At 38.3% G+C, this 72,089-nt stretch overlaps 4 protein-coding genes across 4 annotated transcripts in view; 2 read left to right on the forward strand and 2 right to left on the reverse strand.

Annotated features, from left to right (window-relative positions):
* Positions 1 to 1,102, reverse strand: part of LOC140233814 (uncharacterized) — a 5,701-nt gene extending 4,599 nt beyond the window's left edge. The window contains exons 1-2 of the mRNA XM_072313907.1: positions 1,010 to 1,102; positions 1 to 108 (exon numbers count right to left, since the gene is read on the reverse strand). The exon at positions 1 to 108 is cut by the window's left edge and continues 36 nt beyond it. Of these exons, the coding sequence (XP_072170008.1) occupies positions 1 to 108; positions 1,010 to 1,102 (201 nt within the window). The remainder of the gene's footprint in view (positions 109 to 1,009) is intronic.
* A 17,497-nt stretch (positions 1,103 to 18,599) lies between these two features.
* Positions 18,600 to 36,976, forward strand: LOC140233815 (glucokinase regulatory protein-like). Its single transcript, XM_072313908.1, has 16 exons — positions 18,600 to 18,699; positions 19,494 to 19,555; positions 21,562 to 21,630; positions 22,564 to 22,632; positions 23,378 to 23,533; positions 25,492 to 25,545; positions 26,006 to 26,141; positions 26,576 to 26,640; positions 28,481 to 28,631; positions 29,818 to 29,986; positions 31,070 to 31,167; positions 32,407 to 32,477; positions 33,754 to 33,871; positions 34,123 to 34,441; positions 35,226 to 35,403; positions 36,863 to 36,976. The coding sequence occupies exons 1-16, from the start codon at positions 18,600 to 18,602 to the stop codon at positions 36,974 to 36,976; spliced, it is 1,929 nt and encodes a 642-aa protein (XP_072170009.1).
* Positions 36,977 to 43,284: 6,308 nt separating this feature from the next.
* Positions 43,285 to 46,969, reverse strand: LOC140234194 (uncharacterized). Its single transcript, XM_072314262.1, has 4 exons — positions 46,697 to 46,969; positions 45,404 to 45,500; positions 44,547 to 44,852; positions 43,285 to 44,126 (listed from the first exon to the last, which is right to left on the reverse strand). The coding sequence occupies exons 1-4, from the start codon at positions 46,764 to 46,766 to the stop codon at positions 44,003 to 44,005; spliced, it is 597 nt and encodes a 198-aa protein (XP_072170363.1). The 5' UTR covers positions 46,767 to 46,969; the 3' UTR covers positions 43,285 to 44,002.
* A 318-nt stretch (positions 46,970 to 47,287) lies between these two features.
* LOC140233816 (uncharacterized) lies at positions 47,288 to 55,114 on the forward strand. Its single transcript, XM_072313909.1, has 6 exons — positions 47,288 to 47,571; positions 49,874 to 50,038; positions 51,027 to 51,227; positions 51,970 to 52,172; positions 53,580 to 53,682; positions 54,607 to 55,114. The coding sequence occupies exons 1-6, from the start codon at positions 47,288 to 47,290 to the stop codon at positions 54,641 to 54,643; spliced, it is 993 nt and encodes a 330-aa protein (XP_072170010.1). The 3' UTR covers positions 54,644 to 55,114.
* The last annotated feature ends 16,975 nt before the right edge of the window (positions 55,115 to 72,089 follow it).

The raw sequence follows: 72,089 nt of genomic DNA on the forward strand, positions 1-72,089 counted from the left end.
AAAGTCCCGGTATTCCAATACATCACCACACGTGGTACCGAGCTTTCTTATGCATGGGCAAGGTGACATTCTCCACATCAATCTCTTGGAGAAGTTTTCTGATGGCACCTGCAACGATTGATCCAAGCAGGGTGAGTATAAAAACTATATTATGTGTTAAAGCTGTGAACCTGATATTTCATACTTGATGCTGTATAAATCTTACTTATACATCTTCACGAAGTAATACTGGAATAAACTACACATGTATCATGAGGGGTGTCGACCATAGTGATGCACTCTTTTTTTTTTTTTTACAAAGGCAAATGCCAAAATGTGTCTCGCCCTTAAGCATAGAAGAAACTAGAATTATCACTGAAGGTGATTAATACCCCGCCCCTAGTGTTGCTTTATAGTATGTGATGTCATGAGGGCATTGACGTTAATACCAAGTTTGTGCACTTGTCGAATTGGAAACAGAATAATTTTAGTTTACTGTACAATTACAGAGTTGACAATGAGTTCCACAAGGTTTGGGTAAAAAGTGAGGTACCATGGCAATGCATTGTCTGATACAAACACAAGGGACATTTTGCATAACTACACTTAAAGACCATCATACACACCAAATTTCACCTTCATAGATTAAATGGTTCAATTTGATACAAAAATGAGTGGTTACCATGGCAACACATTTTTCTTATATTAACACATTGGTGTCTTGCATAACCTTTAACAAAAAAACCCAGGTTCCTGATTGGTTGTTGCTATGGGAAGTTGCCATTTCAGCAATAGTTGCCATCCTAACATCTTTTATTAAATGGGGCCCATACAGGTGTCACAAGTTGATTTTCATACAGTGGCAGACTTGCAATCCAAGTGTTGGCCTGAAATATCCTAAATATGTTCAGGTAGACAATTGCATCTTCTATTTCCCACACTGAAAGCCAAACAAGACTTTCAGCAGCAGCAGCAACAGCAACAACAAACAGCAACAACGCCACCACCACCAACAACAACAATAACAAACCTTGTGTAGGTCTCTGTCTTGGTATTTCCGGGGGTGCACTCTTGTCGATATTCGCAGAGGTTTCTTTTGGGTAAAAATGGAAGAAGAATTCATGATAAGCACAAACTAGAATTATCACTGAATGTGATTAATACCCCCGCCCCTAGTGTTGCTCTATAGTATGTGAAGTTATGAGGGCAATGACGATAATACCAAGTCTAACAACTAGAACAATCTGAGCATCTCTGTTAAAATCTAAATTAGATCTAAACTTGTCATTATAAAATACATTTTTTTTTGTTACAAAATACAAGGCCACGAAAGTATTATCAAAGAAGTATTTATCACTTGCACCATTCAGATATTAATATTTGATTACCAAATCTGATGTTACAAAAGGAAAAACAAAGAATTTTTTTACGGGAGGGCCTATACATCTCCATAGTTTACAACACGCACGTTACTAACCACTGCAACAACCAACACATGCAATCTACAATATCAAGATTTGTTTTTCCTTTCGAGGACCATCAGACTAATGCCAAAACTTCCATTTCCTTATATTTATTCTTCTTCCTCGATTAGCACTTTCTTTGTCTGCACATGGTTACATCAACTGAGTAAAACAATAAAACAAACAAACAAGCATGTGGAGTTTTCCATGCTTGCGTCCACATAATATTAAAATGGCTGTGTAAGGAAAATGATAGCAAAAACGCACAAGGACCTGAATTTCTTAATATTTTTCAACTTTATCACTGCAATATTGTGACATATTTTTAGTTATCTGCTTAACAACGCATAGTCATTAGAAGAGCAGTTAATACTAAGATGTTGTCATTTTCAAGCGTCGAATCACATCAAAAGACATGAGTTTCGGCTCCAAGGGCTTTGTTTGTCACTCTACTAAAAATAACTAATGTTAAAAATTCAAGTTCATCGGTAAATTCACAAATATGACCAAACCGCACTCTACTGTCGCCTCACCACACTCTACTGTCGCCTCGTTTTATGTGTATAACGCATAGGCATTAGAAGAGCACGTAATACTATAGATGTTGTCATTTTTAGCGGTCGAATCGCATCAAAAGACATGGGTTTCGGCTCCAGGGGCTTTGTTTGTCACTCTACTAAAAATAATTTAAGTTAAAAATTGAAGTTCATTGGTAAATTCACCAATATGACCAAACCGCACTCTACTGTCGCCTCACCACACTCTACTGTCGCCTCGTTTTATGTGTATAACGCATAGGCATTAGAAGAGCATTTGATACTAAGATGTTGTCACTTTTAACGGTCGAATCGCTTCAAAAGACATGAGTTTCGGCTCCAGGGGCTTTATTTGTCACTCTACTAAAAATAATTTAAGTTAAAAATGCAAGTTCATCGGTAAATTCACCAATATGACCAAACCGCACTCTACTGTCGCCTCACCACACTCTACTGTCGCCTCGTTTTATGTGTATAACGCATAGGCATTACAAGAGCATTTAATACTAAGATGTTGTCACTTTTAACGGTCGAATCGCTCCAAAAGACATGAGTTTCGGCTCCAGTGGCTTCATTTGTCACTCTGCTAAAAATAATTAATGTTAAAAATTGAGGTTCATCGGTAAATTCACCAATATGACCAAACCGCACTCTACTGTCGCCTCACCACACTCTACTGTCGCCTCGTTTTATGTGTATAACGCATAGGCATTAGAAGAGCATGTAATACTATAGATGTTGTCATTTTTAACTGTCGAATCGCATCAAAAGACATGAGTTTTGGCTCCAGGGGCTCTGTTTGTCACTCTACTAAAAATAATTTAAGTTGAAAATTCAATTTCATCGGTAAATTCACCAATATGACCAAACCGCACTCTACTGTCGCCTCGTTTTATGTGTATAACGCATAGGTATAGAAGAGCATTTGATACTAAGATGTTGTCACTTTTAACGGTCGAATCGCTTCAAAAGACATGACTTTCGGCTCCAGGGGCTTTATTTGTCACTCTACTAAAAATAATTTAAGTTAAAAATGCAAGTTCATCGGTAAATTCACCAATTTGACCAAACCGCACTCTACTGTCGCCTCACCACACTCTACTGTCGCCTCGTTTTATGTGTATAACGCATAGGCATTAGAAGAGCATTTGATACTAAGATGTTGTCACTTTTAACAGTCGAATCGCTTCAAAAGACATGAGTTTCGGCTCCAGGGGCTTTATTTGTCACTCTACTAAAAATAATCAATGTTAAAAATGCAAGTTCATCGGTAAATTCACCAATATGACCAAACCGCACTCTACTGTCGCCTCACCACACTCTACTGTCGCCGCGTTTTATGTGTATAACGCATATAGGCATTAGAAGAGCACGTAATACTCAGATATTGTCGTTTTCAAGCGTCGAATCGCATCAAAAGACATGAGTTTCGGCTCCAGGGGCTCTGTTTGTCACTCTACTAAAAAATAATTTAAGTTAAAAATTCAAGTTCATCGGTAAATTCACCAATATGACCAAACCGCACTCTACTGTCGCCTCACCACACTCTACTGTCGCCTCGTTTTATGTGTATAACGCATAGGCATTAGAAGAGCATGTAATACTATAGATGTTGTCATTTTTAACTGTCGAATCGCATCAAAAGACATGAGTTTTGGCTCCAGGGGCTCTGTTTGTTACGCTACTAAAAATAATTTAAGTTGAAAATTCAATTTCATCGGTAAATTCACCAATATGACCAAACCGCACTCTACTGTCGCCTCACCACACTCTACTGTCGCCTCGTTTTATGTGTATAACGCATAGGCATTAGAAGAGCATTTGATACTAAGATGTTGTCACTTTTAACGGTCGAATCGCTTCAAAAGACATGAGTTTCGGCTCCAGGGGCTTTATTTGTCACTCTACTAAAAATAATTTAAGTTAAAAATGCAAGTTCATCGGTAAATTCACCAATATGACCAAACCGCACTCTACTGTCGCCTCACCACACTCTACTGTCGCCTCGTTTTATGTGTATAACGCATAGGCATTAGAAGAGCATTTAATACTAAGATGTTGTCACTTTTAACGGTCGAATCGCTCCAAAAGACATGAGTTTCGGCTCCAGTGGCTTTATTTGTCACTCTGCTAAAAATAATTAATGTTAAAAATTGAGGTTCATCGGTAAATTCACCAATATGACCAAACCGCACTCTACTGTCGCCTCACCACACTCTACTGTCGCCTCGTTTTATGTGTATAACGCATAGGCATTAGAAGAGCATGTAATACTATAGATGTTGTCATTTTAACGGTCGAATCGCATCAAAAGACATGAGTTTCGGCTCCAGGGGCTTTGTTTGTCACTCTACTAAAATAATTTAAGTTAAAAATTCAAGTTCATCGGTAAATTCACCAATATGACCAAACCGCACTCTACTGTCGCCTCACCACACTCTACTGTCGCCTCATGTGTAGGCCTATAACGCATAGGCATTAGAAGAGCAACTGATACTAAGATGTTGTCACTTTTAACGGTCGAATCGCTTCAAAAGACATGAGATTCGGCTCCAGGGGCTTTATATGTCACTCTACTAAAAATAATCAATGTTAAAAATGCAAGTTCATCGGTAAATTCACCAATATGACCAAACCGCACTCTATTGTCGCCTCACCACACTCTACTGTCGCCTCGTTTTATGTGTATAACGTAAAGGCATTAGAAGAGCATTTAATACTAAGTTATTCTCACTTTTAACGGTTGAATCGCTCCAAAAGACATGAGTTTCGGCTCCAGGGGCTTTATTTGTCACTGTACTAAAAATAACTACTGTTAAAAATTGAAGTTCATCGGTAAATTCACCAATATGACCAAACCGCACTCTACTGTCGCCTCACCACACTCTACTGTCGCCGCGTTTTATGTGTATAACGCATATAGGCATTAGAAGAGCACGTAATACTCAGATATTGTCGTTTTCAAGCGTCGAATCGCATCAAAAGACATGAGTTTCGGCTCCAGGGGCTCTGTTTGTCACTCTACTAAAAAATAATTTAAGTTAAAAATTCAAGTTCATCGGTAAATTCACCAATATGACCAAACCGCACTCTACTGTCGCCTCACCACACTCTACTGTCGCCTCGTTTTATGTGTATAACGCATAGGCATTAGAAGAGCATGTAATACTATAGATGTTGTCATTTTTAACTGTCGAATCGCATCAAAAGACATGAGTTTTGGCTCCAGGGGCTCTGTTTGTCACGCTACTAAAAATAATTTAAGTTGAAAATTCAATTTCATCGGTAAATTCACCAATATGACCAAACCGCACTCTACTGTCGCCTCACCACACTCTACTGTCGCCTCGTTTTATGTGTATAACGCATAGGCATTAGAAGAGCATTTGATACTAAGATGTTGTCACTTTTAACGGTCGAATCGCTTCAAAAGACATGAGTTTCGGCTCCAGGGGCTTTATTTGTCACTCTACTAAAAATAATTTAAGTTAAAAATGCAAGTTCATCGGTAAATTCACCAATATGACCAAACCGCACTCTACTGTCGCCTCACCACACTCTACTGTCGCCTCGTTTTATGTGTATAACGCATAGGCATTAGAAGAGCATTTGATACTAAGATGTTGTCACTTTTAACGGTCGAATCGCTTCAAAAGACATGAGTTTCGGCTCCAGGGGCTTTATTTGTCACTCTACTAAAAATAATTTAAGTTAAAAATGCAAGTTCATCGGTAAATTCACCAATATGACCAAACCGCACTCTATTGTCGCCTCACCACACTCTACTGTCGCCTCGTTTTATGTGTATAACGCATAGGCATTAGAAGAGCATTTGATACTAAGATGTTGTCACTTTTAACAGTCGAATCGCTTCAAAAGACATGAGTTTCGGCTCCAGGGGCTTTATTTGTCACTCTACTAAAAATAATCAATGTTAAAAATGCAAGTTCATCGGTAAATTCACCAATATGACCAAACCGCACTCTACTGTCGCCTCACCACACTCTACTGTCGCCGCGTTTTATGTGTATAACGCATATAGGCATTAGAAGAGCACGTATTACTCAGATATTGTCGTTTTCAAGCGTCGAATCGCATCAAAAGACATGAGTTTCGGCTCCAGGGGCTCTGTTTGTCACTCTACTAAAAAATAATTTAAGTTAAAAATTCAAGTTCATCGGTAAATTCACCAATATGACCAAACCGCACTCTACTGTCGCCTCACCACACTCTACTGTCGCCTCGTTTTATGTGTATAACGCATAGGCATTAGAAGAGCATGTAATACTATAGATGTTGTCATTTTTAACTGTCGAATCGCATCAAAAGACATGAGTTTTGGCTCCAGGGGCTCTGTTTGTCACGCTACTAAAAATAATTTAAGTTGAAAATTCAATTTCATCGGTAAATTCACCAATATGACCAAACCGCACTCTACTGTCGCCTCACCACACTCTACTGTCGCCTCGTTTTATGTGTATAACGCATAGGCATTAGAAGAGCATTTGATACTAAGATGTTGTCACTTTTAACGGTCGAATCGCTTCAAAAGACATGAGTTTCGGCTCCAGGGGCTTTATTTGTCACTCTACTAAAAATAATTTAAGTTAAAAATGCAAGTTCATCGGTAAATTCACCAATATGACCAAACCGCACTCTACTGTCGCCTCACCACACTCTACTGTCGCCTCGTTTTATGTGTATAACGCATAGGCATTAGAAGAGCATTTAATACTAAGATGTTGTCACTTTTAACGGTCGAATCGCTCCAAAAGACATGAGTTTCGGCTCCAGTGGCTTTATTTGTCACTCTGCTAAAAATAATTAATGTTAAAAATTGAGGTTCATCGGTAAATTCACCAATATGACCAAACCGCACTCTACTGTCGCCTCACCACACTCTACTGTCGCCTCGTTTTATGTGTATAACGCATAGGCATTAGAAGAGCATGTAATACTATAGATGTTGTCATTTTAACGGTCGAATCGCATCAAAAGACATGAGTTTCGGCTCCAGGGGCTTTGTTTGTCACTCTACTAAAATAATTTAAGTTAAAAATTCAAGTTCATCGGTAAATTCACCAATATGACCAAACCGCACTCTACTGTCGCCTCACCACACTCTACTGTCGCCTCATGTGTAGGCCTATAACGCATAGGCATTAGAAGAGCAACTGATACTAAGATGTTGTCACTTTTAACGGTCGAATCGCTTCAAAAGACATGAGATTCGGCTCCAGGGGCTTTATATGTCACTCTACTAAAAATAATCAATGTTAAAAATGCAAGTTCATCGGTAAATTCACCAATATGACCAAACCGCACTCTATTGTCGCCTCACCACACTCTACTGTCGCCTCGTTTTATGTGTATAACGTAAAGGCATTAGAAGAGCATTTAATACTAAGTTATTCTCACTTTTAACGGTTGAATCGCTCCAAAAGACATGAGTTTCGGCTCCAGGGGCTTTATTTGTCACTGTACTAAAAATAACTACTGTTAAAAATTGAAGTTCATCGGTAAATTCACCAATATGACCAAACCGCACTCTACTGTCGCCTCACCACACTCTACTGTCGCCGCGTTTTATGTGTATAACGCATATAGGCATTAGAAGAGCACGTAATACTCAGATATTGTCGTTTTCAAGCGTCGAATCGCATCAAAAGACATGAGTTTCGGCTCCAGGGGCTCTGTTTGTCACTCTACTAAAAAATAATTTAAGTTAAAAATTCAAGTTCATCGGTAAATTCACCAATATGACCAAACCGCACTCTACTGTCGCCTCACCACACTCTACTGTCGCCTCGTTTTATGTGTATAACGCATAGGCATTAGAAGAGCATGTAATACTATAGATGTTGTCATTTTTAACTGTCGAATCGCATCAAAAGACATGAGTTTTGGCTCCAGGGGCTCTGTTTGTCACGCTACTAAAAATAATTTAAGTTGAAAATTCAATTTCATCGGTAAATTCACCAATATGACCAAACCGCACTCTACTGTCGCCTCACCACACTCTACTGTCGCCTCGTTTTATGTGTATAACGCATAGGCATTAGAAGAGCATTTGATACTAAGATGTTGTCACTTTTAACGGTCGAATCGCTTCAAAAGACATGAGTTTCGGCTCCAGGGGCTTTATTTGTCACTCTACTAAAAATAATTTAAGTTAAAAATGCAAGTTCATCGGTAAATTCACCAATATGACCAAACCGCACTCTACTGTCGCCTCACCACACTCTACTGTCGCCTCGTTTTATGTGTATAACGCATAGGCATTAGAAGAGCATTTGATACTAAGATGTTGTCACTTTTAACGGTCGAATCGCTTCAAAAGACATGAGTTTCGGCTCCAGGGGCTTTATTTGTCACTCTACTAAAAATAATTTAAGTTAAAAATGCAAGTTCATCGGTAAATTCACCAATATGACCAAACCGCACTCTATTGTCGCCTCACCACACTCTACTGTCGCCTCGTTTTATGTGTATAACGCATAGGCATTAGAAGAGCATTTGATACTAAGATGTTGTCACTTTTAACAGTCGAATCGCTTCAAAAGACATGAGTTTCGGCTCCAGGGGCTTTATTTGTCACTCTACTAAAAATAATCAATGTTAAAAATGCAAGTTCATCGGTAAATTCACCAATATGACCAAACCGCACTCTACTGTCGCCTCACCACACTCTACTGTCGCCGCGTTTTATGTGTATAACGCATATAGGCATTAGAAGAGCACGTATTACTCAGATATTGTCGTTTTCAAGCGTCGAATCGCATCAAAAGACATGAGTTTCGGCTCCAGGGGCTCTGTTTGTCACTCTACTAAAAAATAATTTAAGTTAAAAATTCAAGTTCATCGGTAAATTCACCAATATGACCAAACCGCACTCTACTGTCGCCTCACCACACTCTACTGTCGCCTCGTTTTATGTGTATAACGCATAGGCATTAGAAGAGCATGTAATACTATAGATGTTGTCATTTTTAACTGTCGAATCGCATCAAAAGACATGAGTTTTGGCTCCAGGGGCTCTGTTTGTCACGCTACTAAAAATAATTTAAGTTGAAAATTCAATTTCATCGGTAAATTCACCAATATGACCAAACCGCACTCTACTGTCGCCTCACCACACTCTACTGTCGCCTCGTTTTATGTGTATAACGCATAGGCATTAGAAGAGCATTTGATACTAAGATGTTGTCACTTTTAACGGTCGAATCGCTTCAAAAGACATGAGTTTCGGCTCCAGGGGCTTTATTTGTCACTCTACTAAAAATAATTTAAGTTAAAAATGCAAGTTCATCGGTAAATTCACCAATATGACCAAACCGCACTCTACTGTCGCCTCACCACACTCTACTGTCGCCTCGTTTTATGTGTATAACGCATAGGCATTAGAAGAGCATTTGATACTAAGATGTTGTCACTTTTAACGGTCGAATCGCTTCAAAAGACATGAGTTTCGGCTCCAGGGGCTTTATTTGTCACTCTACTAAAAATAATTTAAGTTAAAAATGCAAGTTCATCGGTAAATTCACCAATATGACCAAACCGCACTCTATTGTCGCCTCACCACACTCTACTGTCGCCTCGTTTTATGTGTATAACGCATAGGCATTAGAAGAGCATTTAATACTAAGATGTTGTCACTTTTAACGGTCGAATCGCTCCAAAAGACATGAGTTTCGGCTCCAGTGGCTTTATTTGTCACTCTGCTAAAAATAATTAATGTTAAAAATTGAGGTTCATCGGTAAATTCACCAATATGACCAAACCGCACTCTACTGTCGCCTCACCACACTCTACTGTCGCCTCGTTTTATGTGTATAACGCATAGGTATTAGAAGAGCATTTGATACTAAGATGTTGTCGTTTTCAAGCGTCGAATCGCATCAAAAGACATGAATGTCGGCTCCAGGGGCTCTGTTTGTCACTCTACTAAAAATAATTTAAGTTAAAAATTCAAGTTCATCGGTAAATTCACCAATATGACCAAACCGCACTCTACTGTCGCCTCACCACACTCTACTGTCGCCTCGTTTCATGTGTATAACGCATAGGCATTAGAAGAGCATGTAATACTATAGATGCTGTCATTTTAACGGTCGAATCGCATCAAAAGACATGAGTTTCGGCTCCAGGGGCTTTGTTTGTCACTCTACTAAAATAATTTAAGTTAAAAATTCAAGTTCATCGGTAAATTCACCAATATGACCAAACCGCACTCTACTGTCGCCTCACCACACTCTACTGTCGCCTCATGTGTAGGCCTATAACGCATAGGCATTAGAAGAGCAACTGATACTAAGATGTTGTCACTTTTAACGGTCGAATCGCTTCAAAAGACATGAGATTCGGCTCCAGGGGCTTTATATGTCACTCTACTAAAAATAATCAATGTTAAAAATGCAAGTTCATCGGTAAATTCACCAATATGACCAAACCGCACTCTATTGTCGCCTCACCACACTCTACTGTCGCCTCGTTTTATGTGTATAACGTAAAGGCATTAGAAGAGCATTTAATACTAAGTTATTCTCACTTTTAACGGTTGAATCGCTCCAAAAGACATGAGTTTCGGCTCCAGGGGCTTTATTTGTCACTGCACTAAAAATAACTACTGTTAAAAATTGAAGTTCATCGGTAAATTCACCAATATGACCAAACCGCACTCTACTGTCGCCTCACCACACTCTACTGTCGCCTCACCACACTCTACTGTCGCCTCATGTGTAGGCCTATAACGCATAGGCATTAGAAGAGCATCTGATACTAAGATGTTGTCACTTTTAACGGTCGAATCGCTTCAAAAGACATGAGATTCGGCTCCAGGGGCTTTATATGTCACTCTACTAAAAATAATCAATGTTAAAAATGCAAGTTCATCGGTAAATTCACCAATATGACCAAACCGCACTCTATTGTCGCCTCACCACACTCTACTGTCGCCTCGTTTTATGTGTATAACGTAAAGGCATTAGAAGAGCATTTAATACTAAGTTATTCTCACTTTTAACGGTTGAATCGCTCCAAAAGACATGAGTTTCGGCTCCAGGGGCTTTATTTGTCACTGTACTAAAAATAACTACTGTTAAAAATTGAAGTTCATCGGTAAATTCACCAATATGACCAAACCGCACTCTACTGTCGCCTCACCACACTCTACTGTCGCCTCACCACACTCTACTGTCGCCTCATGTGTAGGCCTATAACGCATAGGCATTAGAAGAGCATCTGATACTAAGATGTTGTCACTTTTAACGGTCGAATCGCTTCAAAAGACATGAGATTCGGCTCCAGGGGCTTTATATGTCACTCTACTAAAAATAATCAATGTTAAAAATGCAAGTTCATCGGTAAATTCACCAATATGACCAAACCGCACTCTATTGTCGCCTCACCACACTCTACTGTCGCCTCGTTTTATGTGTATAACGTAAAGGCATTAGAAGAGCATTTAATACTAAGTTATTCTCACTTTTAACGGTTGAATCGCTCCAAAAGACATGAGTTTCGGCTCCAGGGGCTTTATTTGTCACTGTACTAAAAATAACTACTGTTAAAAATTGAAGTTCATCGGTAAATTCACCAATATGACCAAACCGCACTCTACTGTCGCCTCACCACACTCTACTGTCGCCTCGTTTCATGTGTATAACGCATAGGCATTAGAAGAGCATCTGATACTATAGATGTTGTCATTTTTAACGGTCGAATCGCATCAAAAGACATGAGTTTCGGCTCCAGGGGCTTTGTTTGTCACTCTACTAAAATAATTTAAGTTAAAAATTCAAGTTCATCGGTAAATTCACCAATATGACCAAACCGCACTCTACTGTCGCCTCACCACACTCTACTGTCGCCTCGTTTCATGTGTATAACGAATAGGCATTAGAAGAGCATGTAATACTATAGATGTTGTCATTTTAACGGTCGAATCGCATCAAAAGACATGAGTTTCGTCTCCAGGGGCTTTGTTTGTCACTCTACTAAAATAATTTAAGTTAAAAATTCAAGTTCATCGGTAAATTCACCAATATGACCAAACCGCACTCTACTGTCGCCTCACCACACTCTACTGTCGCCTCACCACACTCTACTGTCGCCTCATATGTAGGCCTATAACGCATAGGCATTAGAAGAGCATCTGATACTAAGATGTTGTCGCTTTTAACGGTCGAATCGCTTCAAAAGACATGAGTTTCGGCTCCAGGGGCTTTATTTGTCACTCTACTAAAAATAATCAATGTCAAAAATGCAAGTTCATCGGTAAATTCACCAATATGACCAAACCGCACTCTACTGTCGCCTCACCACACTCTACTGTCGCCTCGTTTTATGTGTATAACGTATAGGCATTAGAAGAGCATTTAATACTAAGATGTTCTCACTTTTAACGGTCGAATCGCTCCAAAAGACATGAGTTTCGGCTCCAGTGGCTTTATTTGTCACTCTACTAAAAATAATTAATGTTAAAAATTGAAGTTCATCGGTAAATTCACCAATATGACCAAACCGCACTCTACTGTCGCCTCACCACACTCTACTGTCGCCTCGTTTCATGTGTATAACGCATAGGCATTAGAAGAGCATGTATTACTACAGACGTTGTCATTTTTAACGGTTGATTGAGATGAACTTCGATTCAATTAGAACTTAAGAGAATGACTGATTTTATTAAGTGTACTTTTCTGTGTTTTCTGACCCAGCCCATTTTACCCACCCCCCCCCCCCAAACAAACAAAAATAAAAAAAAATAACAACTAGGCATTACTAAAAGTATTTATTTGAAGAATCTTCTCACCCCCCTTCAAACGCACTTACCACAATGACGATCAAACTCATCGTCAAACCATGTTTGTAGAGAATCTTCGGGATGTCAGCAAGGGTGAGTCGTCGATGGACATCCCTCGAGTGAGTGACAGACAGACGGACAAATACACACACACACACACACACACACACACACACACACACACACACACACACACACACACACACACACACACACAAACACACACACACATACACATACTGTTGCAACTGTGCAAGCAAAATGTGTTTACATGACGTACACTCGGTGGTGTACGTTTATAACGCAGGGGAACAGGGAATTTCCCACCTCATACATATTCAATAAGGCTTCGGCAGTCAGCGCGCCAGCTCATGAATAATTAATATCTGTGACCTTTGGTGAAACTACTTCCCGCAGAGCATTCTCGCCTCAAAAGTGCCTACCGTACGCGCGCGTAAAGTCAATGAGAAGTGTATGAACAGCCTCAAATGCATGTCACTAGTATACCGAATTATGAAGGGAAATTCCCGTACTTTGAGTTACAGCTGATTCATTGTAAACAACCGATGATGTAGAGCCCTGTGACCAGATCCAGCCAGGATAGGCTATATATACACCAGGATCCAATAATATACACACCAGTCAAGGCTTTAGTGAGAAAATGTCACGTCCGAAAACGACAACTGGACCCCACATCGCATTTCAGGTTAGTTAATTGGCATTCGATTGCAATGTAAAACATGACATGCATAGATCCTGAGATAGGCCTCATGTGTGTGGGCGTTGTGGCTACTAGTAAGACCTAACCGCAGCAGCGACCCCATACGGACAAATACGTACCGTAAAGGGTCGCTGTTACTGTGTTACAGCGCCCCGCAACGGGGTTAAGTAAGACCTTGACCGAAAGATCGGTCTGTATCTGTCCGTCGGGGAATGTTCCGCGGAGACTGCGTCTGGCTTCACGGATCCCCTCCGTATACGGAGGACAGCGTTAATGGCAAAATATAAAAAGAGTCCTCCGGACAGACGGATCTTTCTGTCTAAGTAAGACCCTACTATGTTACTAGACTAGACATATTGTCAGTAATTTATATAGTATAGACACCTCTCTGCTCTAGCTAACATTTCTAGAGTAGAGGTAAAAAATGTGTTAGGACCCTACCATCAGACAGAAGATTATCATCTACGTACATGTACTCTATAGGTATAGACCTAGAGTCTAGTCGTAGTAGTGTTTACTGGGCCGGGATAATGATCTTTTGCATTATTCAGCCACATCGCGGGCACAGGGTATGGAATTGAAATTTTACTGAAAGGGTTTTGTTATCCACAACATTAGTCATTTACCATGCCCATGTCATTGGCATAATCATTGTGGTGTGAGGTATGGTTGGGTGTCCAACACATCGACACCGTAATTTTTATTATATCAATATAGGGTCCTATTGAAGGGCTATACTTTGATAAAGATACACTATGTCACAATTTGCCTGAAATTTTACTCACATGTAAAGAAACTCCTAGTACTCTTAATTCACAAGCGCTCATAAAAATGCAATTTGCGGTACACGCTCCAAGATATTTAACTGCTTCGAATGCATGGGTTGTTATTTTGATGCACTCAGTTGCACCGTAGTTTTGAAACCAACATGAACACCCGGCACCCCTGGGTCATTCCAGTTCCATGGGGTTGGGTCTGCTCTAGATTTTCATGTTGTGCAGGGAATAAAAGTCATATTTTGAAAATTTTATCAAATAATTGCTTGTGGTTTGTGGTTATTCTTGGAGAGAGATGTGTGAAGAATTATTTGATGAATAAAAAACAAGCCTGTGTACAAATTTATTTTGTCTGTGACTGTTTCATTGTTTGATGTCTCATGGTTTTTTTGTGGTACCAGTTGTGACAAAAATATATGCCATTTTCATGGCAATGTAATACAGAAATATACAACCTTTCAGCATTATGCCTATCATAATTAAGAAAGGCAAGGTGACTTCTACAAAGACTATAAGGCACATAAACATGTGTCACAAAATAAGAACATTAAGAGCATCTTGAAGCAACCTCATACCGATGTTACAAACGAAGTCCGCGGCGATTTTTGTTGTAACATCGGTATTGCATGGTTTTACATACACTTACATTTGTATAGTCATAATATGATCAGAAACTAGATTTCTATAATTAGACTCATATTTTAGGAGTATTATTGTCCAAAAATTAGCATCAAAATCCTCCAAATAAAAAACACAGAACATATTACCGTACTTCCGTCCGAAGTCCGGCCTCTTCGTGTAACATCGGTAAGAAAGTCGCGTCTCGCGACAAAAAGAAGAGCTACTAACTTCAGCAATCGTATACCCTCCATTGACAATACGTGTGAAATTCACAATATATATATATATATATATATATATATATATATATATATATATATAATAATTATCTGCGGTAGAAATCATTGTTTTGCTGTTGATCTTGTTTATTATCGGGTTTTTCAGTAATATGTTGGCATCTTCAAATCCCCAGTGAAGAATGCAAAACCACTGTGCATAGTCGCGTGCGTGAATGTTCATTCAGATGGAATCCCATTTTCTTTGCTCGATTTTCCAATAATCAATTTTCATTCAGTACGCGCAATGCTAAATAAAAGGGGTGTTGGTTTCAATGTACAGTGTCGATGTGTTGGCATACTTGCCAACATTTTCATTTGAGAAAGCGGTAGAATCCAGGATGCCTATGCGAGCAGCGCTAGCTTGAATGTTAATGAAATCTTTCAAAAGCGGTAGTCTACCGCCAAATGCGGTAGAGTTGGCAAGTATGTGTTGGACACCTACTATGTATACTCTTGCACTATATGGTACTCTTCTCACACTACTATATTCTCACACTACAAGATTCTCACTCTAGATTCTCACTCTAGATTCTCACACTACACTCCACTGACTTTCAGATAATATGGTTAAACATGTCCAAGACATTGACAGTCAAATGTTCAAATGACAGTTATTATACAATGATGGTGCAGCTGCAGCAAGTCTGTTTCAATCCTGATTTTACCTCTATGCAGGGCTCGACACTAACGGTGGCCCGGTGGCCCGGTGGCTCGGGGCCACCAAAAACGCACGTCGGGCCACCAAAATTTCAGAAATGAAGAATTTGGTGGCCTGATCGGGCCACCAAAAAAGGTCAGATGTTTGCCTTTGGGCCACCAAAAATAAAAGTTAGTGTGGAGCCCTGCCCTATGTATGATGCATTCCAGCAGTCGTACATGTGCTATGGTTCATAATCATGATTTTAGTTTGGGATGATCACAAACAGTTAAAAAGTCCACATAACTATATAATGGTCTATAGTATTGACAGTCTCATGCAGCCAGTTCATTGACTTTTTTAGACAGCACACCTGTTACAGCCTCCTCAGCCAAGTCTTGTTTTTCTTGGCATTTATACTTGAAGGACAAGTCCACCTTCATATAATATATGAAGGTGGCAATCCACATGTATGTATTACATACATGTGGATTGAGTGTTCAAATGCAACAATATTGGTAGAAAACATCAGTGATAGTTTGGGGAAAATCTGACATTCTGTTCAAAGTTGATGCATTTTTTAAGTATCTGTGCAACCACTGCTGGATGAGAAGACTGCTGTAGTGTATGATGTCACATGCGTAGAACAATCGGAAATAAAAAGAGAATTTCACAAAACTTTACTTTTTGAATAAAGTAAACATTTCTTCGACTTGTCACTGATGTATGTTAAGGGTAATATTATTCCCCTTGCTTTCTGAAAGGGAGAAGTCAAGTGTTCTTTTGTTGTGCGAGAAAAGTGAAAATATGTTGAATTTTTTTATACTTTCTTTATATCGTTGCATGTACACATGTGACATCACAAGCTATAGTAGTCTTCTCATCCATCCGTGACTGAGCAGAAACTTCAAAAATTCATAACTTTTGAACGGATTGTCCGATTTTCCTCAAACTCTCATTGAATTCTTCTACCAATATTGCTGCATTCACTCAACCCACATGTCTATGAAGTTGAACTTGTCCTTTAAGAAAATACAGATCTTCTGAAAATAGAGTCAGTGCTCTGCAGAAGCTGGTAATGACATGCAGTTTCTTCGGGGCTCTGTGCTCCCGTGTGAAAGGGTAGGCATTTTCCCTCCCCCTCCATCACCAGATACAGCAGGGCTGGGCGAGGAGTCAACTATGATCCACCCCCTCCCCATTCATGGCCCTTCCTTCGATATTCCTAGTCTGGTTCTTCCTGGTCGGGATCAGCTTGCATTAGGCAATGCTCATCAAAGACATCAGACCTCGGGTCAGATTTGATGGCATTCACTTCCCACTTCTCCCTCCCTATAACTGGCTCCAAGCAGGAAGCTAGAGGGCATGGGGATTTTTCTTCCTCCCATTATTTCAGCCTTCTTCTAAATCTTAGCATTTAACATTGTTACATCCAGACTAGAAAAATGTGTGTATTAAAATTTTGTACCGATTTAAATTTGCAGTCTTCGTGTTCAGGAGCAAAGAGACACAGGCTAAGTACAAACTGTAGGCCCTACTTCCATATTGTACATAATGGCATTGTGATCACATGACAATTATTCACATTTAATAAGCGGTAGCCAACCCAGGTACAAAGTACATTACCATACATACTAGACCATTGTATACTGTACTGGCAAGAATGAAGTTCAACTGCCATGTAGGCTACCCTTTGCAACCGTATCATAACTGTAATGGATGGTCTCATCCATTGCATTGAAAATTGACAGAAATCAAATGTATATTATTTACTTTCTACCTTAATGAAAGGCACATGACTTAGTTCTATCAGAAAGCGGGGGAATAATTTTCTCATATATGTATACATGTCAGTAACAAGTCATGCAATTTTGTGTGGCATGCTTTTCGTAAGAAACTAAATTATTTGGAATTCTCTCAGTATTTTCTTGCGAACATCAATTGTACACACACTTTTGCAGCCATGGACAGAAACTTTACATATTCATAACTTTTCAACAGATTTAGATACTATTATGTCTTAACCCTTTGAGGATGATATAATCAACATATATTTCCAGTAAAGTACCTGCCCGAGTTGACTCGGGACTATAGTCTTCAGCAAGTTGATACATAATACGCCTTTTGTCTGTTGGTGAGACAATAATTACAGAACATTGAAAGTTATGGTCTTCAGATCAGAGACTGGCACAAGCCTTTGGCAAATCCACTATGGCCATGCTTCAGAAGATAAAGTATACCTGGTACTCAAACGATGCAAAACTTTAAACTCATTTACCACACAAAGTCAACATGCATGTCCAAAGTCCACCTAGTAGATCCTATGTGGTCAGGTCTATCAAGATGCCTAGATGATAATTCAAGATTGACATGTAGGGCTAATTGTACTGCACAGACGACCGTGTTACTGTCTGTTTCCACCAAGTATGATAGTGTGACCTAAAGAAGCTTGTTGATTCTTTGACAGTGAGCACGGTGCCTCACTGGAAACTATTGTGCACAGTACAGCACTGTGCTGTATTGTAACAAGTTATGTTTCGGAGTGTATCAGGTGATGATATCAGTTGATTGACATATCTACCAGTGGAAGCAAAGTAAGGCTAACAGACTTGCTCCTTATATTCAGTGATACATTGTAGAGTGTTTGGCTTGATGTTTGAGCCGGAATCTTTTCCTTGTTTTCTTTAATGCGCATGGACGTGTATTTATATCTGCAGGAAATATCTGTGTCTATTGATTTTGAAATTCACAGAGAGAGCAAGGGGACTCATTTGGCACAACATCACCATGGCATTCCATGCATCGCATGTTATGGTGGAGTCCAAATTGCCCATCACAGAGAGAAGCAACCCCAAAAGTGAGAACATCGACAAAGCTCCCCCAATAGGTAAGTTTGATGCAGAGAGAATGCAAGTGAAAAAACAGAGTCATCTTTTCAAGGTACAATTTAGTATCTGAGCATAAGTCTATAGTCCCTAGTATCTACCACAAATTAAAGTGAACAATCAACTTTTTTCTGCCTAATGATAGAGCTTTGCAGTCTGGCTATTATAGTACTAAGCTGTGTGATGTTGAGACATAAAACTGTCAATATATATAGTTCATTTGATTTTTCATCTATTTATAGAAAAGGAAGAAAAATTAGCTGAAACAGACACTTTAGAAGCAAGAAGGGGAAAGGAGATCTTGTCAGCAGCAATGCATTATTCAAGCTTATACACTAAGAGTTTTGTTTAAAGAGAGAAACAAAACAACAGCATTTGAATCATGTTAGATACAATGGAACTATCTTCTATTATGGGACATGATTTTCAAAATGGCATGTTCAGTATATTTTGGTCAAGTCATTATAGTCATCTTTATCAGGAAAATGTGATGCACACATAAGAGAAGCTAAGGGAAATTTGGCAAAAGAAATCGCTTTTCTTTTGTTTGAATACAAAATGTCCTATTATGGCAAAACATTCCCAAGAATGTTGTACATGCTCATAGGAGAACATTACAAATGATTTGCAATCCCATAATTATGTTTCATACCATTGCTGATTGGTATTCATCCATTATATAGGGCCTACCGGTAGTATTGATGATGTTTTGTAGTGTGCAAAATTTCTTAATGTATTCCTGAACACTCTGTGATGTGATTTCATTTTATCTATTTGATGACGATCTCTGCTCCAGGCATTGTTGACTGTCTTCATGAGTGTGAGAGAGAAATCTTCACTGGTTGGGACAGTTATCAGGTGAGACTAATCACAGATTACAAGGAGTTGAATCAACCCCCCTGAGATCTCGGCCGTTGAAAGTGCAAGGCGGCAATTGCCATGAACATTGGCTCATAATATGTTATACCTGTGGCATAATCTACCAAACTATAAAAAGATTGAAATGTTCATTTTTTTCTATTTCATATTAATTGATAATGCTTAGTATTCATATGCATCAAATCATATGTTTTGCTCTAAATCAGAAAATAAAGCTCCTAGAATCCTAATCTTTTGTGAAAATATTCTTTGCTCTGTAGCATTTCTAACAATTTACTTCAAAAAAAAGTTCTGGTATCAAAATTGAATTCTTATGTATTTTATTGTTTTATTTATTTCTTATGTATTTCTTTGTTTTTTGACCCCGTTTTGTTGTTTTTTGTCGAGCCCACCGGAGATGAGGGGAGACTAAGAGATCGCCTGCGGCGTCTGTCCGTCCGTCGTCTGTCAGTCGTCCATCCGTCGTCTGTCCGTAACGCTACAAATAACTCTTTACTCTGGGCTTCAATTGCAATCACACTTCAAGGGAAGAGGGGTCATACAAAGTTTCATATTATTTACCATATATGAAGGTCACCTCAAGGTCAAAACTCACAGGCAGGGGTCAATGAACTTTAGGCCCCAATGTTAAGTTTTTATGGCGCATTTCTATTATGGGTCATAACTATTGATCCATAACTCCATTTGTGACCAAACTTGGATGGTAGATGTCCCTTGGGGAGTGGATGGTCACCACAATGTCAATGGTCACAAGCATGGGTCAACAAACTTTTAGAGCCCAATGTTAAGTTTTTATGGCGCGTTTCTATTATGAGTCATAACTTTTGATCCATAGGTCCGTTTGTGACTAAACTTGGATGGTAGATGTCCCTTGGGGAGTGGATGATCACCACAAGGTCAAAGATCACAAGCAGGGGTCAACAAACTTTTAGAGCCCAATGTTAAGTTTTTATGGCGCATTTCTATTTTTGGTCATAACTATTGATCCATAACTCCATTTGTGACCAAACTTGGATGGTAGATGTCCCTTGGGGAGTGGATGGTCACCACAATGTCAATGGTCACAAGCATGGGTCAACAAACTTTTAGAGCCCAATGTTAAGTTTTTATGGCGCGTTTCTATTATGAGTCATAACTTTTGATCCATAGGTCCGTTTGTGACTAAACTTGGATGGTAGATGTCCCTTGGGGAGTGGATGATCACCACAAGGTCAAAGATCACAAGCAGGGGTCAACAAACTTTTAGAGCCCAATGTTAAGTTTTTATGGCGCATTTCTATTTTTGGTCATAACTTTTGATCCATAGGTCAGTTTGTGACCAAACTTGGATGGTAGATGTCCCTTGGGGAGTGGATGGTCACCACAAGGTCAAAGGTCACAGGCAGGGGTCAACGAACTTTAAAGGCCCAATGTTAAGTTTTTATAGCACGTTTCTTTTTTGCCATAAATTTTTACCCTTTTATATCTCTTTTTATCTTTTATATCCCATTCGCGTACAATTTCTTGTACGCGAATGGGCGAGACACGTTATGGCACTTGCCTTGTTTCTCAAAATTTATCACAGAACCTTCTTCAATCATGATAATGCTAAAATGAATTGATTATAGCTGATGAAAGTGAAAATATATTTTTGAATAGAATATTTGCATTGACTTCGCACACAAAATCAGGTTTTTGAGCCATTTTCAGTCTGACAAGCAAGTATGAAAGGTCATGCAGCATTGTTACAGTATGCCCAAAGTTCACAAAAATGATGTCATATTATGTGTGCTACTTGAAAGTAAAATGTCATTGAGCGTTGCGGTCAAAACATTTTGCACAGCGGAATTGTCATGGTAAATGTCGAGGAACCATTTGAGGGTTAAGATAATGGAATCTACATGTTTTTTCCATGATCTTTCTTTTGTCTCCTGCTTTCATTGTGCAACCATGTGATTTTTAAGCTCCCAATGGACTATTCTTGTCTTACGTTTGACATTTCACAGAACATTCAGGATGCAGACGTGGTTGACACCATCAAGAGAATTGCAGAAAAGTTGGTGGAAGTCCTTGAGGTAAGTTTTGCCTCATTGCATTCCTGTTGCATCTGAATGTTACATACATGTATTTTGTTTATCTGTCCTGATGTGCAATTTTGCAACTCTCCCATTAGAAATGGTCTTTCTGCCAACTCACATATTCTACTGAAACCAGCATTTGGTTGGTCAGTTGATCAGCTGTTTTAATAGTTGCGTAGATGGACAGATGGTAACATTTGACATTTTATATCTCCTCCTCTCATGCTGGAGAACAGGCATTGCCTGTTTGACACTACCATCACTCACCACTCACAGTGGTACTAAATTGTAACATAAATGGGAAGAATAGATTGCCAACATATTTTTGTAACAATAAGTTTGCTGAATATAATGAAATGGGCATATATGAAATGTATGTCTGTTGACCCAATACTTATTTGTTTACTTGACAATACAACCTCAACCAGATGTTGTATGCAAGTATTATATAATGCACACAGATTGAGCGCACGTTGTAAGAAAGACCTTTTCAACAGGAGGACAAGTCAGTAAACAGATGAAGAGATATCTTCTTTATGAGGATGTCATTTGCTTGTACTTTTTTCCTTATCATTGAGAAGGAAAAGTAAAGTTATTGATAATTGATGTTGTTACATTTGCCTAATTGTTGCCAGTCAGCATCTTTTTTTTTTTTTTGCTTTAAGTTGTGTCTTTGTATCTTTGTGTTGTTATTTTTGACATCTTTCTTTTTTTAAGATAGTTTGATTTTCAATCATGAGGAAATTGTGCATTTTTTTTTTTACCTTTTTAAATTTCATGTCTTATGTCATTTTACTATATGAGATATGGTTTTAGTCATCTGTTTGTCCAGAATTGACAATTGCAAGCAAATTGGTAAGTACTTTGTTTTCTTGGTAGTCAACATCTTCAACATCATTTCTTTTTTTTCTTTTTTTATTCTTTCTGTAGAGCTCTGATAGCTGGGCTGTGATCATCAGTGGCTGTGGTACATCAGGGAGACTGGCCTTCTTCATCAGTGTGAGTTCAGCAAGTTTTTCCTGTTCCAACTTCCCAAGAAGGGACTACAATCTTGTGTCAAACATGTAACAGATAATGAGGATTGTACTATCAAATCTTTTGTTAACAAGCAGAGAATAAGTGTTCTTTTGAATAGGAAGACAGTGTCAATGCCCCCATGCTGATGACAGGAAACGAAACAATAACATTATATAGATATATGTGTATCGATAGATAGATAGATAGACAGACAGGCAGACAGACAGACAAATAGATAGACAGATAGATAGATAAATAGATAAATAGATGTAGAAAGAGAGGGAGATAGAGGTACATCTTGGTTATATCATAATTCATCCAGAGGGGGAATTATCTCAAATGATGTGTTCATATGAGTGCAGTGAATCTGTATTATCAGAAATAAAGAGAGACTGATAGATGAAACAAAGCAAAAATTGAGCACACATGGTGTCTATATTTAGTTCTAAGTTTATGTGGCATTCTGTGTTTCTTTCAGATGGACATTCTAGTCATTAGACTCAGATATTTCTCTATGTAAGACTCTGCTTTCACTTTATAATGCACATTGTGATCATATAAACATAAATGTTAAAGGCTTTGCATGAAGGTACGTACAATAAAACTTTGTTTGACAGGAAGGGACTGCATAAAGGCAATACACATGGAATAAAGAGGTTATACAATTTTTGATGAAATCATGGTGTGTGTTTTTTGTTTTTTTTAACTTTACCGAATTGTAATTCAGACGAAGATGAATGGTCTGATGACAAGGATGGGCCGTAAGCCATGCTGCCATTATCTGATAGGAGGAGGTATCAGGGCACTTACACACTCTGTGGAGGCCTTCGAAGACAGACCAGGACATGGAAGCAAAGACCTGCAGGAGTTGGAGCAAACTCTGGTAAATTTTCCTTTAACTCTGTATAGGGAATGCCATGGTGGCCACATGGTGTGCCACATTATTCTGAGACACCAACATAGTCATCCTTTGAGAAAACATTCTGTTTTTCAAATCCATGTTACTTCTACACAAATCTAGGGAGCAAAGTTGTAGAGAAACTGCCAAGCTTTGCTTTGATGAAAATTGTATGACAAATCGATGATTGATTTTCTTTGAAATGACTAGTAGATACATTACTGTAAAGGCATGATTTTTGCACACAAAACAGTGACAGAAACGTAGAATTTACACGCAAATCTATTAGGAAATACCACTTGATAGTCACTCACCACATAAAATACAAGCTATATGTGAGACGAACGGAAGCGCGAGAAAAGCCTTTATATATATTGCGGCATTTGGCGATTTATCGATCGGTTTGGGCAGGTTTGTGGGTTTGAGCAGAATATGCGAAGTTGGCACACCTTCGACTGAGTCGGATGTGCGAACGTGGCACGTAAGTTTAAAAAGCCATGAATAGCATTGGTCAGCAAATGTGAGCATCGAAGCTCATCGGTAGCTTTCAACTCAAGTTGAGATTCTTCAGCTGTGTGTGTACTTTACATACATAGAGATCAGTGATAAATCTGTGCATAATTCGTAACGGGGATTCTCCAATACTGTAAAACATGATATATTCGCGGCATGAATTTTTTGCGAATTGGCGGCGACGGCCTTTTTTGCGAACTGCCACTGGCATTCATTGCATACAGTGTAGACAAGGACTTTCGCGTGCATTTTCATTTCGCGAATCTTGGCGCTCGCGAAATTCGCAAAATTAGAATGCATGCGAACATTCCTCGTTTTACAGTATATCGGAGGTGGGTCAGCCTTCACACTCTATGGTGTCCCCATTCTACTGGGTCTTTTACCCATACTGTGCTTTCTTCATGGATTGGCAGGCAGGCAGGTGTGCTCCCTTTGCCGATTGGCACGGCTGTCTAGAAACTGAATGACAATGAATAGAGATTGAATCCCCTAATATCTCTATTGCATCACCATGGCCTTCCTGTTGGACTGAGGCACATTGCCACTCCCGCGTGGACTTCCTATTATAACTGAAGTCAAATGTGGAGGGGGACTAAGGCACATTGGTACCTCTGAAAGGTCTTGCTAACTTACGATTACTGCATGTTGATTAAAAAGAGCCTGGCATTTGGAAAGGGTTACATGGATTTTCATTTTCACCTGAAACACTGTGATGTTGAAGAGATCAGTAAGCTTGGATATCGTGCCAGTATGTCGCAAGTGTAACAGCAAGGTAGGCAAGAAGAATGTCCCTTGTGCACTGATTTGTCTCTGAGGTTGTAAATGCTTGTTACGTATAGTCAAACCTGTCGCAGTGGCCACCTGTTTATAGTGGTCGTCTCTTTCATTTGGCCACTGTGTGCAAAAAGTTTGCAATAGACCTAGGTACAGCAGCCACCTCTACCATTCAGCCTTGGGCCACCTAATTTGTGGTTACTGCATGGAGTACATGTTGTCACGGATTTATGGTACAGTCCTGTAATGACAGTGTAATGAAACCCCTTTCTTTCTGTTAATGTTTATGAATCTCAAGTAATGGCATTTTCAGAAACTGCTTTGCTTTGGAAATGTACATTTTTCCTTGCATAAGTGTATCCTTATCAAAGGATATGAATTTTTTGTTATGGTTATGTAGTTCCATAAAATCCTTTTCAAAACTCGAGATAGATGTTACCTCTCTCAGGGTTTTACTCGAGAAAAACAAAATAAAACAAAACTTTAACCAATAAAGAAGAAAAGGGTGACAGATATTGAGTCGATTATATTTTCCAGTTGTATATAAAATGATATTGCATAAACTGTGCTACTTGTATATGTTGGAATTTTTCAAACTTCTCCAGTAATTTTCTTTTTGATTGCACTGTGCATTTGTATGTTTTGTTCTTTTCTAGGCTTCCCAAGGATGTCAGCGAATACTGTTTATTGGCATAACATGCGGTTTGTCGGTACGTAAGGACTATACAATTTTTTATCAGTTTTCCTAGCACTTCACACATACATTATACAGTCATATAATGTACAATATGCACAAAATATTACATTGATTTACATGAATGTATGTTTACTGAATCCAGTGATTTTGTATACATGTTCCTATGAGAGGTCAATCCTTCTATTATCTTTAATAGCAGGTATTGAGTGGACATTGCATTAGTTAAAGTCAATGAATGAAGTTCATTTCAATTTCTTTGCAAAGCCACACTCTCCGTTACAGCGCTGACACAGAAAGTATTTGGATTGAAATGATCATGCAACAGCATCTCCAGTAATAGTATGCAGATAAGTGTGCAATGGGGACTGTCAGTGTACAAAATCATGTGGTAGGTAACCTAAGCTTGCTGAAATGTGTCGTTGACAGTTGTCTGAACTGACCGCAATTTTTTCATTCTTCCCTCTGTCCAACAGGCACCCTATGTTGCAGGACAACTTGACTACTGCCTTGGACGTCCAGAGCAATACACCCCTGTCCTCCTGGGGTTTAATCCAGTGAGTCTGGCCAAGAATCAGCCCATCAAACATTGGGACCAGACTTTCTTCTCAGGTAAGTTACACTAGAAAGGATGACTTGTCACCAACAATTTTGATATTAGGTCCATTCACACACACCTGAAAATAATGCTTTGAAAAAAAAAAAAAAGGAAACAATTAACTATTTGTGCTGTGATCCAGAGACAGATAAATCTTCAGTGTGAATGAGCCTATTGTGCTCCATACTGCATAGTTCAGGTTTGAGGTCTAAATTATAATAATGATGTAATCATGAGGTCTTATTTACCCAGGGTAGCTTCTTCAGTGTTGCCACTGTTCGACCAGACTGGGCCCTGCCATTATTACCCAAGCGTTGCCAGGGTAATTTGCATCGAGAAACCAAAATATTTTGGTTGTGTTTTCCTCTCTTATGTATGAAGTAAACCAGCAGCTTGATGAAAACTGAACAGTGAAAATATTTCTGGCTGGATTTCTCTTTTTGAACAGTGGCAAAGAGGATGGAGGCGGTTGCCGTGGCTTCTCAAGCTTTCATCTTGAATCCTGTTGTCGGGGTGAGTTTTGTGTGGGAAATACTGCATCAAGACTCTACCACTAAATAACCGAGAAGATGCTGTCCATTAAATCAAGTTTCTGGCTTTTATACTTCCTAATGCATAGTTGGATATGGAAACTAATTACTTCATTATTAAACAATGTTATCTCTTCATTTGAAGTTCTGTTGGTTATGAATGTTAACTAATTTGCTTCTTCTGGCAACTTCTGAAAACTAGAGTATAACACCGTCATGTCAGCTGTTATATTTGAATTATACTTCTGGAACTGTTTCACCTTCAAGGAATGATGACATGCATCACTGTATTAGCAAGGAATCTGAAGGGTTTCCTTGAATGATTTGATGAATCAGTTGCATCAATTGTTTTATGTGATTAGTATTCTTTACCCAGGATAGCTGCATCTGTGATGCAGGGTGCTACATAACTTTATTTTGCCACTTAGGCAAGCAGATATTCAAATTTGCTGCAAAACACTCACCCGAAAAGAAAGTCCAAAATGTAAGAAAATGATATAGTCAAGGGCTTAATAAAACACAATACTTGGAATAAACAGCACACATTGATTCGCACGCTTAAACACAATGGAGTAACAAACTCTGTCTGATCAAGTGTTGCCAATGCATTGCATTGGAGCTTCTGCATGTAAGTGTTTGAAAGCTGCTGAAATAAAATGGAAAGTACATTGCATCACTAAACAGCCATTATCTTTGGATTTTATGTGGTAAACTTTGTGGGTTTGTTGGGAGGGGGGATTAAGTGAAAAACAGGTGGCTTCAAAACTATATGCTTACCCAATTCGGGCAAGTTGTTCTTATTCAAAAACACTTGCCCGAATTTGATTTTCCTTGCCCTAGGCAATTGGGCAGGTGCTTATGTAGCACCCTGTGACGCATCCATTGTTTTATGCGATTAATATTCTTTACCCGGGGTAGCCCCATCAGTGATGCATCAATTGTTTTATTTGATTAGTATTCTTTACCCGAGGTAGCCCCATCAGTGACTTATACATTCTTATACTTATTTCAGGGCTGCACACGAACCCATATTTTCTAATGGTCTGATCTGTGTAGATGTTTGTCAGACAAGTAGGTACCCGGTTTTTCCATCTTTTACTGGTCCGGCAGTGATTTTCACTGGTCAGGGAACATCAGACCAGTGCCACTGTGCAGCATTACTTACGTGAATCATGCTTTCAGAAATGTTTCATCCTGAACAAATAACAACATGCATCAGTGTACTCTATCAATCAATCAAATGATAAATTTATCATTTAGTCATCAAATCATCAATCAATTATTACAGTCAATCAAGCAATCAATCAATCTATTATATCTACTTTATATACCTAATCTATCGAGATATCGATATATTATATGTATGTATGTATGTAATGTATGTATCTATGTATGTATGTATGTATGTATATAATATGTATGTATGTATGTATGTATGAATGTATATATGTAAGAATGTATCTATATATTTATAACTATCTGTGTATCTATCTATCTGTCTGTCTATCTATCTATTTATCTGTCTGTCTATCTATCTATCTATCAATCTATCTATTTATCTGTCTATCTATTTATCTGTATGTCTGTATATTTGTCTATTTATCTATCTATCTGTGTATCTATCTATCTGTCTATCTGTCTACCTACCTATTTATCTGTCTGTCTATCTATCTATCTATTTATCTGTTTATTTATTTATCTATCTATCTATCAATCTATCTATCTGTCTATCTATCTATATATTTATCTGTCTATCTATCTATTTATCTGTATATCTGTATATTTGTCTATTTATCTATCTATCTGTGCATGTTCTTCTCCAGCCGGAGGCTATCACTGGATCATCCAGGCTGAAGGGGGGTGGAGCCACCAAACTTCTCCTGGAAGCATGCTTCTTCTCTGCATTCTCTTCCATCAGCATCTCAGCCACACCCACTGACACCCAAGACCAACATCTTGTCAGGCCGTATGCAGGTTAGATAGCAAATTTAGAAAGTGACAATGGCGTTCGTACATTGACCCATGAATATGCATACATGCATATTCATACTAGTAAAAATGCATGAATGTGGGGAAATCTGTGGGGGTGGAAAAAGGAAGGCATCCTACTGCCCTAGAAGTAAAGGTTGCCTTTCCGTCTGCCTAAATGTTCAGCGGTAATGCAACAATATGGTTTTGGGTTTTTTTTGACAAAATGAAGGGTGAGCTGTTGGGTTACAACATTATTTCTTCTTCGAGTCTTTCTAACCACTTGTAATTTCCTTAGAATATATCTTCCCAGATTTATACATACGTTGTACTGAGAGGGATGGTCTCATAAGATTATGCATCATTAGGCTCCCTGACCTTTGACCTACTCAGTATTTCTTCATGCCCTTATGCCCTGACAAAAAATGAATCCTCTATAAGATTTTGGAATTATGATATTGAGATGTATGTAGCACATAGACAGATTCCAGATAGCTCATTGGAGTCTCATCCGTGATTTTGACATGTGAGTGTTGGAGGCTCTATAGATAACTGTATACACCATATATTTCATGGGGTTTCCACTTTCGCGGATTTTACGAGTCCGGTGCTATTCGCAAATGTTACAAAACACTAAAGCATTAACTTTGATCCTGACATGACATGACATTTGCTCTTGCGACAATTGCTCCGGTCTTATTTTCTCCAAAGGCTTAGGCTTAGGATAGGGTGGTGATAGGGTTTTAGGTTTAGTTTTATATGAGCATTAGGATGTGGGTTACGTTTGTGACTGGCTTAGCGTGCAAAAATTTCATGGGAGCAAAAGTCACGGAATTGTGACGTACATTCCTGCATATCTCCATCCATTACTTGCACTCAATGATCGCACATTCAACCACCAACAAAATTGTCTGAAAGTCACAATTTGCAAAAAATAATACTCACTACTATGCCACATACAGTATGCGGTATGCAGACTTCTATGTGAATGTGTCACACACATATTTATTGCAGCAGCCAGCTTTGCACAGCAACCACTCAAAACCTCTGTAGAGAGGGGGAAAAGTGTGATTAGGACCCTTTTTAAAATCGTAATAGTGGCAGTCACCACGTCTGAGGTAAATTTGTGTGTGTAGAAATGGTGGATGTTTTCTCCTTCAGAAAGCCCATGATTGTTTCTTTATAATTTCAGAAGTAAAGCTGCCACCAGCTGATGTGGGACAGAGTATGAATGGAGTCCAGGGTAGGCATGGTGATGAACTGCCGAGTATTCTGATGGAGACGTACCAACAACACTGGGAAGTTTCCCACCGGGCAGCCAGGGAGCAGGTGGCAGAGGTTGTTGAAATGGCAGGCAAGAGGTGATTCTAGTTGTACATCCTCCCTTCACACACTGGCAAGATTCTGTGATGTATCGTGTCGTGGCCGAGTGGATAAGAGCGCACGTTCATCAATTACACGAGCATGGTTTGGGTTTGTGAGTGGAGAGTGAGCACTGTCAGTGCTGGCGGGAAATAATGTATTCAGGGACTGGGGTGATTGCTGGCGGGAAATAATGTATTCAGGGACTAGGGTGATAATAGTACGTATGCGTGGATTTGGTGAAATATAAATACATGTTGTTGTTGTTATTATGTTTTTTGTAACTATGATTATGATGATTATAATAACAATTATTATTATCATTATTATTATCATCATCATGATCATTGTTGTTGTTGTTGTTGTTGTTTGTCATTGATGGTGTGTAAGGCCCTGCATTTCTGACCACTACAGATAAATACTGATCATAGCAGTTTGTTTTCTGCCTTTCATCTTGATGCCCTTCCTCGGTATGAATAGAAGATTGATAATCATATCTTTGAATTAAGAAATCTGGATTTCACCCCAAAAGGGAGCCACTAGGCCTGCATATCTTTTTTTTTTTTTTTTTTTTTTTTTTTTTTTTTTTTTTTAAGGATTGTGCAGACTTATCCATTAGTAGTAGAAGCAAAAATGTAATGCCCTGCAGCTTACTGGTGGGTAAAAGTTACTTGTGTCATAATCTTGAGGGGGCCTTTGATGGCTTTGAAGAGTATCTGAGGGAATTATTGCCAATTTAATACTTCTTCAATCTATAATGAACAGAACATCATTTAATCCTCATTAAACTGAGCTGCCTTCAAGACCAATTGAAATTTCCTCATTTTATGGGGTACAGTATGTCTTTATTTCAGGGATAAAGATGAAATATCATGACAGAAATGGGATGTGCAATACCACCTCAATATATCAGATATCTCGCTCAGTATATTCAACCTAGTAATGAGTTTCCACTGTATTGCACCCCTCTTGCATTCTGCTTGATACGTGTAGCAATTATGCTCTTGAGTGACCACCCATCTTGTGATTGTATCATTGTATGAGTTTCGGAAGCATTCTTTGTCTCTTTGTTTAATTTCCAGTCTGCGTGCCGGAGGTCACGTATATTACATCGGGCAGGACAAGACTGGAATCCTGGGCCTGATCGATGCTTCCGAGTGTCCGCCAACGTTTGGCTCAGGTGAAGAAAGGCAGAAGAATGCCAGCCTGTCAGTTTTACGATTACAAAATTGACCAAATATGTGTTGCACGCACGGTTGTACAGTTTTGATGAACTGATGAAAACAAATTTTCTTTTTTTTTTTTTGGATGATGAACTTCAGATATCATGATAAACCTGTTGAGGATGAGTCCAAAGTATACTCGGGCAAGTGCCTATGGGAAATGCCTCTTGAAGCAAAATCAGTCCATCCTCAGTCTGTTAATGAGTGGAATATTAAATACTAGTATGATGTAACATTCAAAGCTTTGGCAATTTCTAGTACAAATGCATGTACAATTGTATGCACAATTGTATGAAATTCCTCCAAACATCTTAACAAATTGTGTACATTTCAATTTGGGGGTTTTTGTTTTTGATTTCTAATACTTAGGTTAGAAAAGACAATGCAGAGGAGCTGAAACCCAAAGAAAATCCTCCCCAGAGGATGCAATAATACAACAGGCAAATTGTGGTAGAAAAAGCAACATTTTGGCTATTATCAGTCTCACCTTCCCCCACTTTTATATTAAGTGTGTGTGCCCACTTTAAGACATTAGTGTGGTGTCTTTCATTTCCTTGTTTGTCTCTCTCTCTCTCTCTCTCTCTCTCTTTCTCTCCGCACTTGAGCATATGCATAATACAGTGGACTCCCGTTATAACGAAGCCCTTGGGAATGGCAGTTTTCTTTCATTATATCGAAATTTCGTTACAATATACAATAAAGATACATAGAGCCAATAATGTTGCAACTTGAATTTTTATTTCGTTGTAACTGGAATTTTGTTATAACCGTGTTCGTTATAACGGGAGTGCACTGTAGACTTTTTGAATAGTAAAGACTCTGGCACTGAAGTGTTTTTCGGTGAATTCCACTTGTTTGAGGCATAAATTTCTGTTGCTGCACACCACTGTGATGTCATGCTCTATTCAATTTGTGCGCAGTGGAATGTGACATGGCTTCCTACACACCTATAATTATTCTTGAAACTTTGTCAAATTGTTGCATATATATATATATATATATATATATTTTTTTTTTTTTTTTTTTTTTTTTTGATAAGCAGTGGCATGTGGCATGACTTGTATCTCATTGTTGACAAATTGTGATTGTCAGTAATTATGAAATTATGATATTGTAATTCCTATGAGGCTGGTAGCATAGTTTGTGTTTTGAGCATGTGTCTCTTTAGTGATGATAGTAACTCTCTTTTTGTACAGATTTTGACGATGTGCGAGGATTTTTGAAGGGAGGTCTTGCAGCAGTAGGGGCCAATTATCACAAGACATCGGTAGCGTTGCTTGCTTGTTATTGTTTTTCCCCTCATCTTTTTCTTTTGTAGTCTATGATTTACGTTGAGGAGAGAGTGTATTGACGAGTTTTCTTTGTATCACACTTGTTAAACTGCTCTTCCTGCAGGCATTGTATGAGTTGCACCAGGCTTAAAGTTACTGTACAGTACTGGTTGAGGTGAGGATTCAGGTTTATGATTTTTTTTGGTGAGATAATGATAAACCTCTCATGAAATATGAAAGAGCATGTAATTTCAAGTAGGATTCAATGTTTATTTGATGAAAATTGGCCTGAAATGGCTGAGATATCCAAAAAAGCGATCCTATAATAAACTTGACAGGCCACACCTTTTATTAGGATCTCTTTGTTTTTCCTTGTTTTTAGATATCTCAGTCATTTCAAAACCGATTTTCATCAAATAAACTTTTGATTCCCCTTAGAATTGTATGCTCTTGAACATTTTGTAAAGTGGTATCTAAATATCTCGCAAAACATTACAAGCTGAATCCTCACCTCAACCAGTACTGTACAGTCCATTATGAACAAACCGCAAGCCATATTCGTTTGAATGTGTACTATAGAGATGTGTGGGAGAAATGTACATTTACAAGACTAGTGTTAACTGCAATTGTTAGTTCTCTTTCTAAACAGTGCTGAAGGTAGACAAATATTCTCATAGATGAGTATGAAAAACAAACAAACATAATAACCTTGAACCATTTTTATTGGATTCAGTCAGATGGTTCTTATGTGTAGGTAGCTACACAGTATGAGGGAGATCGTAATAGGTGTATAGTGTTACTGAGGTCATTGTTAGATGTGAACAGGCATTTTGGTACATCTCTCTCTAAAATTCTTCAGATTACGACCAGGATGTACAACTCTGCATGCATGTGATGAAATCATTAATTATCAAAGAGAACTGTGATTCACACTCTCTTATAAATTTTTTTGATGTCTGTATATACTTCCGTTCCCACTTTGATATCTACATTTGTGCTATTCATTTTAAGTAGCTGCAACAAAAACTCATCGTGAAATAAGAAATGGAGGAGAAGAATATGATCATGATGATTTGCATCTCAAAGTCAGAGCATTTGAATGAGTCACTTCTAATTCATATTTCATAATTTATCAAGAGCAAAAGGTCATAATGCGAGAATGTCCATCTCTGAGTACTGAAAAAAAAAAAACCAACGTGTTTTGAGGGAAATTAAATGATAAAGAGCATTCTAACAGTTGTTGTGCTAATTGTCATTTCGATTCTGACGTAGGATTATACGAGCCATGCTGATGTTTTGAAGGATGAGACGTCCACTCTGTTCTTCCAGGAACACATCATTCCCACCATCAAGTCACATGATACGGTCATTTTCCTTCTCCTCACTAATGGTGAGCATTTAACGCTCCACTTTAATTGTATTTTGTTGGGGTTTTTTTTTGTGTGTGTGTGTTTCTTCGAGATGCAAAATACTTTTTCAAAGGCCACATAAGGGCAAAACTGAATCTTTGTCTTTTAACCCATTGAGGATGAGTCCCAGGTACACTTGGGCAGGTGTCTGTGGGAAATGCATGTTGTAGCAAAATCAGTCCGTCATCAAAGGTTAAGTTGATAACTGTTCTCATCTTCTCGTTACCGACAGAAACCAACTTCAAGGAAGAAATGGGTGCCCTTTATCACCGTGTTCTGTCAAACACCTCTCACATTGGCATCGTATCCACACAGGCTATCCCATCCTCCTCGTCGCCATGGAAATGCTGCAAAGAGGTCATCCTGCCTCATCCAGATGAGGTGGTCGGAGAGAAACTCAGAAGAATGGGCGTGGCCAGGGCTGTGGTAGAGGAAGTCATCCAAAGTCTGACGGAATTCTCCTTGAAGTCCGTCCTAAATTCCATCAGCACTGGTGCACACATTGCAAAGGGAAAGGTCCTCAAGAATCTTATGGTGGACCTCCGACTCAGGTACAAGTGGATTGTAAAACAAGTCATCTTCCTTTATCTTCTATTGCTTAATTTTTCTTCTTTTTGTGGGAGGGGGTAGGAATAATATAGCAAATGATATATAGCAAATATAGATACCATGTGTATATATATATATATATATATATATATATATATATATATATATATATATTATATGCATGAAAAATCTTTGAATGTTTCAGTTGTTTCATGCATATTCATGATTTATAATGCTATTTTGAGGGTTAGCAATATCTTCAGCCAAGATCAAGAAGGAAATTATGGGAGTTGACAAAGGAGACGAGTTGTAAGTTTGAGTGTAAAATGCATATCTGAAATTAAAATGTGTGTTGTTGTTGTTGTTGTTGTTGTTGTTGTTGTTGTTGTTGTTGTTGTTGTTGTTGTTGTTTTTAAGTAGAAATCAAACGTAAAAAGAAATAATGGCTTTATTCTATCACCAAGCACAGAAGGGTAGAATTTTTGGAAAGCATTATGTTTTATGTGCTGGAATAAGAATTAGGAACTAATTCATTGCTCATTATTATGAGCAGGCCTATTGCAGCATGAAGAGACAGTCCTGTGCAACAGAATAACAGATAGAGGTAGCTGTTATATTGTGGGAGTCTGAGAATGCTGTGTCGTGCAAAAATTTTCATCTTAATATCAAGCCCACACACACACACATTATACACACAAAACAGCAACAACATCAACATGAAAATTGGTGCTCCCAATTGATATTATATCTCTCTGTCATCTGTTTCCCTGGTGCATTTAACCACAGCAACTCCAAACTCTTTGAGCGGGGCATCAGCATAGTGGCCAGTTTTGTCCAGCGCTCCAATAAGGGTACGGAGGCCAGAAATGCAGTACTCCGGTCCATCTATCGCACCAATGAACATGATAAAGTCTCCCACAAACCCCTATCCAGCATCATTGAGCGGGCTGGCTGTGTAGAAAAGGTAAGACAATAGTTATACGGATGTTAAAGGGGATGGCTAGGAACCGATCAGTGGGAATGCTGAGGGATGATTGTTCCAATCCTTGTGGGATTCATTGAAGAGTACATTATATATCTACTGTTGTGTGAAAATTATTTGCTTCAGAACGGTCTCATATTCAAGTAATGTGCAGATTAATGCCATGTCACTGACCAGGCATGCTAACCTGGAAACATGAAACTGCACATTACTTGAATATGAGACCATTCTGAAGCAAATAATTTTCACACAACAACAGATATATAATGTACTCTTAAATGAATCCCACAAGCACTGGAACAATCATCCTCCAGCATTCCCACTGATTCCAACTGATCAGTTACTAGCCATCCCCTTTAAATGCATTTGAAAAAACGCTGGTAACAGAAAGAAATCGGTCTGATGTAAATACTTTCCCACTTTGTTTCTTATCCCAGCCCTGCCTTCTGAAATTATCACTTTCACGTATTGAGAAATTGTTCAATAAGCTGTGCTTTATTCAGGTCCCTCATAACATTAAATGTATAAACCTGCTTCAATTTTGTATCAAAACTGATATGCATTGTACAGGTACATGCTCCCATGATGTGTGTGTGTGTGTAAATGCTAACTATGTGAATGTTTGTGAAAATAAACTGAATCTGAAACTGAAAAAGCGATGAGCATAGTGGGGGATGATAGTTAAAGCAAATATTAATGTGTGAACAACTGACAAGTGTTAAATTCTTCCAATTTTTTTGCATGTCTTGAAGAAGTTATTCACAGATGTCATTTTGATAGTAATCCTTAAAAAAAGGTCTCTGTAATCCAAATGTATGTTGGCCTCTACTGATGCCTTGTGGGTTGTACATAACCAAATCACTGAATGCTTCATGAAAATATACATCATATACTTTCAAACATGATTTCATTACTTTCTGCACCCCATTAAGCTCCACCTCGAAAAATATCCTCCGGGTCATCTTTATTCATACTTAGCTGTGACATCATCCTCCTGTAACACTTGAGCTGAGCAATTAACGTAGTCCTGTACATGTACATGCCCTACCATTCATTGCTACGTAGTACATCAAAAATTGGTCCTGACAAACATCTGCAAGAATATGAACATGTGGTGATGGTGAAAGTGCAGGTAGTACCAGCAGCAGGGGCGGATCCAGGAATTCCGTAAAGAGGGGGCGCATTTACAAAATTAAAGGGGGGCGCACGCACCCTCCCCAATTTTTTTTTCTTTTTAGTTCTGTTGTTTCAACAAAAAAATAAAGGGGGGGGGGGGGCATGTGCCCGATGCGTTCCTCCCTGGATCCGCCACTGAGCAGTGAATAGTAAGGCATATAAATGATGTGTCTATTGTTCAGCTGAAATGACCCCCCCCCCCCCTTTCCCCTCCCCCTATGTGCCATGTCCGGGAGTTGGAATTGCTCTTTGTCTTGTCCTCCAGGTAGTGCCAGTTGCCATCATCCTTGCCGTTGGGGAATGCACAGTGGAGGAGGCGGAGGAGTTGCTAAGAGACGAGCCCATCATACGTGAAGTACTCTCCGAGATGATCCCTTAGTGCTGATATCCCATGACGCATAACATTTCATGTCTATACAGAGTTTGATACAGGTTACCTGCGGGTTTTTTACAATATGAACCTACTCATGGAATATGGTGTTCCAGATTCATTCATTTTCAAAAGCACAGATTTTGTAGTACCATGTGTAGGGCCTATATTTCTTGCCTATATGCATACCATATATAGAGTTTTCTATATTATCTAACTCATGAATCACAACTCATGAATAGTGACACTTGAGGTAACCACAGTGCCCACTGTTTTCCAAACAACTTACCTCAGAGGGATTGTCTGTTTACAGGGAACTGTCTGCAGAGATTAAAATCAGATACAATTAACCCTTTGTGTGCCTTGAGTGCATATTGACACAGAAAGCCTAATACCATTCTATACACTGCCCAATGTCCCTGGCAAAGAATGGCTTAGATCAACCAGAGGCCCATTTCATAAAACTTGTCATCAATGACAACTGCCACATTTCTATGACAAATTTGCTCTCAGCCAATCAGCTGCAAGGATTTCAGTAGCTTGTCACATCTATGACAAGTTGTCATCACTGATGACAAGTTTTTTGAAACGGGCCCCAGACATGACCTGAAGGATAGATGATTTGGATATGACATCAAATGGAGAACTTGGATTAGCCCTGATTGCCAAGCAACTTCAGTCTATCACGTCATGAAAGATGTTAGAATAGCAGTTCTTTCTACACTGTAAATGCGCAAATTTTGTGGTACAGTACATTAATTTTTGCGCATTTCACGCTACTTTTGGCTAGCGCGAATTTTAATACCCTTGAAAATATCTTCACAATTTGCTCATTTTTGAATGGTTTGACAATTGTGCAGAGCAAATTCAAGAACCCGCAAATATATTTTTGAGCCGCTCAATGCGAAAAATTAATCACGCAAAAATATGAACGTTTACAGTAATACATGTAGCGAGTGCTTGCAGCAGTGGCCAATCAGAAAGCAGGATTCTTGCCATGCCATGACACTTGTCATATTGCTGCGACAATTTTTATCAAATTTGAGCCCTGAATACAGGACTGCTAAGAATGAAGTAATGTCTGATGTTTTGTGTGACTCTTTGAATAGAGAATTTCTGCAAAGCAATGGCATGACTGGTCTTAATTCCAGGCTTTTGTGGTAATATGGAAGCCATGCTATAGGTGGAGGTACATGCACGTGCAATAGGGTCAAATAGAATTATCTCATGGTTTGGATAGCCATTTGTGAGACACGTTTGTGACATGGGCGACATGTCCGCATAGAATGTGCAATTTTTGCAAACAGACCATTGGGAGAGGAGTTTGACAAACTCTTGGAAGGTAAAGGAATGGTATAGTTTTGATTGAGGTGTAGCTTGAGGTTTTCAACTTTTTTTTGTGAGATATTGTGAAACTTCTTATGAAATATCAATGAACATATCAAATTCCAAGAGGAGTTCAATGTTTATTTGATGAAAATCGGATTTTGAAATGGGTGTTACCGTGAGATATCGAAAGCAAAGAGGTCCTGATAAAAGATGGGACCCATCTTTTATAAAATCACTTTGCTTTACTTTATTTTTGGATATTTCAGCCATTTCAAAACCAATTTTCATCAAATGAACTTTGAATTCCTCATAGAATTGTTTGTTCTTTGATATTTTATTAGTGGTTTCTAATTATTTTGCAAAAAGGTTGAAATCTGAATCCTCATCTCAACAAAAAACTACACCATCCCTATAAATATGAGTGTCATTCTTTCAAGCTATGGGAAAGGATCATTGGGAGAAATTTCTAATCATTGACATACTGTAGTTGTGTTTTCACAAGAATGTGTGCTCAGAACAATATCGGATTGGTTCACGTGATAAATGCTTAGCATGTCCTAACCTTTGCTATACGAAATGGGGTTTATTGCCAGACGCATTTGGAATGGGGCATACAAAAACAATTTTTGTGCCAAAGTGATTTGCAATATTTGTGTCATTGCAATGTTGTGTTAAATTGTGTGCCTGAACAATCTTAAAGTGTCCTATGTACGTTAAATGTTACATATTCAATATATTTTTGTATAGAGAAAGATTATATTTTATCATCAGATTATGTGTACTTATCCTTTATACTAGTTGCTTTTGTACTCACATTAGCTTAAGTCATACGAAGGCAGAGTCGGGGTACAGAGTGTAACAGCATGATTAAACATCAAGAAAAAAATGTTTCAGGAACGATGTTTGAATGTGAAAGAAAATCAACATATCTGTGACCTTCTTGTATTGATTGGGATACTGCTGTCTTATTGAGTAAAGTGCTCTATGCATTTGATGCTGTGAAAAAAGAAAAAAAGTCACTATTCCATATCTTTAACCTTACTTCATTCCATTCTGTTAGACTCAGGAAGTTGACAATATGATGTACTTTCGTAGACTTTGCTCATTGTAAAAAAAAAAAAAAAAAAACCAGAAGAAGTATTTTGTTATATTGTTGAGTAGTTTGTTACATTGTTGAGTAGTTAAAGATGTGACTTTGCAGTCATTAATATGACCTGTTTCCACTACCATGCCTATTTCAGGGCTCAACATCATTTTTTTCTCTGTTGGCCAGTTCAGGCCACTATTCAGAATGATTTTTAAATAAAAAACATGTTGTGGCCCGAATTAATCAGACACACAAGAATTCATTTTGAATCTTAGTCAGACCACCAGAAGGCCACCAAAAGATAAATTTGGTGGCCCGACATGGCCGATGTATATATGTGTATGTGTTAGAATTAAAGGGTCTACAATAGGCCTAGGCACTACTCGCCAGTGATTGGCGTACACTATCAGTGTACATGTAATTCCTTTTTCCTTTGAACATAAATCGATGGTTGCATGTTTAGATTTGTTGGATTTATTGTGGTCCTGAACAATGATGATGGCATAGGAGGTTCACACGTTTCATAAGTGTATCAGTCTAATTCCATCACATACCTCTTGCTTAACAAGCTCACCTGTGTATGATCTATGCATGCTTTCTTCTGTTGTTCTGCTTTGTTGAGCTTTTATTTTTTTTTTTGGGGGGGGGGTACATGAAAGAAAATAAGGCTTAAAGGACAAGTTCACCTTCATAAACATAAGGATTGAGAGAATGTAGCAATATTAGTAGAACACATCATTGAAAGTTTGAGGAAAATCAGACAATCCGTTCAAAAATTATGAATTTTTGAAGTTTTTGTGCAGTCACCGCTGGATGAGAAGACTACTGCAGCGTATGATGTCACATGACAACAATATAAGGAAAATATAAAGAGAATTTCACAAAATATCATCTTTTGAAAAAAGTACACATTCCCTTGACTCCTTACTGACATATATGTTATGGGTAATATTATTCCCCCTGCCTTTAGAAAGAGGCAAGTCAAGTATTATTTTATCATGCGAAAAAAGTGAAACTATGTTGAATTTTCTTGACATTTTCTGTATACTGTTGTACGCATATGACATCACAAGCTGTAGTAGTCTCCTCATCCAGCAGCTCCAACACAAAAATTTTAAAAATTCATAACTTTTGCATCGATTGTCTAATTTTCCTCAAACTTTCACTGATGTGTTCCACTAATATTGCTGCATTCTCTCAATCCTTATGTTTATGAAGGTGAACTTGTCCTTGAACGTTTCTGCCATCTAATGCACATCAGAATATTTGTCTCTTGATATGTTAACTGTGACAAGGAACTCACTGTGGTGATTTCTGTCATATTATGCCAGCTTTCGTAAGTCTCTCTTTTTTTTAGCCTTATCAGCTTAGTTTAACCAAATTTTCGAACATTTATTCTTTTTATAATGGCAAACATTACGGTTTGCATGTAATACTTAAGCGTAATGATGTACATTTCTATAATACACGTATCTCCATAGTCGACAGGGCCTACTAAATTTCAACACGTTATAAGTAACAGTGGAAAATGGATTCCAAGTCGGATGAGTGATCGCTAATTTTCGCTATCATTATTGAATAACGCATAGGACCAATGCGGACGAATGCACACACACATTGAGGTAAGGCGTATTTACTTCAAGGTACGACTTTACAGAGTTACATTCCGTCTTACAGGTTCTCATTGAATGTCAACTATTTATTAAAACACTCACATAATGGGTGGCAAACTGTGTCTAAGGTCAGTGCATTCTTCCAAAATGTTTAGATATCACATCACGCACTGGAAAGGCAATTGGTGTTAATCATGTGGAAAAAAAAACAACAACAACAACAACAACTCTGTTTTATAGGCATTACGCATAACCATTAATGCATGTCTTATACACTAAGTACTGTTGACAATATGCTTTTATATAAGCTAACAAGACGGTTAGTGCTCTTGCTCATCAGAGATAGATAATCAGTTATGCTATTTGCATCTTGTTTTTCCGAGTAATCGACGTCTCCAAGGTCTGCTTTAATTCTAGTGGGTCACCCATTCCATCTCTTTATTCACTTCCGAAGGTCAGAATATTCTTGCAAAGTACATGTATGCAATGTTTTTCATATAGGCCTACTATGTATTCATTCATACATACGTTTTAATATACTTTATAACTTTCTTCGTTACTTCTTTACTTATATGCTCTGTATTGTGTACCGCCTTTTGTTCGATGGGAATAAAGTTATCTAGAGTACTACATGTACTCAATTGAAAAGTGATTGAATTGATGATGATTATAATAACAAAAATAAAAGAAAGAATGTGTAAATCTACACACTTCCACCTGCAGAAAGGACGAAACATAAACATGTGTCTGAGTACATAGTGACAATGAGCAAGACATGATTATTACAGTAGAATGTAATTCTTTCTTATTATAGCTGGAGAACAAAATTTGACCTAATTGTACGAAACTGAGCATCCCGACTTGAATATATATCAAACTATAAAATACGTTATAGGTCCTATATACCCTGAGATGACAGCTATCCAGTTAGCAACAATCAAACATCTGATATAACCCCGTTTACAGAAAAAAAAAAGAAAAAAAAGAGATGTGCTACTACACAAATATTCATTGACTGCATAAGGCGAAAAAGCTGCGCTATGCGAGCTATGAGTCATGCATGTTATCTGCGAAATAACTCTAAATGATGTTGGGAATACATTGTTCGACCGCAGGACGATGATTAGTGGTAAAAGCACACTAAAAGCATGTATACAGAAGGAACGTATTGCATTTTATTCTTAGAAACTATTGAAAATGTATAACTTCATTTTTACGTGTATTTTCGAACTTCTTATGACAAACGTCTCGATATAAGGGTCATGAAAAAAAAAAAACCCTCAATAGCTTATAATACGAAATGTCAAAGTAGAACAGAATTACAAAAATGGAATTGTCCTGTGTTGCAAAATCTACTCGTATCCCTTTCAATACCTGAGCACTACAATCTCGACGGGGAGTCGGATCACACAATCACTCTGCGTCTTAGGAACTCGCCATCCGCACCGCAGCACTCATCTTATCGGCAATTCTAAACTCAACATTTCACTCATATATACACACTCACACATGCACACATACACGCACATAAACACACACTTTTTTTTTTGTTTTATGATATTTTTTATTACCCCCGCCGAACGAGTTCGAGCAGGGGACTATGAAACGGGCTCCGTACGTGTGTGTGTCCGTGTGTCCGTCCGTCCGTCCGTCCGTCCGTGTGTCCGTCCGTGTGTCCGTCCGTGTGTGATCAAAATCTTCAATTTGCTACTTCTCTGTCATTTATGAGCCAATTTTGATTCTGTTTGCTTTATATGATAGCACTACATGGGAGCTTTGAAACTTCTACACAGAATTTCAGTCGTGACCTTTGACCTTGACCTTTGACCTATATTGTACATTTTGCTACAAAATGCTACTCCTTCGCCAATTCTAACCCGATTTCGATTCCGTTTGCTTTATGTGATGGCACTAGGTGAGGGCTTCAAAACTTTTACACAGAATTTTGACCTTTGACTTCTTTGACCTTTGACCTTGATTTTTGACCTATATTGTACATTTTGCTACAAAATGCTACTTCCGGCGGGGACATATTACGCACCGCGTAATTTCTACTTTTCCTTGTTTGAATTTCATTCGATATCATACACACACACACACACACACACACACACACACACATTTTACCAGCAGCTCTGTGTACTTGTTAAATGTATTGTATTCTATGTTCCAATATTATATCGCATATCCAGAAGCCAGCTGGAGGTCGCTAAAAACTTGCACAATTTTGAGAAAACAAATAAACAAACAAACAAACAAAAACAAACAGATGGTAAAAACACGCGGTGGCCTCTGAGAATCTATCCCAACAAGCGAGTCAAGATACTCCAAGTTTATTAATGCTTTTACACAATGATTTGATTCATACCACAACACTATCTCTACAATCACGTCAAAAGATTTTTTAAAAGGTGAATACATGATGCGTTTCGATTAATTTTTAACTTTCCTTCCTCGAGTCATTCTGCTCATTGTTAAAAAGAAAAAAAAAATCATGAATGTAAGAGGACGCATTCTGACTTATCTGATGGCGCACTTCCACTGTAACCAAAATATAGCTTAAACATGCGTGGACTCAAGTCTTGTAGTTCAGTTGAGTTAACCGTTCATAAGGCGACGTTCGGCTGCTCACAGATATGCATTCCATTCTTAAGCGCCTTGATCCGTGACAAGTTGTGGCATTTACCCGTAATATATAGAATACGTCGCTTTGGAAATAATAGCTGGTCATCATCTAGCTTGTTCACTCGCCCCGTGCCCGTGAAATCAGGGAGATGAGAAGAAACGCCATCAACTCCCCGGTAAAATCCAATAAAATCCACATGGCTGTATAAAACTGTCGACACAGACAAAAGCTGTGAACTAAAAATGCATCTGGCATCTAAATACCGAATGTGATAACTTGTGCCAGTGGAATGTTGCTATGCTGCTCATAGCGATATTCATAAAATGTTTCCGCTGCTTTGTTTACCATCCTCTTTTTTTTTTCTTCCCCATCTCTTATTTTCAAACTTCGTCCTCTTCTGCAAAAGACGCGTAGTCGTCATCCCCGTTTTCCACTTCAACGTCGTCCTCGTCTTCATCGTCAGGTACCTCGGCGTAAGCTATCTCCGTATTTTCTGACTTTGTCCTGAGGAGGGAGAAGGACAGCAGAAGACGAGGAGAATTAAAGATAATTGCGACAGGTTAGCGAGTGGGAGGGGGCGGGACAAAGAATAGCAGAGTACAATGAAGATAAATTCATAGATCATGAACAAGTACAAGTGAAAAGCATTCAGTTGAAAGTCAAGAAACAGAGTTTCTCGTAACCATAAAATAGAGCTTCTCTCTTTAAATGACTGTATGAAATGTATCATGAACCACCTCCAATTTTCTCGACCATTGTTTTCTTCCGTCTTGTCAACAAATTTCTTCAGATTTCAAACCAAGGCGCATGTTACTGCAGTACACTTACATATCGTCCACAGTAATTTTAGTTAATTATCTGAACCATGGGTAAGAAGCCAGCTGCGACTACCTAGAGTAATAATTGTCACCTTGAATGCCTCACCTGCAGCAACTGGTAACGATTATCATCATAATCCAGACTAGGAGAAGAACGAGGCTCGCGACAAGCGATATCAGCCAAGGCAAAGGCACGCCGAAGAGTTTTCTCTCCTCCCCTCCGCCTTCTGCGGACTGCATACCGACGTGCAGTGTTACCTGATTGGACGTTAAGGTTGTTTCCCAGTAGTTTATCAAGCAACAATAGGTTCCGGCGTCTTCTGGTTGGATATCGCTGATATGCAAATTACCCCCAGCGTCGAGACGGTATCGCAGGCTCGTGTGGTCCACTTCGGTTTTATCTTTTGTCCAGCTGACAAAGACAGCATAAAACATAACTACAATACAAAGCAGCAAACATGAGACAATGAGATGAACTACTTCTGAAAATGAAAACTAAGTGCTCGTAACGTTTATAATTTTATTTCATTTGTGAAGAGAATATAGACACCCATGCTCATTATATGGAGATCATAAGCCTGACGTGGAGGGGCCATGTTTTATATTAAATATTATTGTTTAGATCACATACAATGCAACAGGATAACAATGAAGATGATGCAGCCTAATTTGATAATCTTGGTGTGTGTGTGTGTGTGTGTGTGTGTCGTGTCTTTTTTTTCTGTATTCCCTCTTGCACTCGTCACGCAAACAAAGAAAAAAAAAAGTCATTTTCTTGTCATAAAGAAAGCCACAGCCCGTATCGAAAGTCTCATTCCATCTACGTTTCTCTTTAAAACACAATAAACCTAGCAAAACGCACATGTATAAAAACTAGTGACACTTTTGCAGATAAAGTTCCTTACAAAGCAAATGAGCGGAGGCGCATATACAATGAATATCCACCGAAAGCTACTGTATTACCTCATCCGAATGGCGGGCTGGTATTTCTGTATTAGTTGACTTTGACATGAGAAATCGACGCTTCCTCCAACTGCTTCCCATCTGTCGTGTTCGAACTCTGGAGAACGGAAGCAAGATGATAATACTGTCTTATTTATCCAGGGTAGCTAGCCCCTTCAGTATTTCCACTAATCTACCAGAGGGCCTGCAATTATTACTACCCTTACTACCTTACTACCCATTTGGTACACCTGAGTCGAAAGGAACGTGGAAGATAAAACCATGGGAGTCGGGAGTCTTATCCACTATGCCACAGCGCTCCCTATTTTGAGGGCTGTGTATAACATTTACATAGTACAGTTTAAAGAGTTTGAGAACGATGTGACTAGTAGATAAGGAAAGTTACACGTGGTAACGTTGCCACAGTAAAGGATGCATTTCGCATTATTTCTTCGAAGATGGAAGAGGGAAGCAAACTCAAAGGTCCTGCATACATGCTGACATGAATGACAATAATTCTACTGCATAGTTCTTAAATGTCACTCAATATCTATTCTTTCTTTCTTTCTTTTTCCGATGAATGAAATGCGGTTAAAAATCATGTCGTTACGATCTGCGACCAGACTCTGAGGTATAAATATATCCAGAACTGGGTAAATTACAGTTAACCGGCAGCCAATCATAGAACTTAAACGATCTAGATCTATACCAATAGGTTAGTAACACAATATAATATAATACGCTTTAATATGCTGATTCCGATGACGTAAAACCGATGAACTGTAAGTTCCCTCTATATAACCGACATCCGCAAATATGGTCACCATCTCCAGTTTTATTATAAATATGTATGTATAGAGTCTAGACCTATATGATTTGTGATATATATTCAGATGAGAAAATTCAATAAAACTAACTGTAGGGGGAGGGCCGAGTAACATTTTTTTTCTGCGATTCCAAGAAGCAGCAAATTCAGTCTCATGCATATATTTCCACTCTTAAAATAAAACAAAAAAAGAGGGAAATTCACTTCCACTTCCACTGAGAGCGAAAACAACTACAACAAAACAGATCGTTCTATGGCGCTGGTTGATATTAGAATAATATTATGAAGATGCGACGTAAAATTGTAAGTAACTGTCTCATAAACTTTTTACGTCGTGATCTGGGCAATGCTGGGATTGGAAGATATACGGTTGAGCTGTAGACTTTGGCCGCGTTTATAAGATTTTATTTCTGGCCAGAAACAGTGTTTCAAACCTCAGCACTTTTCAAAACAGTGTTTCTAGCAAGAAACCCACGATGTCTACTCACGGCTTTCACTGATCACTGTCAGAGCGCACAAAGAGGTGACGAGGAGAATGACCAGATGGCAAGGTTTCATTCCACAAGGTGTCTGTCATGAATGACACCAACGTATGACACCGATGACACCAATTGAATGACACCAGCTCAGACCCTCACTACATCGTCAGTGGAAATGAAGATGTGATTTTCCTCATTATCGTTTCACTTCGGGCCTGTTTGTCTCTAATGGAAGTATTGGGCCGAGGATAATTCATACTCAGTTTGGTTGATTGCGCGCAGAGTCCTCGACCACTAGCACTGGGAGCAGTTTTTTTCAACGAAGCTCAATAGCGCGCTTTTGAAGAAAATGCGCACAAACTTGGCGCGCGTTCCCATAGCCTGGAGGAGCTACAAGTGGTAGTAGGAAGCCCGTACAGTGCAAGATGGTTGGAAGAAAAGATTTTCTCAAATCAATCTTCTACAAATGCTGGAATTATTAGAAGTTGAATCTCATTGTGTGCTGGATTCTGGAGGCTAAACTGGGATGTTTCGGAGATGAAAAGTTAGCAATTTTACTCTATTTCTCGACAAGGAATACTTGAAGCAGTTTCTGAGACAATGATAACAGAAGAGTTGCCAACGCGAGATAACTTCACCAAACATCAATATCGGGCAAAAGCCAAAACATTCAGTCTTCCAAAGCGTCTAGGTGTTATCATCATAATTTGTACCTTTTACCGCGGGACTTGTGGATATCCTCCTTTACCAGCCAAAAATGACGCCAGTCCTTCAGTTCTGCGACAGGGAAATTATGAAGTAGGTCGTTTAACAGCTGAGCGACCTAATCTGAGAGTGCTGTCAACCAACACGAGTTTTTCATGGCAGTATCGGTCGAAGATTAGGTAAGAGCGAAGTGTCACGCCCAGGGTGTCACGACAAATGGAGGTATTGTAAAATCCTATTGTCACATTTACAGTAATCCGTAAGGTTATAAAATTTGTGAATGGCATTTTTGAAGATGATATATACGGGTATATCATGTATTATGTGTATCACAGAGGCCATTACCCTCATCAATAATGATAATATGATAATGGTCTCCTGCATTTCTATTATACTTTGTCTTTTAAACAGTAAGTATTTAAAATCTTGTTTTTATTTAATGCGGAAAAAGACAGCTGCTCGTAATCATTTCGTACTGTATAACACAACCGTGTCGTCTGTTTCCAAGTAACAATTATGATGTGAGATATGTTTGTATTGTTGTACTAAATGTCAATGGAAGCAAAATTTCTATATGTCCTATCATAGATCGATAAAGATGAATCTGAATCTGAATTTGAATTCATTGTTCAAATATTTCTCAATAACTTTATCCAGTTGCTTTCTGTTATATTCTTGTATGAAAAAGGAATGCAGAAATCAAATCAAATCAGATCAAATCAATATCAAATGATTATGATGATTGCATGACGACCGCAGCGGATGATGAAGGTAGTGGGAAGGGACGACAGAGGAGGAGAAGCCCTGAGGAGGAGGACGAGGAGGAGAGAACATTTTAATAAGAATTCTTAGGACTTAAACGATAATTATAGGCTTAATGTCTAGGAAGAAGGGGATAAAGACAAACAGAAATGTATCTAATCATGATGACGAGAAAAATTAGAAATGCTTGAAGAGGAAAAGAAGAAGGGGGAGAAAAGAATAGAGAGACAAGGGTTGATATAATACAGAAGGGAAAGGGGGGAATGAAGAGAGGAGGAATACGGAAAAAGGGTGTGATTACTACTTGAACGTTCATCACAACATTGCAAATAGCATCGATGTTGTTTTAGTCACACAGGTCCATTATTCAAAGAACATTACATATTGACCATTATTAATTTTTTGATATGAACAAATTTTTCCTCGCCATTTTCATTTACTCACAATAAATGATTTTGCCAAAGTTTCTTCATATGTCCTTAAAAAATGAAAAATAATTACCATACTAGACAGAAGCATGTCAAGTAGTATATTCCAACTTTAGATACTGCAGTTCAACACACACTTTTAAATTCATGGGACCAGCATTATAGAATGACATTTCAAGTTTGATTAAAGTTGCCTGACAGACTCCTAAAATTCAAGATAAGATGTAAATTCTTTCTTGTCCACAAAGAAAAAACATAAATTTCCAGCTCCATTCAATTTTCGCCTTCTTATGTTTTGTTCTTTCTGTGATTTTAACTATATTGTATGAATGTAGGCCTAACATTCTAGCTGTATATTAGGAAAACCTAAATCTCGGGATCTGCCCAAGAAAAACCAACCGTCAATGTTGATCCCCCACATACTGAAATACATTGTATCTGTTTTCATGTAAAGTGTTTTGTCTGTTATCTTTAGTTGTTGTTTTTTTCTGTTTTTCCCATGTTCTATATATAGTTGTATGTTCTTTGGATATACATTGCTTTTTATGAGACATGGAAATGAAATGAATGAATGTCTTTGCGTCAACAGACATGACAAACGAACTGTCACTTATACAATATAGTTTGAGAGGTACTCACGCAAGCATGTGTCTGACCTTGTTTGCAAATGAAGCTTTGAAAAGTTGAATATGATATATAAAGAATATAGGTTGAACATTATTTGATAGCCTATAATGTTTCTGAAAATTGAGAATACAAGTGTCATTTGCTCCCTAGACAGTACTTTGGGAATAAACGTTACAGAAACTGTTTGATGTCTAAGTGATGCTAAGTAGTTAGAATGGGGATAATTTCAAAACTAATTTTCAAAACTTTTCCAAGCTGTAGCTCAGAGAATAGATTCTAAATATTTTTTTGTTCTTTTTACTACATTTTGACAAACAGTGTCTTTATCGGGTGCTGTTCGTTATTCCGAAGGTTCGATATTTCGAAGGTTCGTTATTCCGAAGGTTCGTTAATCCGAAACACGCAAATTCCCTACACCTAGAGGTTCGTTAATCCGAAAATGAAAAAGGGTTCGTTAATCCGAACATTTGTGGCGTTATTCCGACGGTTCGTTATTCCGAAGATTTGTTCATCCGAAAATGAAATTCGGAAAAACGAACCTTCGGAATAAGGAATCTTCGGACTGAAGAGCCTTCGGAATAACGAACCTTCGGAATAACGAGCTGTAACCGTCTTTATCAAGCCCTGTATATAGCCTTAAATCCCTGAATGCCACTCATTGTAGCCATCGACCGCAGCTGCATCGACGAAGTGCTACGAAGCGTCGCCGAGGTCTGACCGACGTTCTCCGGATATCGGGTCTGGACTTCAACGAGTGTCCCTCCGTGCGACGCAGACGGGCTGTGATCGTGTTCGAGGGGGAACCTCTCAGATTGCTTTGCGATCCATGGTACGTCTTTGGTCTTTCATTCTTCATAAACTTGCTATTAGGTTGATCATTCGTTGTTGTTGTTGTTTGTTGTTGTTTTTTTGTACACGAAATAATGATATCGTTCTGCGAATACATTCTTTCATGCATAAACTTAAATCAGTTCGTGTGGAACTTGTTGATACTGTGGGCTGTAAGAAAAATCGCCGCTGATTATTAAGGCCGCATTACCACGCTAAAAAACTACAACAACAAAAACAGCTTTGATATCAGTGTTTCAAACACGCATTGTACAAATGCAATTTTGTTCTGTATAGCACAAAACTGTGTGTAGGACTAATAATGTCTTTCAGCAGCGTTTATCAACGTTTGCGTTCTGCGGCGGTTTTTTTTTAGGTCATAGGTAAACTTATTGAAATATTATCATTATCAAATTTTAACCTTTTTATCAGTTACCATTTTCGAAGAAGCTTCCATAATGTTATAGGCCTACTCCTTTAGGATGCCTATACACTCATTTCTGTCACAGTAGAACGACTCTGTACATGCTGTTTACGACTTCTGTATGGTAATAGAGCAGTTTTCTCTCGCAGGCTCTCAGAAGTAACTCATCCCCCCCCCCCCCGCACAAAAAAAAAAAAAAATAATAATAATAAGTCAATCCAGAAGGCTGATAACAAGACACCAAGTGCACGTGGTCTGAATCGCAAATTCTTCGCGACATAGCAACAGGAAATGACGTCATGTATCGATCGTTATTTTGACTAATATAAACCTACTTCTAGATTCCCGTTATCACGAAAGTTTTAGCGATTTAGATGACGGAAGAAAAAAACGCTAAGCGCATTTCGCAAGGAAGTAACATTTAGACCAAAAATAATGATGTGTCTGTTTTGTTTTTGTTTTGTTTTGTTTTTCATTCGAGTCCACGTTTAGTTTGGCGCGCTGAAGATTGCTACAGAACTATCCATAAATGATTCAAAGCGATCTTTCTTTGCTCTCATGCTAGTGAGTCGGATGTGGAAAACATCAAGTGGACAAAGCAGGTGGGTAGCAATGCCGAGCAGCGTGTCATGCTCGACTCCCTCACCGACGAGGCCCTCAACCGGGTGGTGCTCGACGCCGACATGTCGCTGGAAATCCGCCGGGCGAGAATCGGCTCCGATGACGGCATCTACCGGTGCAAGAACCCAAAGACCTATGGCGCAGAGTGAGTTGCATGCTTGGCATCACGTCTGCTTTTGATTTTGGTTTGCAATTGAAGTGGAGGAGAAGTAGCCTAATACTGGTAGTATTAGGCCTAGTAGTGGTTGTACTAGTAGTGGGCGTACGCGCTGCGGCAGTAGCAAAAGTGGAGCTGGTAAATATCAATTACATAATGATGTATAGTATCCTAGTAATAGCTGTAATGATTCTATAGTGGTAACAGAACAAGATGTTGTGTGGTAAGAAGATAGATCTAATCGTTTGTAGGTATAGCAAGTATTCATTTTCATAAATTTTCTAGAAATAGATGAGTGGTTGTAGTGTTAGAGGTACATCATTAATTTAAGTTGAGGCATTTTGATCCTGAATTTCTCAACAGGAAAAAAAAATGAAAAGGAGTTGCCATGTAGGAATCATTATGGAAAGTAATACTGGTGTCATGTCTGTACCCTTGAGGATAATTTCAATTGATTTTGTGCTATGTAAAGGCTTTTGTATACTGAACTTATAACTTATAATTTATGTGTCACTTTACATTGTCATTGATGGATATTGTAAACACAACACTTTATGATTTGTGTGGTTCAAACCTAATGAATGAAATGAAATGAAATGAAATGAAATGAAATGAAATGAAATGAAATGAAATGAAATGAAATGAAATGAAATGAATTCATGTTTTGAGGTTTTCGCTTTAGTGCATTATTGGCAGTGCAATCACAGTTATCTTGCTTACTTTTATCCAGGGTCCTCGGCCTGTATCATGTGGAGGTCATACCGGTTCGATCTACTGACATTAGGGAAGTCCGGTTAGCAGACGGCCGCAACCAACTCGCCGACGAACAAGCGATCAAGATGAGTGATCGGACTTCTGTCGAAGTCTACACCCACTGGACCAAATGGGGGCGCTGTAGTGACTGTGACTCCGCTGGCAGTAGGGTTAGGCTTGGTAAGCGGCTCCCATAAAACGAATCTGCGAATACAGAGCTCTCTTTATTCATTTTTTTCCAACGTCATAACCGGAATGCGCAAGAAAGAGTCCACAGATTATTAGCAAATTGCAACTGATATGTGCACAGCTTGGCACAATCGCGTATATATACAGTGTAACCAAAGAGTATAGAAGCTATATAGCGCTAGCTTCTATACTCTCTGAGTGTACCAACAGATAAACATAACTCTCGCTGTCGCGTATAGTTGCCGGCCGTTTCCTTTCGGTATGTCGAAATATGTTATAGAAGAACAGTAGTGAAGAAGAAGGTGCATGTATTATGAGCAAAAAAAATTCTCTTCATTGTAAAGAGAATTTCGTTTAACTGTGTTCGTTATAACGAGAGTGCAATGCATACCTATGCCTTTAAAAGTTGTATTTGGTGCATGGAAGAAAAAAAAAATGAAACCATGGAATTCTGGTCACCTTACCTATCATAAGGTATGGTGAGTACAGTTGACTTCACTTTTTATACAGCTTTCAATATCAAAGAAAGCTGTATGAACCCATCTACCTGTCTAGTCCTCGGGAGGATTTGGCTAAAAGAATTTATCGTCTTATGCTCACTAAATTGGCAACTCTGCATCTTATTCTAAAGCTTTCGATCATCGGAAACAAATAATGGAACTGGGTGAACTTAATGACATCTGCACAAAGTCAGAAACAAAGTACCAAAAATTATAACAAAAACAGTAACTATAATCTTTGAAAATGGTTACCAAATAAGGGATCAGTCATAAATTTACCAATTTAGAGGCTAACGAAAATTCTGCAAATGGCAGGAGGACCTGAATAATGTCACGTGACGAAAACAGAGCTCAGAAGAAAAGCATCTACTCTATCTATATTAAACACTAATACAGAATATCAAACTTATTTAAAAAAATACAAAACAACAAACACACAACCCCAAAATAGAACTCCAAGCCACAAAATCATGGATTCTCGGAATTTATGTTCGCCTCCTATAAAAAGTAATCCGTATTATGTACCTGGCATGTTACTTACTTACTGCCCGTTATGCCTCCTGGCATGTAGGGCAGCAACGAAGGTCCTCCACTCTGGTCTGTTCTGGGCTAGCTTATGCCTATAAACTATAAAGAGATTAGATATCACATTCTCCTTCCTCCTTCTCTTCCTCCTTCACCTCGAAGTCCTATCCCTTCTATCTTCTCCTTCATCTTCTTCTTCTTCTTCTTCTTCTTCTTCTTCTTCTTCTTCTGCTGCTGCTGCTGCTGCTGCTGCTGCTGCTATACCTACTACTACTACTGCTACTACTAAGACCACTGCTACTATTTTCTTCAATGTTTCTTCGTAGATTCATGACAGTGTGTCGTACTTCTCAAATCATTTTGCATTTTAAAGGTTACTGCTACGTGATTCGTGATCTCGACTACTACGCCAGCGGCATCCCGTGTCAGTCTTCCCTAGTTCCCGATGGTATGAAGATGCAGATCCTTCAAAAGAGGTAAAAAGGTCTATAAGTAACGGTCTACTTTTAAAGATGAACCCTATCACAGCTCGACGGAAGACGATCGTGTGTAAATTAAAGCACTGGGATTTTGAGACAGTATAACCATGACAACCCTTGAAGTTTACCTCATTGAGCACAGTCATTGTAGTCTGGGGGATAGGGTCAGGGAGGTGAGCTCCCTGATGGGCCAAAGATCTTTCTGTACCAAGAGATCCTTAGCTCGAATCCTATACTCGGTATAAATGTCCTTATAAATGAAACGGTGTCGTCAGCAAGTTGTCAGTCTCTGACAATAACCATAGTAACAGTCAGTGACCAGAGCTTCTCAGCCAATCAAAACCAAGGATTTTGCTGAAATTGTCAGAGACTGACAACTTGTCAGCGCTGACTATATTGATGAAACACTCCCAGGATCCAGGGCCAGTGTCTATAACAAATATACACATCAAAAACCTTGATCAGTATCACGTTCCATTATTATGACTGCATAGGATATTGAACCAAATATTTTCATCAGCTACTTACTGGTGATACAAGAATCGGCTTTCGATAACAATAATTGTGACGACTGTACAGTACGGGACCTCGGCTTGATGCAAAATACCCATAATGGCGATAAAAGAAAAGAGGGGAAAAGACGAAAGTGATATTCATTCCTGCAGTGTTGTTTTGACAACCACCTGGCAAATACTGACTCCAGGGGACGTCTTAATTATGAAACCTTGGATATTTAGATACATGAAACTTGTACATAATCCACACTGCGAATTAGATAAGCTATCACATACGATTTTTCGTAAAGTGTGGAGTGGGGAATTTATCAGATTGGTTTCACACATGTGAGCACTGATTTTAAAACACGTTAATTTCTTGATTCGTATAATCAAGGAGCTTCTTGAAGCTCCTTGGTATAATCAGGAAGGTGGAAGGGCCACCTCCCTGGTATAAATTTTGACTGAGAACGAGTTCAGCGGATGCTGTGTGTGCTCAGTATACCAGTACAGTGACGTACTATTATGATACGGCACTGGACCTGTCTCGAGAGCTGCCATTGCGCCCTCTGACGACGTACCGCGGACAATCTTGTGTCGTCTCACTCTGTCATGTCTGTGAGGGTCATAAACAGAGAGGTGACTTCCAGGCACCCCCTGGTAATGCATGGTACTTCAAACTTGAACGTTGTGTCAAAACGCCCTTGTCGTATATAAAAGGAAATATTCGAATTAAAATAATGTTATCCTTATGAAATGAGTAAAAGTATAATGCATATTCATAAAAAATACCCTTATTTCAGTTAAGCACGGCTTTAAATAAAAGTCACTTTTCACAGCAAAGCATTTCATTATTGAAAAACAAAACATTTACAGCATGAAGATTATTGGTTACATCTTTCTCTTTCTCACTTACACAAACACACAAACAAACACACACACACACACACACACACACACACACACACACAAACACGCATACACGCACAAACACTTAATGCAGGTAGTCATTAATACACGGTTGTCATTTGTATATAACTTTCAATTTCATTTTCATTTATTTGTTTCCATATTCAAATAATACAAAACAATTGCAAAATGGGATAATCCACTTTTACGTTCTATAATTAAGTATGATGAAAATTTTTTATTCCATTGTACTAGTGTTGGGCTGTGAAGGACTTGGAGGGGCTGTGATATTTCAATGATGCAATCTGTGCAATGCTGACTTTGTCTGACTTTTCAAGCCCTGCTGAAATGAATTGCCACTCCGAATTCTGAATTTTGATTCTGATTTGTAGTGATGGTAATATTAACATTACATTATTCATTATTCGAATTTAGCGGTAGTCATAAAGACGCGCAACAAGTATATCCAGGGTAGACGTCTCCACCATAACTCCCTTCCCCCCTTCCATCCCCCCCCCCCCCCCCCGTGTGATTGTAAACATGGAATCATGAACATTCGGATAAAGCATTAACTTAAAGGAAAATAAAACCAAAAAGAGAAATGTGGGTTGAGTTAAAGCAGTAGCAATTTGAACACATCAGTGAAAGCTTGAGGAAAATCGGACAATCGATGCAAGAGTGAAGATTTTTTTAAAGTTTTGGTGTTGGAACCGCTGAATGAGAAGACAACTAGAGAATATGACATATGTGTGGACAACAATATAAAGGAAAGGGAATTCAAAAAAAAAATCATGAAAATTACACATTCCATCAACTTCATACTGACATAATTATGTTAAAGGTAGCAATTATTCCCCCTGCTTTCTGAAAGCGGTTAGTGAAGTGCTCTTTCATTATGCTAGAAAAGTGATTTTTTTTTAGTTCCCTTTATATTTTCTTTATATTGTTGTCCACACACGACGTCATAGCCTCTATTAGTCTCCTCATCCGGCGGTTCCAACACCAAAACTTAAAAAAAAATCATAACTTTTGCATCGATTGTCCAATTTTCCTCAAACTTTCATTGGTGTGTTCTACTAGTGTTGCTGCTTTCACTCAATCCACATTTCTCTTTGGGGTTTTGGTTTCCTTTAACCCCATGAAGTGCCGCCTACGGACGCAGTGACTCTTGTGATAAATTAGTTTCAGAGCGTGAGTGCCAACAGGTTCACTATATACTAGTAGACGCTAAATGTACATGCCCAGTAATCTGAACTTGCAGTTTGTTCACAGAAGATGTTAATATTCGACATAATAATCACAATGCATTCATAGCTAAGCAATATAGCAGAGTTTTGTAGCTAGTCTGACTAGTCTTGTTGCTCATCATTATATCAAATTTATCTCTCTTTTCGGGAGGGAGGGGGGAGCTGTTCAAGATAGTCATGTCAACTGTGTGCTGAAAACTGCTGTTGTGTTCATTCCAGTGTTCCATGACCTACAAGCTTGGCTTTTTACTGCAACACTCTTTTCCATCGTTATGATTACTTCTTCTTTTTCACTGTTTTTTGTTACCATGACAAAGTGTGCATTGTTTCTTTTTGTTGTGTGTGGTTATAATATCATTCGTGCACATATTTTATATTGTGTTCAATAAACTGTCCTTACCAGCTGAATGAAAGTCCAATTGACACATGTACCGTTTTGAATCATTTTTAATGGAAATAAATAACAATTGAATTGAACTATTATTTTAATTCATAGCACATTAAACTTTTAATTCAACAGGAAAAATGAGCGTGTGATCGAAGAGTGTATGAAGCCCTGTGACGAAGGTATTTCTCTCTCTCTCTCTCTCTCTCTCTATCTCTTTCTTATCATTCTATTGTCTATCTTTCTATCTCTCTGTATATCTATCAACTCTCTGTCTCCCTGTCTATCATTTTCTCTATCTTCCTCTATTTATCTCTCGATCTCTATCTACTTATCTATCTACAGTGTATCTATCTATCTATCTATATAATGTATAGATAGATAGATTATATATATTATATATCTATCTATCTATCATTCCTTCTATCTTTTCTTTGTTATGTCTTTTTTGGCATCTTTTATTTCATCTTTTTCTTTATCTTTTATTCATCCTCATGCTTTGTATAACAATACAAACGAGGTACGGTAACAGTAGTCACGTGACTTATCCGATTTATCAAAGTACTGCATAGTTCTAGGTCTTTTGAAATTAAGTGAGAGCATGTCCAAAAATTGAAAAAGGGGGGACAAAATGAGTGTTCTTGATGACGATGTTTGCATGCCTTTACAGATAGCTATACCCACATTTACAAGACACTCTTGTTCTTGAGCTACGATTCATGTTATTTTCAAGTCAAATACATTAGCTACTTTAATACAAGGCCGCAGAACGACCACGCCTCACTCCCCCTCCCCCACTTAAAAACAAAATAAAATCTACAACATACTATGTACTGAATACTTAAGGTATACAATTCTCTCTTTTACCTTTGAACGCATTACTTGAAGAAAATGAAAAGAAAATGGGACCATCGTCCATATATAGCTTAGATAGTGAAACTTACAATGCTTGCAATGAGAAGATACCATTATAAAAATGAAAATATGCAGTTGGCATTTTACCAAGAAACAAAAATGCTCAAATCGTGATATTTTCAATGGATATTAATGTTTAATACATTTTTTTGTGTGTGTTATTTTAATGCAGCATACAACGCAGATTCATCGTCGATGTGGAATATCCACGGAGGGAGGCTAGCTGATGTCTCTGGGCTTAAAGGACCAGGTAACTCTGTCTTGACTATGATCGAAGGCCCTGATCAATCACTGTTCCCAAGATGCATGCTTCGCATAGCACTCACTGGAGTCCGTCCTATCCACAATGGAGGATGTCTTATGCAGATTATCTCCTTTCTAGAGGTGTATAATCTAGAGGAGATAATAGTATTTCTTGATATTCCACACAGGAGTTATATTCCCTCTTCCCCGAGATTATATTTTCCCGAAGCGCGCAGAGCTGAGTGAAAAATATTGTCTCGAGGGAAAATACAACACCCGAGGGACTATCAAATGTATATTGCAACGATAGACACATGGCAGCTAATTATGTGGTCTACATTATCTATAGATACCCAGCATTATTTCATTTTAAACCCGTCTGCAGCCCGTCTGAATGAAAATTGCCTGACGTGATGGCTGACTGCTCACAATGATTATGACGATTTGTTCGTCGCTGCGTAAGTCACGTGATTGTATTTTGGCCAATCACCGACCAGTATTTGTGCAGACCAATGGACAAATTAAGGCAGTAGCGCACGATTTGAAATACAACTTTTTTTTTGTAGATTGTATGTGCTGGCAATTGCGATTTTGCTAGCTTGCATCCTCTGTATACTATGAGAAGGCCGCCTGGAAAGATCGTCTGCATGACTGCCATCAAGTAACCATGGTAACTGCGAATGGTAGCACAGCTAGGGAACTGCTTCGGGCAAACATGAGAAATTAGAAGCATACGTGTCCTATTTCTAGTTCAACCCTGTTGGAAGTTTATCTGGAAGTCTATGTATACACCTTTTTCATAATCTTAATCTGTAAATGGCAACAAACTTGGAATAACTTACGTCTTTATCATTCAAGCACTAATCTGGATTGGTGAATTCATTCGTAAAAAGAAAATACCCCAGCATGCATAACTTCAATGTAGATAATTGTACCTATACTTTATGCAAGTGTCTTGGTTATGAGTTTGCAAGTGGGAGCTAATCTGCTCTTCTCCATTCATGCACGCCCAGTCATTATATCACAGAAGTAAACATAGCTCCTTGTGAACTTGCACCCCCCCCCCCCCCTCCCCCGTCCTGCACTTTGTTCTAAATAAGCCCCTATGTACCTGTGCATTCTCGGCAATGTGCCAGCTATTTTATCAAAATATACACTTGACCTAAAATTCGTATCATAACGTCAATGTTTCTCGTGGATTATCACACCTCTCTTCGCCATGTTCACCTAGATTATCTCCGATAAGACGCTGATATATAGTTATACACAAGTAGACAACATACAATCTTAGACAGTGTAATAAACTTTGAGGAGATACCGGCAAGGAAACATAGAGACAAAATGAACTTTGAAACAAAACAGACCCAACCTAGAGAGCATAGAATAAATGTTATCTTGGACATGATTTTTCCAGTCGGCCCATTATGCTTTGAATCGATAATAATATTTGAACTGATATTAATCAGTCTTCGAATTAATTCAACGTCATACCATGGACCTGCAGTGTTTATAAACAAAGTCTTCATCGAAACAATGGGATTTTAAACATTGATCAACGTTGCTATACATTAAGAAAGAATATCAATGACACCAGAACGATGATCATTTCGATGAAATAACAAAAATGAAAGAAAAGAACCGAGGAATTTTCTAAGAGAATTTCACTTGTCCCCTTCACGACGAACCTACGCGAATTGGACTAATTGGATTGTCGTGTTTATAAATATTTCAACAAAACAACAGGAAAGTATGATGATTGTTTAGATACTGAAAGAGGTGTCATTTTTTCAGGCTATGTAGATGTCCCTGCGCACATGTTTTTAAAGGTATCTGCAACCACTTCTAAAACTGAAATAAGAAAGCATTCAGCACTGTTTAGCGTTCACTGTGGCTGCACAAGGGTGATATATATCTGACAAACACTTCGTCCATACATGGCGGTGCTGTAGCCTCGCACATAGCTCCTCGGTTTATGGAAGTTATGTATCCCAAAATATTGGATTGATTTTCGTCAAATCTTCTCCTTATCTCTTTGACACACATTTCTATGAGGGTCAAATTCAAAAGCTGATTTGCTTAGTTTTCGCACCATGTTCGCTTCATGTATACAACATGCATAAACACGATGAACGTAGACAGACTAAAAACAGACATGGACAGAATGATCTCGAACTTTACACCTGACACCATGTGACCAGTTTTGCATGTAAACAGACTTGCAGACATCTTGGACCTTATGAATTTGTTGTTGTTGCTGTTGTTGCTGCGGGATGGATCAGGCATCATTTTTTATCGATCCTATAAAGCAAGCCTCTCGTGGTTGTCCACCGATTTTTTTTATCTTCTGTTTTTTTTTTCAGCGATTACAAAAGTCATGCCTTTAGCAAGTTGATTGGGAAATTATCAATAATGATACATGGCACATGCAAACATGCGAGCGCACACACATACACACGCACGCATGCACACACACACAAATACAAACAATGAAACAGTAGTTCCATGATGTAACATTATAGACAGTATACTCTAGACTTTGCAAAGTAACTAATCCAATTGTTTATTCGAAATAGCAAGGTGCACATGTAAACAATGAATATATCCGCCTCTGAACGTGTTCATAAGTTGCCAATCAATGTTATTTTTCATGTACTGGTACTAGCATTCTTCGTAAGTGAAAGTGGGCTTCATACTTCTCTCGCTGAGATGTCAAATCGAGCATTTAATTTCTACTAATTATGGGGAAACACAATAAAACCGTTGCCGCGTATATCACCACCGAGAATTTCAGTTTACTGAAGTATTGACATCGACTGTATACAATACCAAACTTAAACAAACGTTTGATACTCAGTATTTGACGTACATCACTGACCTTCTTGGCCACGTGCCAATTAAAATAAGACCTTTGAATATTGGGGACTTTGATCTACAGCATGCAGGGTGCTTCAGAAATCTCGCACGGCGGAAAGTAGTCTAGCTTCTGCGGAAAGCATGAACATGTCTTTAACGGACCGAGTGTGTATTTTGCTAGATTAGGGTCTACCCCATCTGAACTATTTCCTGCAACGAGATATCGCTAACTGTTATGATGTTTATCATGTGTCAATGTGGTTGAGTTTACCATGCATGGAAGCCAGAAATAAGTCATGTCTTTAAAAATCTAAAAATAGTTCTGCATATAATGTGATTGTGCTTGATTGAGCTGTGATAGGTCTTTGAAAAGGATTCTGAAGAAACATGCCTTAAAACTCATCAGCACGTCAAAGAACAGTATCCAAGATGTCATGTAAGTGTGCAGTGCCATCATTTGCTGATAAATTTCTTTTTAGCTAGCGAAATAGCTGGAAAGGTACTGTTAGCATCAAAACTAATGACAGCTGACATGTAAGCTCCGACGATTCTTGCGTATACCAATTTGCTCAAAGCCACTTTGTCATCAGTGATAAAGCATCCATAATAGAGGGCCTATATTCATGTCTACGGACGAAAGTTGAAATCTGCTTTGTGAAATGCGAACTGAGGGAAGGATTACACTGCGATTACTTTACCGGGTTTTTACACAACAAATTTAATGAGCTTAAAATATCGATATAGATATGGTGATCTTCTTCAAACAGATGGTCGTTTCCATATTATTATTGCAATCCTGAGTTTTCCGGAGGCGCGGGGGGGGGGGGGGGAGGTAGGGAGTAGGAGAGATGATTGGTAGGAGTCCAGTTCAGTATGTCCCACCAAGGAGGTTCAAGAGAATGGAGTCACAACTGTCGTATTTCCTTTGAAGCCAGGTTCGATGTGCCGCTCGAAAGTATTTGAACCATGTGGCAAACTGGATCTGCCGCGCAGATCGGAAGACAATTGACTCATGTCTCATTGCATAATCATCAGCCCCTTTCTACGGAAGATATGTCTTTGTGACGGTAATTACATTTCGCCATCCCTACTTATAAAAGATAGGTGATTAATGGTAAAGACACGGGGATGCGCGAATAGAAATTGCGCAAAAAATGATGAAATGATAATGAAAATTACTCGACTGGCCATTCCCGGACACTAATCTGATATATCTATTAATACAGAATTATACTTGAAGATTATTCCATCAGTTTTATTTGTCGGAATTAAATGGAAAAGTGATAAAACCGGCTTTCCAGGAGGGTACAGTTTTAAACACTATCACATGATACAGCTCTGATTTACACTTTTGCACATTATTATTTCTGGAAGGGATTGACCTTTGTTCAATGTGCTTTATCATTAAGTGAGATTTCGTTTCATTTAATAGATAAACAAGCAAAATATAGCCAACATTAAGTTAACGTTCAAAATGAATCTTCAGATTGCTCAGCAAGACGGCGGCATCAAACCCCGTCATCAAAGGCACAGTAGATGCACCTGCGGAATTCTTGACATCAATAGAAAAGTGACAACTATTTGAATAATTACAGCCAGTTGGAACTCCATCTCTTAAACCTCCTTGGTCCTACATCCAGGTGCTTTCATAGGAAGATTACGTGTAAAAGAGCTTTCGAAAAATAACATGTGTCTTTGCAATATTGTGTGTTGATCAGAACGGGCCCCCGAGATGCATATAAAATTCTCCTGGAAAATGACCTATCTTGCCTAATGATGTGTTCAGCATACTTGACGTTTGTTGTGACGATCACTTTTGGAAAAGCGCCAATGACAATAGACCTTTGTTTACTCTCATCCCACTACTTCAAAATCTCGTGCGGTCGGAAAGTAGGAAATATCAAACAAAATCTTCAACGAGCCTGAAAGTCTGTATTTAGATAGTTTGCGATCAGTACCCCATCGTGTCTATTTCTATAAAATTACTTATATTACTATAAATGCGACTTGTAGAGGCAGTGAGCCCTCATTTACAAGACATAAAAGGACTGTATACCTAGACCTCATTTATATAGTACAATGTTATCCATAAATCAAAGCACAATATTCGAAATACGATTCGTACAGCGTATCTAAACAACATATTTATTTATTTATTTATTTATTTATTTATTTATTTATTTATTTATTTATTTATTTATTTATGTATTTATTCATTTATTTATCTATTTATGTATCTATTCATTTATTCATTCATTTTTATTATATTCATTTATTTTATCTATCTTATTCTTATTTTTTAGTTATTTATTTTTCGGTGGGGGCATTCTCTGGTTTACCTATAGCGGTAGCTGGAAAGATGCTGTTAGCATTAAATTTTAATAACGATTCAAGGAAAAGTTAGCTGTAATGTAATTTTGCTGCCCATGGATATAATATCATCCGGGTGACTTGCTTGTATTATAAAATAGAAGATACGCAGAGCTATACTTCGTTATAATTTCATGAAGCATCTATACGGTATAATTATTTACCTAGGCTGAAAGCTGCTGACGTAACTGCGAACTGATGGGAAGATACCAAATTATTTAACACAGATTCAATGGGAATCTCCTTCACTCAAACTGTTTCTATAATATATTATTTGATTTTTAGTGCGATCCAAAAATTTCAGGGGGGGGGGCAGGGGAAAGGGTATATTGCTTTGATATCTGTTCAGCTCTGACCATCCAGGGGCCGTCACAAGAAAGCTATCGCAGTGCACAAATACAGGTCTGTTTTTGATATTGTGTGCTGAAACATATTTTCCAACATGATTGAAAGGCTTATCCTCCACAAAGAGTGGATTCGTCTGGAAACGGTGTCGTATTCAACAGACGTTTGATATTGACTGAATGATATCACTGGCCTTCTAGGACGTGCGCCAATGATAACTAGAGATTGTAATTTGTCATCACTGACAAATTAAGGTGATCCGATTTTTTTAATCAATGATTCGAGTCCTGATACTGCAAAGTCTCAGCTACAACATATTAAAATCTGAGAGAAATTCACCAAAGCATAAGTAAGATAGTGCTCGATAAAGAGAGTCATGTCAATTTTCACATCTAAAAAATTCCCTCCCATAGAGATAACACCTCATAGCGAAGATAGAAAAAGAAGTACATATGACCTTTGACCCCACTTTGCACAGACAAGATGGCATCTGAGCAAAAAGTGGTTATTTTATGAAATGATCCCTGTAACATGGTCTTTACGTGTGAAAAATATGGGAAAGATAGGACATGTATTCACCAAGATACAGGATGAAACATCTATGACCTTTGACCCTAATTTACATACCCAAGATGGCGTCTGATCAAGTAGTTGTTATTTTATGAAATAATGTTCGTGACATGAACTAAACATGTGCAAAATATGGTGGTGATAGGTTATGTTTTTCTTGAGTTATTGCACATAAAGTTGCAAAAAGAAAGAAATATTTCAATACATCGAAGATAAACTTTAATTTCAAGTAAGTTTTTTGACGTGATCCCGACATCGTATGAAAAAACGAAGGGCACACTTACGATAGCCCAAAGTCTCAGCTACAACATATTAAAATTTGGGAGAAATTTACCGAAGCATAAGTGAGCTAGTGCTCGAGAAAGATAGTCATGTCAATTTCAATTTCCAGAAAAACTGCACTCCCATAGAGATAACACGTAAACTGGTCAAATTTGACAAGATTACTTTCAATCCATTTTTACGAGGTGATGCCGTCATTCAATCAAAATGCTGTTATTATATTAATGAAAGAGCATTTAATAAGCTACAACATACTGAAATTTGTGTGAAAATCGGCAAAGGATAAGTGAAATACGCTCGAGTGAACTTGAATTTTGATGACGTCATTTTGAAAATTTACTTTTTTTACTTTATTAAGATATTTGATATCTTTTAATCATTTTTTCAGCATCGCCAACCCATGAAATGACATGTACAACTCATCAGCTTTCAGAATATGTAAAGAAAATAGGGGGTCACCGTCCATCCTGACGAGTAAAATCGGATTTAAAATTGGCAGTTTTTTGGCATAGTTGCACTGTATATCGCCATTGACGCGCGCGCGGAATTTCAACTTTGACGGGCCCTTATGACGTCATATTGAGTCGGATTGACTTGAAACTTGGTAGAAATATTCCTTGACTTTTCAGGTATCCGATCGAAGTGAAAAAACGGGAAATTTCTATTGCATATGAGCTGTGCGTGCGCACATGTGCGCGCGCGTACGCGTCCGTCCAATTTTTTCAATTTTTCAAAAAATGTTCTAAATGGTCTGAAACGTGTGCAAAAAAGTTTTGAGCTCGATTGGAGTATGCAAATATTTCAACGCGCGCGTACGCGCACGTTTTAAGGGTAGAGATGAATTTTGAGAATATGAGTAGAATGCACATAACTTGAAATATATGTGACGTAAATTTCATTGAAAAATTGCATTCCAGTAATGAGATATGATAGAGAATGTGTTTTCATATAATGACGTCATAGTGACGTCACGGTCAACTGATCACATTGATGCATTAGATTTGTTGTCTTTAGGACATGATGCATACATGGTATAATTTTGAAATTGATAGGCAGGGGACTTTCTGAGCTAACCTCTGCACAACTTTTGGGGAGAAATAAAGAAACAAACAAAGAAGAAGAACTAGAGATTGTAATTTGTCATCACTGACAAATTAAGGTGATCCGATTTTTTTTCATCAATGATTCGAGTCCTGATCGCAATAGGCATGACCATACAGGTTTCAGCTGTGTTTAGAGACATTGGCCGTGTGACGTTTGGATTCTCATTTAGAAAAGGGAATCATGTCTGCCATCTTTGGTACTATTCTGTATACACTAGATAACGAAGATACAGCAACAAATACATATGACCTTTGACCCACCTTTACACTCCCAAGATGGCATCTGAGGAAAAAGTGATTATTTTGTGAAATAATTCTCGCGACATCGTCTATACGTGTGCAAAATATGGGAAAGATAGGGCAGGCATTCATCAAGATACAAGACGGAACATTTATGACATTTGACCCTAATTTTCATACCCGAGATGGTGTCCGATCAAGTAGTTGTAATTTTATGAAATAATGTACGTGACATGAACTAAATACGTGCAAAATATGGAGGTGATAGGGGCTGTTTTTCTTGAGTTATTGCAAAGAAAGTTACAGAAAGAAAGAAATATCTGAATACATCGAAGATAAGCTTTAATTTCAACCAAGATTTTTTACGTGATTCCGACATCGTATGAAAAAACAAAGGGTATGTAACGATAGCGCAAAGTCTCAGCTACAACATATTAAAATCTGGGAGAAATTCACTGAAGGGTAAGTGAGCTAGTTGTCGATAAAGACAATCATGTCAATTTTCACATCTAGAAAAATTCCCTCCCATAGAGATAACACGTCATAACGAAGATACAGGAAGAAGTACATATGATCTTTGACCCCATTTTGCACAGACAAGATGGCCTCTGAGCCAAAAATGATAAATTTGTGAAATGATCCTTGTAACATGGTCTTTACGTGTGCAAAATATGGGAAAGATAGGACACGTATTCACCAAGATACAGGATGAAACATTTATGACCTTTGACCCTAATTTACATACCCAAGATGGTGTCTGATCAAGTAGTTGTTATTTTGTGAAATAATGTACGTGACATGAACTAAACATGTGCAAAATATGGTGGTGATAGGATATGTTTTTCTTGAGTTATTGCAAAGAAAGTTACAGAAAGAAAGAAATATTTCAATACATCGAAGATAAGCTTGAATTTCAACCAAGTTTTTGGAAGTGATGCCGACTCCGTATGAAAAAACAAAGGGCACATTTACGATAGCCCAAAGTCTCAGCTACAACATACTAAAATATGGGAGAAATTCACCGAAGCATAAGTGAGCTAGTGCTCGATAAAGATAGTCATGTCAGGTTTCATTTCCAGAAAAACTGCACTCCCATAGAGATAACACGTAAACTGGTCAAATTTGACAAAATTACTTTCAATCCATTTTTACAAGGTGATACCATCATCCAATTAAAATATTGTTATTACAACTTTGAAAGTACATTTAATAAGCTACAACATACTGAAATCTGGGGGTGAATCGGCAAAGGATAAGTGAGATACGCTCTAGTGAACTTGAAATTTGATGACGTCATTTTCAAATTTTAGTTTTTTTATTTCATTGTGAAATTTGATACCTTTTAATCATTTTGCCAGCATCGGCAACCCATGAAATGACATGTACGACTCATGAGTTTCAGAATATGTAAAGAGAATGGGGGGTCATCGTCCATCCCGACGAGTAAAATCAGATTTAAAATTGGCGGTTTTTTGGCATAGTTGAACTGTATATCGGCATTGACGCGCGCGCGGAATTTCAAATTTGACGGGCCCGTATGACGTCATATTGAATCGGATTGACTTGAAACTTGGCAGAAATATTCCTTGACATTTCAGGCATCCGATAAGTGTGAAAAAACGGGAAATTTCTATGAAATTTGAGCTGTGCGTGCGCATATGCGCGCGCGCGTACGCGTCCGTCCAATTTTTTCAATTTTTCAAAAAATGCTCCAAATGGTCTGAAACGTGTGCAAAAAATTTTTGAGCTCGATTTGAGCATGCAAATATTTCAACGCGCGCGTACGCGCACGTTTTTAGAAAAAATATGAATTTTGAGAATATGAGTAGAATGCGCATGACTTGAAATATATGTGACGCAAATTTCATTGAAAAATTCCATTCCATTAATTAGATATGATTGAGAATGTGTTTTCATATAATGACGTCATAGTGACGTCACGGTCGACTGATCACAATGATACATTAGATTTGTTGTCTTTAGGACATGATGCATACATGGTATAATTTTGAAATTGATAGGCAGAGTACTTTCTGAGCTGACCTCTGCACAACTTTTGGGGAGAAATAAAGAAATAAAGAAGAAGAATAAAGAATCAGTACAGATACAGAAGGTGATCCGAGAGGATACTCGGATCACCTAATAAAGAATCAGTACAGATACAGAAGGTGATCCGAGAGGATACTCGGATCACCTAATAAGACCTTTCTCGACTTTGACCTATAGGCATGACTAGTGGGATACTTCAAAATCTCGTATCGGGCGGGAAAAGAGTTGTTAAACGATTTTCTTCAACGGACCTGGATGTGTATTTGGATAGTGATTAAGACCCCTTGCCATACACGCAACATTTTTTTTTTCCTTCGCGAAATATTGCTGATTATATGAAATTTGAAATTACGCTTGTTCTGCCATTGTTTGCTGAAACATGATTATTACCCTCTTATAGAAGAACTTTTTCAAAGAGTGGATTCTCGTGGAAAAATCATTCCTGATCAATCTGAGCGAGTTATGGTTGTATGGCAAACTGACATTGAATTCGTAAATGATCGAGGTTTTTCACTGAATGTGTTTCGTCATGTGGATTAGAGCGGGAATTAAGTGTTAGGCTCGGGAAAGATGATCGATCGCAGGCGTCTAAAAAGTTTGACGTTTTATTCTGACATCGAATGTCATCTATAATCTATACAGTTAGATTTCACCCAAACTCTCTGAGCGGAACAAGGATCATGTATTATAAATAACATTATTTATGCACTCGAACAAGAGTACTAATCTTATCAATCAAAATAATCGTCGATCATAAGTTTGTACGATCGTTAATATTCTATTAGCTTGCTTTGTCAATATTTATTTTGCTCGTTAAGAAAGAGGCAGCGGCAAACTTTGTCCTTGCTGTCTTATACAGACACCTTAATATTGTTGTTGTTATTGTTGCTGCTGCTGCTGCTGCTACTGTTACTTACATGACTTAATACACAAATTTAATGCAATAAGGAGGTACCCATTTTGAACTCTTGTTCCAGAAACTGTCCACTTCTTTGTCACGGGTGTTCATTGACAAATGATTTTTCTCGTGCGAAACCCGGTGATGACATTGGTTTATTTAAGTATGAAGCATGTTTTCTTCTGTTTTGATAAACCAAATACACTAGAGAACATGCATACCATCAAACAGGGTTAAAGGCATAATTTACCTTAAATTGCAGATGAAACAAAAACCCAGCTTAGTGCTTCAAATAGTTCTTAAATGTGCATTAGGGATGGAAACAACAAATGCAAAATTTGAAGCATTATAATCAGTGTTAAGTATTGTTGAATATACGAAATGTGAACAATAGTATATTGTTCGTATATAAAATTGTTTCTAGACTAAACCGTCTACAGTTATGGTTTAATGAGAAACACAGGGATATCTCCCTATATTTTAGGTTTTATTGCAAAATTTTTATATGATAGGATGTTTTGTGATGCAGCTGACTTACATAATATGTATCAAATGTGATAACTTGAAAATGTTTTAAATCACTGTTCCCAAAGGTAAACTGTACCTTTAAGTGGTTTAGCACGTGTTCGAATTAACAGTGAATTTAGAAAAAAACAATTGTGTCTCCGATCAATCTGCCATCAGGGTCATGCTTTCTATATTAAACCATCTTGAAGTTTCCTTTAGCAAGTTCAAGTTTAGTATGCACATCCTTTGCATTTTCTCACATAAACAGAATAAGTTTGAGGATAATCTCAATATTGGTTGATACTGAGCAGGAATTGACCTTAAGTATAATCTAGGTTAGAATTGACCCAGTGCTATACAGGCATTTTGCCGGATACCGTCGCTGAGCACGTGCTATTTTGTCATTCATCAAAATAGTGCAATAATGTGTGTGTGTGTGTGTGTGTGTGTGTGTGTGTGTGTGTGTGTGTGTGTGTGTGTGTGTGTGTGTGTGTGTGTGTCAGAGACTCCATCTCTCCCGTTTTCGACGGGAGGTCTCCCGCCGAAAGCCCATTCTTGCAAAATCTCCCGTTCTCCCGCTTGAGATTTAATTTCTCCCGTCCTGGCGCTGTGTCTCCCGCTTGAAATGATTTTTTACTTACAATCCTATGTTGAAAAATAAGCCTGAGATAGCACGAGAGAGAATCTAGAACCCTAGAGCCTCCAGGGCCCTGGACCCCGGCCGCAAAGAACTTCGCGCTTTGCGCTCGTGATGTGCGCTTCGCGCACATCAAATTGGAGTTTCCCGTTTGCTAGGGGTTTACGGGCGGGAGAATCTCCCGATCAGAAGGTGCTTGGGGTTGGAGTCTCTGGTGTGTGTGTGTGTGTGTGTGTGTGTGTGTGTGTGTGTGTGTGTGTGTGTCTGTGTGTGTGTCTGTGAACATGAGAATATCGTGCCTTTTTTCTGCGAGAATGCACAGTGATAACGTTTTGGTAATTAACCATTCAAGATTACTTAGCCAAGTCTTCTGTCTAAACCACTTTGCCAGTGCTCCTATATAGCAACGACGATTCTATCGACGAAAACAATAAAATGCAATCAACTTAAGTTTAGAGCAACCTCAATGCTATCAGAGCACTCTAGTCATCTTCCATGCATAGGCTTAATAGGTTTTGGTTCGCATTATTCTTGTCGGCTGTTATAGTCGTGATGACACTCTGTAATGAAATACAGTTCTAGGCTAGATTAGTACGACCCTGCCTTGAGAACCATATATAAATGGCGCCTCATCTCGACGAGGGAAAAAATGATGTCCTCGGTATAGCTCCTTGATACTGAGTGGTTATTGCCGATGAATCGCAAAGAAACGCTGCCATTTCATCTCTCTTGATCTTCCTCGGCGCTTGAACAATATTCATATTTAATCACACGATATGCATCTACAAGTTTGTCTTTCTTGACCCAGGTTTTCTAAAGGGTAAACATAACTTGGAAGATGCCCCTCCCCCTTTTTTTTATTGGGGGGGGGGGATGAGAGGGAACAGGATGATCATACACATAAATGTGATTTTACTTGAGAGGTTCAACGTAAATTCAGTTGGATGGCACGTTTAATCACTATAGATAACAAGAAACTCCAAGGGGGTATTGTCGATGTTAAAGGGGATGGGCTAGTAACTGATCAGTGGGAATCAGTGGGAATGCTGGGGGATGATTGTCTCATATTCAAGTACTGTGCCGTTTAATGCCCCGTCATTGTACAGGCATGCTAACCTGGAAACATTAAACTGCACATTACTTGAATATAAGACCATTCTGAAGAAAATAATTTTCACACAGTATATAGCATTATAATGTGCTCTTCAATAAATCCCACAAGGATTGAACTATCGTCTCCCAGCATTCCCACTGATTCCCACTGATCAGTTTCACTAGCCATCCCCTTTGAACAACCATGTTGCAGAAACAACATGAATGACATCTTCGCTCGTTGAGGCGATTATCCTATATTCGGAAAGCGAAAAAAAAGAAGGAAAGTTTGCAGAATTCTATGGTTACAACGATTTCATTACATTTCCATTAGCATTTCTTGCTTTTCAGCATGTTTATGTTTACTTGTTTGTTTGTTTTTAACTCTTCTTTTTCAGAAATCATACGGCGCGTTGCTCGCATGGGTTCTACAACAGAACTGCAATGCCCAAGGTAACTACAGTGCCATATTGAATGTTGGATTATAACGTGTACCTCGATTTGTACGACATACTGCACGTGCACAGACATTTTGTGTAAAATTGGTGTGATTCCTTGTTAAAGGAATTTGATTCTTCTCTCAAATCAAGCAGTGTCTAACGGTTAAATGCCTATACGTATGCGTATTCACATATTACTAAATCAAAACCAAACTCAGACTTTAACTTGTCCAAACCAGCAGGAAAATAAACTACACAATACCGTTTTTCTATCACTTTCATGAAACCCGCCTGTCCGAGATATGTATAGGCAGAATGTAAAAGCTTTTGAAAAGCCAAACTTAAAAAGAATTATTGCATCAATGCATATTTTCGGAAATAAACATACCTGAAAAGGCGTGTCTTGAAAGTATATTGTATAATTATCTTCAAACTTTTCTTCGTGTCAATAACGCTTGTTAATGCACAGTAAATCATGATGATATAAATAGGGGTATTTATAAATTACTTTCCATCTTTATTAATCTTAAAGGTTGCTGTTAAGGGTCCCCCTAAATTTAAGTTCTGTTAAAAAAAAAGAGGGTAAAAACAGGTAGTGAATATATAGAAAGTCTTTCAACCTTGCAAGATGCATGGCAAAAAGACCTCAACGAGTGTTGACCAGTCCTCATGCAAAGCCTTTTTATTTATTTATTTATTTATTTATTTATTCATGGTTTAAAAGATAACTACCATGGCAGCCTAACATGGCCGAATTGAGGTAGTTTACACAGTGATACAACATATCAAAACAATATCACATACATATTACATATTAAAAAAAAA

Source organism: Diadema setosum, chromosome 10 (genome assembly GCF_964275005.1).
Source record: "Diadema setosum chromosome 10, eeDiaSeto1, whole genome shotgun sequence".
NCBI classification, from domain to species: domain Eukaryota; kingdom Metazoa; phylum Echinodermata; class Echinoidea; order Diadematoida; family Diadematidae; genus Diadema; species Diadema setosum.

Excerpts from the sequence above, each read along its gene's own strand:
- LOC140234194 (XM_072314262.1), bottom strand. The coding sequence starts at position 46,766 with ATGAAACCTTGCCATCTGGTCATTCTCCTCGTCACCTCTTTGTGCGCT. Across the intron at positions 44,853-45,403 it reads CAGCCCGCCATTCGGATGAG|CTGGACAAAAGATAAAACCG; the intron begins GTAATACAGTAG and ends TGTCTTTGTCAG. Across the intron at positions 44,127-44,546 it reads ATCGTTACCAGTTGCTGCAG|GACAAAGTCAGAAAATACGG; the intron begins GTGAGGCATTCA and ends CTCCCTCCTCAG.
- LOC140233815 (XM_072313908.1), top strand. The coding sequence starts at position 18,600 with ATGGCATTCCATGCATCGCATGTTATGGTGGAGTCCAAATTGCCCATC. Across the intron at positions 25,546-26,005 it reads GCATAACATGCGGTTTGTCG|GCACCCTATGTTGCAGGACA; the intron begins GTACGTAAGGAC and ends TCTGTCCAACAG. Across the intron at positions 34,442-35,225 it reads ATGGTGGACCTCCGACTCAG|CAACTCCAAACTCTTTGAGC; the intron begins GTACAAGTGGAT and ends ATTTAACCACAG.
- LOC140233816 (XM_072313909.1), top strand. The coding sequence starts at position 47,288 with ATGATAACAGAAGAGTTGCCAACGCGAGATAACTTCACCAAACATCAA. Across the intron at positions 47,572-49,873 it reads CAGTATCGGTCGAAGATTAG|CCATCGACCGCAGCTGCATC; the intron begins GTAAGAGCGAAG and ends CACTCATTGTAG. Across the intron at positions 52,173-53,579 it reads TGGCAGTAGGGTTAGGCTTG|GTTACTGCTACGTGATTCGT; the intron begins GTAAGCGGCTCC and ends TGCATTTTAAAG.